The sequence below is a fragment of the Onychostoma macrolepis genome, chromosome 13 (assembly GCF_012432095.1).
Source record: "Onychostoma macrolepis isolate SWU-2019 chromosome 13, ASM1243209v1, whole genome shotgun sequence".
In the NCBI taxonomy this organism is placed as follows: Eukaryota; Metazoa; Chordata; class Actinopteri; order Cypriniformes; family Cyprinidae; genus Onychostoma; species Onychostoma macrolepis.
In genome coordinates, this window is record NC_081167.1 from 20,102,252 (window position 1) to 20,159,718 (window position 57,467).

The following is a 57,467-nucleotide window of genomic DNA, read 5'->3' on the forward strand; positions in this document are numbered from 1 at the left end:
GTGAGGAACAAATCAAGGTGCAAGATGTTGGTGAATGCTTTTTGTTCGCAGAGGTATGTAGTGTGATAAAGTGATAAACAGTAAAGTATAGGGAAACAAAAACTATTAAACGATAAAAATTAGCAGTGCAGAAATATTTCAGTTTAATAAAATAGGAAATAAAAGAAAAGAAATAAAAACTGAACTAAAACAAAATCTGCTTAAATGTGCACTATAACAGAACAGAAATTAAATTAAAATTACTAATAAAATGACTACAGCTTTTGTATTTTCTAGGGCTGTCGCGATTCGTCGACTTTATTCGACTATTCGATTTTTAAAATCCTTGACTTCATTTTGCTTGTGTCGACTAACCGGCAAAATACCAGCAGTGGCGCATTTCACGGGCGAGAATCCAAAAAACACATTAGGCTTGTTTGAGATGCGCCTCGCCTGAAATGTAGGTGAGAGTAGGCGGCTGCAGTGAGGGGAGGAGTGAAATAAGCGCAGTCAAGACGGACGGTTCTGACCTCTAGAAGTATATGAGTAGAACAGATACTACGACAGGGATAGGCAACTTCGGTCCTGGAGGGCCGGGGTGTCCTGCAGAGTTTAGCTCCAACCCTAATCAAACACACCTGCCAGTAACTTTCTAGTGATCTTGAAGACATTGATTAGCTTCTTCAGGTGTGTTTGATTAGGGTTGGAGCTAAACTCTGCAGGAAACCGGCCCTCCAGGACTGAAGATGCCTATCCCAGTACTACACTGTAAAAACTAAAGGTGCCTCAAATATCCTTTTGAGTACTCAAGGAACTTCAGAATGTATTTTAAGTGCCTCAAAGCTCTTTTTCTCATAATAGGGTTCCTGGAGGAACCATTTCAGTCTTTGCATTTCTTGCAGCAACTTATGGGATCCTTGCAGCAACTTATGGGATCCTTGAAGCACTTTGTTTCCAGTTCTGAGGTTCGGGAGTAACCCTTTCATTGCACTGAGACCTTAAAGTGCTCTGGAGGTTCCTGGAGGAACTCAAATTTAAAAAATGAGTTATTGTAAGATCTGTTAATATTTAAGTGGTTCCTGGAAGATCTGACTTGTAAAAGCCAGCATCCGGAGGAACCCAGAGATTCATGTGACAAAAATGAAATAGGACTGATTATTATTATCATTATTATTTACTTTTTCGGAATGGTACAGAACGTAATGACTTTTGTGGCACTTGGCACGTGAAAACAAAAAACTTGGGCATTATTAGAAAAGACTAAAAGGTCTTAAAAATTGTTTAAAAAAAAAAGAAAAGAAAAAGGGACATGCAAAATCTAAATCAGCCACAGTATATCCAACTAAAAATTAGGTCTGAAAACACTGTTTTCAGCAATAGGGAATATTTACATATAGGGCCATACAGGCAGTGCCTACACCATGGTATTACAGTTTATTTTCTTAATTTCTTTCCGCCAGATTTCAAATAATATAGGGCGATAATCAAAAGTAACATTAAAAGTATACTCCACCCCAAAATGAAAATTTTGTCATTAATCACTTACCCCCATGTCGTTCCAAACCCGCAAAAGCTTTGTTCATCCTCGGAACACAATTTAAATATTTTGGATGAAAACCGGGAGGCTTGTGACTGTCCCATTGACTGCCAAGTAAATTACTCTGTCAAGGCATAGAAAAGTATAAAAAAAACATCGCCAAAATAGTCCATCTGCCATTAGTGGTTCAATCTGAATTTTATGAAGTGACGAGAATACTTTTTGTACGCAAAGAAAATAAAAATAACGACATTTAATCAACAATTCGTCTCCTCTCTGTCTCTCTGTGTCAGGGTAGCGCCATTTTGGAGAGCATCCGATGGACGCAAAGTGTGTAAGATATTCTCTGTCATGAGTAACGCATGGATACGTATTGTACATTTATTTACGCTTTGATTTGAACGGAAACAGCGTATCCATGCGTAACAGTCCATCTGCCATCAGACGTGCAATCTGAATTTTATGACGCGACGAGAACACTTTTTGTGTGCAAAATGAGCGCGTTCATGAGTTCACTAGCAGAGCACGACGCAAGTACGCCTCAGATGATGCTGGTGTTTACGTTCTGCGTCATCTGAGGCGTGCTCTGCTAGTGAACTCATGAATGCGCTTGCAGGAAGTGTCATGGAGGAGCAGAAAAAGTTGAATAAAGTCGATATTTTTTTTTTTTATTTATTTTTTTTTATTTTGTCACAAAAAGTGTTCTCGTCGCATCATAAAATTCAGATTGCAGATGGACTGTTTTGACTACGTTTTTCATACCTTTATGGACCTTGACAGTGCAATTTACTATGCAGTCAATGGGACAGTCACAAGCCTCCCAGGTTTTCAGCTAAAATATATAAAATTGTTTTCCGAGGACGAATGAAGCTTTTACGGGTTTGGAACGACATGGGGGTGAGTGATTAATGACAAAAATTTAATGGGGTGGAGTATCACTTTAAGCTGTGTCGTCAGCCAATTGTTTCCCATCATGCTCTTGATCAGCTGCGCGCGACTGCACAATCCGACACAGCCGCCCTTGCCGGCGTGAGAGTTTTTTGCATGCATCTCACGGTGATCACCAGTGATCGGCTCTGCACAGATGTTGCTCATCTCAAACAAGCCTATTATTAGACTGTTTTGCAAGGCTCCATGATATATTAAACCCATTTAAAAATCATAATTATGCATAATTGTGAATTCACAATTCTACTACGATTTAATTAAATAATTATATGCGATCAGGGGCGCAGATGGGATTTTTTAACTGGGGGGACCAAGTTGTCAGCAGTCCAATATGTGTGGTAAGTAGGCTACTGCTGCTCTATACAGAGTACGTGCAATCGCGAATCTCGAAAGTGAAAATGAAACTAAAAAGCGATCGTGCATTCAAAAGCAGTTTCAATACCAGGCATAATAGCGGCTCCCTGATGCCCGCAATTTATATACAGTATAATATACATTTATATACAGGGGGTGAATCACGATTTTGAAATCTCTGCATCCACACTTATGTACACAACCATGGCAACAACAATCGCAGAAACAAACGAAGATGACACACAAGCATATTCAAGCAAAAGCCAACACGGATAAGTTGTGTGAAACAAAGCAAAATCAACGTTACTCACCTATCAAGAATAAATAACGCAACCTCTGCATCCGATTCGAGCCCTTCCGCTCCTTGAGTTCTCTCTATCGCTGGAAAGCTACTCTGATATTTACGCGGGTCCTACCTCTTGCCTGATCGTAACCCGTCTTTTTAATGTTTTGTTTCTCTGATATTTTCCTCTTTTTTTATCTGCCATCTCTCTCTATCTATAGTCAATCTGCTAATATCCGTCCTGTGCACTCAAATTGAGCGCTCTCTTCTCTCTATCAGTACAAGACATGCCCCCTTACTGCTGATTGGCTACAAGTGTGTTTTGGGACTCAGTCAGGCACTGCTGTCAAAAGCGTTTTTCAAAAATTGCTTAGTGTACGTTTAAGGAGCGTCGGGCCGGGCTGCCACTACTTAGGCTAATGTACATAGCGGAAACCCTGATTAATCCTCTGTTTACCGATGGTGCCTTTCGTACAGACAGTGAGGGGGACGGATTGGGTCACTATGAATCTGGGATATGTTGTCATTCTTACACTATAATACTGAACTTTGATTTCAGTGATTTGGACTATGAGATGGACACTTGCTTCTTGCACTCTATGTTGCACTTTACTTTTACTTTAAAAAAAGGATTTCATAGAAATTTGGATTTTCATATGAATTTCTAACAGTTGAAATTTGAGTTGAATTGAAGTCAAACTAAATTTTCAAGTAAAAAAAAGAAAATACCAAAAAAAAAAAAAAAAAAAGTGCAATGAAAATATTTGAAAACAAAATATGACAAATAAGGTACAGTCAGATTGCTCAGCGAATTTTAGTCTGAAATTAAATCATGAATTTCACGTGAAGCCGAAAGACTTCTGTATACATATTCACAAAAATTCATCATATTAATTTACATTTTTTTTAAAGTGACTTCTATGTGACTATGGATCATTTTGCCCACAAAATATCACTAATGTGTCCGCACCTTTGCAATTATAAAAAATGAGTCAAATGTCCACATTTTAAAAACCCTGGTGTTTACAGGTTCTTTAGTGGTAATGCCAGATTATGCAAAAATTGTTGCAACGTCATACAGTTTTATGAATTACTGAAAGTATTATCAATAATATAAAGTGTTGTGTAGAAATATGTAGAATTATGTAGGACTAGTAGACTTACAGTGTGACAGTAACTCCTGAAGCTCAGTACAGGCTCTTCATCCTCCACAAACTTCCTCTTGAAATAAGAGATCCGTGACAGGGCCACACGATCCATCACATGATCAGGAACTCGTCTGTAATGGGGCTCTGGAGACAAAATGGGTAGGTTCAGACAGAGTTTCATTAATAGGCTATGTCTTCTAGATCAAAGAACTGGTATGGAGATAATTTCTGGCGTGTTTTAGTTCCAAAACTGGATAACAGATTTTGAAACGTCTACTTTGGAATGGAATATCATCAGCACCATCTGTTCATGGTAGTCTGTTTTCAGAGATGAGATTAGTTTCAGACCTTCAATGAGCCCTTGGGTGTCACCCCCTGGTGGTGTGGGGGTGGAGATACAGCTTTTACTGCAATGCTCAGATTCCCAGATTGGTTGATAGATTGATGGTGGGGCTTCGGCTTCAGGCTCACAAAAGGGGTTCATTGATAGGACCAAAGCCATAGTTTCACCTCAGTCCTAAACAACAAACACACAAACATAATTATTAAAAAAAAATGCGTAATGAAATTGTGTCATACATGAGTAAATGATGAGAGAATTTTCATTTTATTTCAACCCTGTATGACTTTATATCTTCTATGGAATACAGAAGATGTTTTTTTTTTTCTGTATGGTAAAAGTCAGTAGGGTCAGTGTTGTTTTGTACCCTATTTTGTATACTTTGTATACAGAAAAATAGTTGAGATATTCTTTTAAATCCACATATTTATATTACATACAGTATACATACATACAAATGACATACAGATTTGGAACCACATATAGATGAATAAATGATGAAAGAATTTACTTTTTTGATAAAATATCCCTTTAAATGCAGGTTTTCAGTTGACACTGACTGAATTTTATTTTCTGCACCACTGTATTCACTGTGTGTGTGTTCATGAAATCATATCTTAAAATGTTTTTGATATTGATTTATTTTTTAACATGAGGCATAATTCTAGTAAAGCTTAATGTTAGTAAAGTTTTTGCAAACCACTCATAATTACAATCCTTCAATAGCAGCCTCTTTGCAAAGCTTGTATTACATTTGTGACAGCTTTACAAAACAATTTGTACCGAAATGTGCGCTCATATACTGTTAAGATCTCATTGAAATGATCAGAGACTTAAAAATAAACAGCCGCTAGTTTCTAACATTTAGATTCTTGTATTGTAGTAATCAATACATCTTTTTTTTTCTCACTGGGGAGCAAGTTTTACATTCTGAAAGTTACAGTATGTTTTCATATTACAATGAACTCTTTTATCTTAAAATATCAAGGAAAATTTGAATTCTCATTACAACCCCTTTAAATAAAGCAACCTCTCAACAACTCTGTGCTACTCTACAAAAACTTGTAGTTATTTCCTCTATCTTTGAAGATTACACTAACAAGGCATTTGAAAAACACATTGTGACTCTTTAAAACAACTAATAGCGCAAAAACACACACTATGAGAAACTCAGATAACGAGATGGAGAGAGAACAACATTCAGTAGAAGCTGAAAGGGAAGGTATCTATTTGTGTGATCTCGCTTTAATCATTTTGTTCTCTGTTCTACCACACACGCAGTGACAAGAGAGAGAGGAAAAGTTCTGGATGACTGCCTCTACAAAGGTCATTAATCTTCACTGACAATTTCACACACACACACACACACACACACACACACACACATGCATGCAATTACTCTCATGCAGTGGCTTCAGTTGGCACACATTGAACTGCTGTTATGCCAGGCTGTTCTGAGTCACCAGACACAATTCTCACATGACAACAAACCATGTTTATTTGTAACTATTTGGGCTGTCAATCGATTAAACCATTTCATTCAGTTAAGTAAATGATATATTAATTCAATGTTCAAATTAATCACATATTTTAGTATAAGAATAGCCCCTAAATGAAGGTTACAATAAGTGGCAGTTTTATTTCCATATCATGATCATTGTCAGTCTGTCTGAGGTAGATTCATAAAGGAACCATTCTCGTATTCGATCTGTGATATTTTTATTGTCTTTGGCCATTGCAATACTTTTTTCAAACAGTTCTTCAGCCTTTTTAACCTTTTGTTAAAATTAAGGAAAAAAAAAAAATTTTGTCCTGTGTGAAAATCTCTTTATCAAAGTTAATGGACATGACTGATTGTGTTGATGTTATTGCATTAATTTTTAAATAAGTAATTGCACTAAATTAACAAAGACACTGAATTGTGTGAGTAAATGAGAAGTAAAACTAAAATGGTAAAAATATCACAAATACTTTTTTTTGGCACGCACACAGACACAAAAATTGTTCCTCTTGCAGTAAACTTAATTCAGCTGTAATAACCCATCCTGTTTTTAGTCTGTGTCCGCAGGGTTTGGATCACACTGAGCTCATGTGAGCGAGACGTGTTTAATCAGAGCAGATCCCGCTCTCCTCCTCTCCCTCGTACTGTCGTTACCTGTTTCTCATTCCGCCCACAACTCTGCTTTGAATTTACGCTTTAGAAGACAGAGAGCTGACACAGAAGCAGAGCTCTCTCTCTCTCTCTAACACACACGCACACACACATAAGCTGTCTGTCTGTCTTTGTCTCTTTGCTCGTTTTGTGCTTTTATGCACTCTCTCACTCTCCATCTTTTCCACTTTCCTTTTCATGTGAAGAAAACATAAAAAGGTGCTGGATCCGTTGGATTTGCACCTCATCAGTCACACACGCACACATACACAAATATCACAGGGTACAGAAGGGAATGTGTACTAGAACTGTGAAGCTCAGTAGATGCTAAAACTACGAATTATAAAACACAGTTGATGCTAAAACCAGACAGAGAGTCAAAGAAAGAAAGAATGAGCGATCCAAACTAAGGAATCATGTAAGGGATAAGCTTTCAGTTGTGCAGCTGTGGTTTTTCCTATGCGAAAACCACAATTACAGGTTTCCATTGAGGTAATGTAGTTTTTGGCTTAACTCACTAAAACCAAAACATCCAAAGCTCATGATGCTCTTTACTGGGTCATAAAAGCTGTTAAAGCTCACTCACACATTTACTTCGCTATCTTAATGGGGCCACATCTTCTTATGCCTTCAAAGGCATGTTTTGTCCATTTACCTAACTTTTCAGAACATGCACTTCTCATGTACAGCATATTAAAGACAATAGTTTTATTGAGTGGTTAGTCTGCCAGGAAATGTAATGCCTTGAAATTATTTAAACAAAATTATTTCAAAATGCTTTGTCAGTAGAAATTAAGCTAGAAAGAGAGACAGAGCAGACAGAAAGAAAACAAAACACTGCACAATTAGTCAGGTTATGAGAATAGCTTTAGGCATCAGCTCATATCCTGCTCTGCTGTTTGGAACACCAGGCTGACAGATCATTCTAAAACCCATGTGAATGTCGACCACAAACTTGTTCTCGGTCTGTGTGGCAGAGGAACACTGGCACATGCTCAGAGCTACAGAGTCATCAGTAACGCCAGTCTGCCCACACGGCCTGACCCAGAAACAGTTCGGTGATTTATGAGAAACATGAGTAACTGATATAAACACACGTTCAAAGATGTCAATTATGACAAAATATGGAGGTGAAACTGTGAAACAACTTCTCACTGCTGTTTATGAATTTCTAGTGGGAGATATAGCGTATTAAACAATTAAGACAAATTATTATTAAAAAATTATATACAAATTATTAAAAATTATTATTATTATCATTCTTTTACTTTACACATTCTACATTTACACATTTTTTCTTCTGTGTTACACAAAAGGTGACAACTCTGAATATTGAATAGGCATGACAAAAAAGCAGCATAAAAGTATCATATAAGTGGTCCATGCAACTTGTGCACTATGTTACAAGTCTTCTGAAGCCATATGTTTAGTTCTGATGCCACGTTGTTTGCAAGTCTTGTAAACAAATAAACCAAGTTGTTGTTCACTAAAGAAATCCTGGCTTCCACTGTCTCAAATCTTATGTGTCTGCATTCAGTTATATATTGTGCCTTTAGACAAATTGCATCATGTTTGAAATAAGTGAAATCAAACGTAATTGGTTGTCTCATGATTACTTATAACTTCAAAGCTGACATGATGTGTCTAAAAGTGACATTTGATATTTGATTTGATAGCTACTGAAGAGGGAGAGCAATTGCTTATATTTAAATTTCTTCACAAAAAGCTTGTATGGCTTCAGAAGACTTGGAATGCATTGTGATACTTTTATTGTGTTTTTTTTTTTATTTGTCACACAACAACTAGAATATTTGCCCATAGAAGAAAAAAGGTCATGGAACAACATGAAAGACTTCTTTAATTCATGCACGCACATGCAGAACCCACACTGAGTCACACAGTAACATGTGCGAAACACACCCTTGCTGAAGTGAGCAGTAGACTTTGCAAACCATGAGGCTATTACACACACACACACACACACACACTTACACACCTCTCCAGGAACTATCATCCATCTGCTCAGAAACTGCTTTCTGTCTGGGTGCTGGAAGCATTTAAACCATGTGTGTCCTCCTCAGGGTGCAGGACTTCCATTCAACAGTTTGGGTTAAAGCTTGACCTGAATCTATCAGCGAGACAGAGGAGGTTTATTTAAGAATCGAAATTTTGCATTGGGGATCTGAACACATCCCGCAGACTGTAATCTAGGTCATTAGGTAGACTCTTTCATTCTCACACGCTCAGACAGAAAATGTAGGCAACACCCAGTCGAGGAGGTAAAAGATCCATCCAAACATGTCTCGCACACACATACAAAGCCTGGGGGAAGAGAGGGGGGAAAATGAGGGGGAAAAAAATAAAGAGCGAAAAAAAGAAAAGTAGGAATACCCTTCCCGCCTGCCAAGAGCTCTGTGGCTGCTCAGCTTGTCTAGGTTATATCCAACTCGGAGGGAGAGAGAAAAAAGTGTTGCACCATGTCTGTACTGCAAGCGGAGAGTGTAACGGTGTTAGACAGATAAAATGAGAGAAAAATTATACTGACTTCGGCCAACAGCCCTGAATCCCGGCCTCGGTGTGTGTGAGCTTATGTGTGTGTGAGGATAGCGCAGTAACGTGATCGTGTTGACACAACGCCACATCAGTGCTGAAGGAATGTTCTGGCTACCCATGCATCCCTGCTGTTAAGAGTCAGAGCCTGAAGCTGTGTGTGTGTGTGTGTTTGAGACAGAGGGAGGGCAGCACGTGCTCTCTGTATACTCAAAGGGGCAGGGTAATCACATTATCCCTGCTATCGAGTTGATATTTACATCACGGTGGGCTCTGATTTATTATGTGATGGCTGTGATTTATTTTTCAGAAGGCAGTGTTGCTGTCTGAAAACAGTGTATTTATAGAAAAGTTCTACATTTTTTTTTGTCTTATGAACTCACGAAACATAAAAAATTGATTAATTATCATTGTAATTAATATTATTAAAGTTGCTTTAGTATATATATTAAATTATCTATTCTTTTTTTCAATTATCTATTCTTTTTTATGTTTAATAAAGCCAAAAAAAGGTGAATTACGAAGTGTGTTTACATGCATTTTAAAAGTTCTATTTCAGTCAGGCTATAGTAATATATCTTTTTAAAATGTCATGTAAATGCTCTTTTAATGTTTTTAAAATCATTTTCTTATACTCACCAAGGCATATTTATTTGATCCAAAAAATGCAGTAAAAACAGTAATATTGTGAAAACTATTATTACATTTTAAAATGTTTTCTGTTTGATTGTTTATTAAATTGTTTACTATTTTAATGTTGAAAACAGTTGTACTTAGTTTTCATGGAAATCATGATATATCTTTTCAGAATGATTTGATGAATAGAAAGTTCAGAAGAACAGAATTTATTTACTAATCTTTTGTAAAATTATAGATTCTTTTATTGTCACTTTTGACCAATTTAATATGTCCTTGCCAAATAATAGTATTGATTTCTTTAAAAAAAATGTATATTTTATCCTTCAATTATGCCTTGTGTAGCTTGTATGTAGCTTGACTATGCAAAAACATGCTCATATAAATGTATGTACTAGCTCTCAGATTGTGGATCATGTGTTTGTACCAAATGTGATGACAGTACGTTTTTTTTACCACATACAGTATCCATTGTTTATCTGCAGTTTATATTGTGGGTGTTTGAATGAGGTGAGCCTTTTGATGAGTCATTTCTGAATGCGATTGAAGGTTTGACAGGAAGATGATCTGCACAGGATGTGCCGTGTCCCTCCCAAACCACAGTTTTCTGAAACTGGCCGGGTTGAAGTTTTAGATGATTATGAGCAGCCGCACAGACTCCTCAGAAGTCTCTTGAAGTAAATCCTCACCGTGCCCAGACACAAATGACTGGAACGGACTGATGAGAACCACAGGCGGTAAATGATTGCGTGGGTTTTCCTTTGTGCCTGCTGTAGATCGAGGGATCAATGCGTGGCAGTATGCCAGACACTCTTAAACTGGCACAGTGATCTCAGGGGGAATACCCACAAACACACACACTCCTGCCCCGCGGCACCAGGAACAGATGCCACAGCCAGCGCAGTGAACCCATTGCTGATAATGAAGCAAGAAATAATTCCACTCACACACACATACCATCTCAGCCACGCACAATAGCGTCTCTCTCTCTCTCTTACACAACAACAACAATAGCCTCACACACATAGAACTGTTTCCTGCCTTACACTACGCAGACACCAATGCACAATTTTCCCATGCAACAGTAATTGCGTATTCATCAGGACAAAAACACACTCTGCGTCCATCTATAAAGTTATTGTGCTTTCATCTTGTACACTTCATCTCCTTGTAAGGGAATCAAGCGGTAACAGAATTCTGGCTCCCTGCCCTTACAACACACACACACACACACACACACACACACACACACACACACACACACACAAACACAACACAACACACACAGAGCTTGGGTGTTTTAATGTGTGAAAGGAACAGTGTGTGTGTGTGTGACCTCACTGTCATTAGCTTCTTTAGAGATTCAGTGTAATTATAGTTACAAACCGCAATAAAAACAAGAAGGAATCTTGGTCGGATGATAGCTCACATGTATGATAGAAATATGTGCAATTTTATTTGACTAAATAATGTAATGTTAATTTTTTAAGGTATTTTTAAAAAAGTATATGCAGTCGCTGAATTAATAAGAAATATATTGTAGGAATATAAATATATGTAGATCTATAGATATATATTTTGTTATTATTAATCAAGTCACAATTATCACAATTCTTATTCACAATGCTTTTAAAATGTATATATATATATATATATATATATATATATATATAGACTATATGAAATATTTTATACTTATTTTTTACTATATTAAATTAATTTGCCACTGTAAGGCCTTTAATACAAAGCAGTTGTGGGCAAAAATGTGATTAAATGTTAAAAAATACAAATGGTGACTGCATTGACCTAATGTACACTCTGCCTTGTGCATTCCTCATATAGACAAAATATACATTTAATATTTGATCATTAGTACAACTTATAACGAGAACACAGGATACTGTGTGTATTCTTAGGTGCTTAATAAACAGTTGTTTGCTCTTAACACACTTGAGAGATCATAAGTGTAGTTCATCTGTGTTGGCACTGTGCCATGTCTGTCTGCCTCCGGAGGCTGGTGGCGCGTAACTCCGAGCGGTGTGAATATGTTCAAAATATATTAACTTTTGCTTACCTTTAACTGTAATGATGACTAAGTCGATATGTGTTGTTTTATTGAATCAGATGTGTCGTTATGGACGCGCTCTCGTTTTCTCCTCTGGGTTCCGCTGCTGTAGTCCCGCTCGGTTCATCAAGAACTACTTATCCACGATCCATCAGCGCGAGCCCTTCTGACTTGCAATAATCGATAAGGTTCTACTGGGAAAAAATCAAATCCAAAGCCAAGCAGTCAATCAGCGCGCGAACAAAGCCGCTGTGATGTGACGGAATCTCCGTTGCGTGTCCGCGCAGGTCGCTTTGCTTTGTGCCACAGTGACCTCACCGGCAGACGGTGCGACGTTGCAGCGTTTGCTTTGAACTGGGCTTGTTAACGTCAGCGGACACCAACAGCGTCGCCCCATTCCTCGGAATAAACAGAAGCAGCTTTTTGCTCATGCAGGATCAGTCGCGTCCCGTCCCAGCAGCAATGCTTCCCTGGTGCCTTGAGTGTGTGTGTCTGGTTTTGGTCAGAGGAGCTGCGTTTAGCGCGCAGCAGAAGTGGAGCGGGCGGGCACGGGGCCAATCATCTGTTAGACATTTCCCTTTTCAGGAGCGGCGGTCCGTATTTTCCAGCCGCGCTCCTGAGCGGATTTCTCTGGTGTTCCCGATAGAAGAGGTGGAGTGAGCGCCAAGTTGTGCTGATTTTGTTTTGGCCCCTTCATCACTTTCTGTACTCTCAGGCGCACAAACATGTACACCTATTGTAAAGACCTCTAGACCTCTGTTCTTCTTCATTTTACAGATTAGTTTTGATTTTTAGATTGTATTTTGCCCAGCTACTTTTTTTTTTTTAACAGCTGAAGATCATTAGTCTGTTTTTAAGGACATTTTCAGAAACATGATCTGATAATCAAACCACACTAATCCTACCCTTTAGGCCTATTGACCAACTAGTTTTTTGTTATTGTTGTTGTCCTCATTTTATATATTTTATTTAAAAAATATAAATATTAAATAAATGATAAAATATAAGGTCATTTTAATATTTTAAAATATTTATATATATATTTTTTAAAATACTGCATAATTTGCTATTTCAGTTTAATTTTGTTTATTTATGTAACTTGGAGTTTGCCAACTTGAGCAATGTTTTTGTTTATTTGTTTTTATTATTATTTAATAATTACAGATGACCATCATTAAAACTATTTTGAAAAGTTAGAAAATATAGATTTTAATTTTAATAACTTTTTGTAATTTACTTTGTGTGAATTTTTTGATTTTGGCCCATGTATAATTTTATTTTTTTTAATACAAATGACCATCATCACATGTCTGAGGACATATTTAGAAATGTGGCCCTCACAAGAACAAGCACGCACGCACGCGCACGCACACACACACACGCACACGCACACACACACACACAAACAAAGGCTTTTTCTTGCTCAGTTTCCCTCTAACTGACTCCAGGTTCCAAAGAACACACCCTGTTTCTAGTTAGAAGCAGACATCCACTCCTGTGCCAGAGTCCGTAATTTATTTTCTTGTGTGAAAAGCAGCCCTGTGTTGAAGTACTTTTCCAGGTGACTGGGGGCTTCAGAGAGAAACAGCATCTTTTAAATAAATGGAAACCATGCATTGTGGTTTACTGTACCAGCACTTTTATAATGAATCTCTCTCTCAGTCCTTTAATACATTAAAGGTAAATCGTTTGTAATAAGCAACACCGTCCATATTGGAAAAAGAAAAACAAATCTTGGATGTTTCTTGTCATCAACATTACTGTACAATGAACGGGCGATAACTAATATATTTTATTTTCTGATTTACCCATGATACACTTGTTACATATTGTTTTTTGGGGGTATGCCACCATTTTTTGTTTGCATCTACATTTGTACATTTTACAAATAATTTTTTAAACTTCAAACATGCCTTATGAAAACTTTAAATGGCCATCACCAATAGTGCCATCTGTTGGCTGCAATTCGGTACAAGTGTTTAGATGAGTATTTATTCCAGCTCTTCTTTCAGCAGTAGAGGATGCCTAACAATCTTCAGATACATTCCTGTTGTTTTAATGTTTATTCATCCTCTTGAGCTCTTGTTCTGACAGAATGATTTAGTTGTTGCTACATTATAGTAGTAAGGGCACAGAGTTCAATTCTGCTTCTCTCTTTATTCACTCCAGCCAAGCAGCGAGGAATAAATATTGACTTGCACGGAGCTGCTGTCCATGTTTAAGCACTTTGAAGAGAGCTCTTTCCCTCAGGATAAAACTGAAAGTTTAATGGGCCCTTCAAAATACACTCCACCCACGCAGACACACACTTCGGATAGTGACATCTACATATTTATGAGCATCCAAAGTGCATATGAAAGTAGTACGTGAAAGATTGGGAAATGTATTTGTAAAAAGGAATGTGTGAGGCAAAACAGTTGACTTCATAAATTCAAAAAACTTCACTTTCTGCTCTAAACTCAGCCCCCAGAATTTCATCATTTGTCTTTGACACTAATGTTTCCAAAACTTTTGTAATCACCAGAGAGGATTTACAGTCAGACAACTGGATTTTTGCTCACACACTTTATGTAGCACCACATGGTGGTGTTATTTTTCTCTTTGCCTTCCTGTTGACACCATATAAAAGTAAATAAATAAATAAATACCTGTTAAAATATAAGATTATTTAAATTTTTAACACTACAGTGTAGTGTACCTGAGCCATTAGTATTATAAAATAATTTTTTTCAACTTATTTCATATGACATTGTAAGCAAGACTAAAACCTAATCCTGAATTTTCCTCAAGACTCCTTGGAATAAAAACAGGCAGACAAAGACAATTAGCAGATGTGTTTCTTTTCAAAACAGAATTACATACAAATGCATCATCTTTTTAATGTATCATTGTGTAAGACTTCATTTACAAATCAAATTACAGCAGTTGTACAGAAGTATGAATACACAAGGTGACACAACATCGCTGCAACATTTCAAAAACATCATAAAAACGTTCTCCAGAGAAAAGTAAGGCACCGACTGAATCGGTGGGTATATAGGCAATTCATTTAAAGCATTTTGAGAATTAACTGAAAGAGCAAAATGAAAAGAATTGCAAATATAAACATACACAATGTTCAGAACATGTATAAAATGTTTAAAACTGGTTTAGTTGGAACACACCTTGTGAAAGTTGAAGGTGTCAGTGGCATGTTAGACCTGAATCACGTTGGGACACAGAGAGAGCACAGGGAGAGTGTGTGCTATGCTTCTTGTGCAATAAATCCTAAAACGTCTTTATGCTGGTGTTTATTGGTTTTGTAAACTGAACAGAACCCCTGTCACTGAGTTCAGAATAAGATGGGTTTTTTAAATGAGCGTTACGGGTCTGTTGTCTAAATCTTCTCACATACAGACTACTGCAGAGCTGTGGAAAAATCTTATGGGAGAGGAGCTGTGACAGCTGTGAGCTTTTATCAGGCACTGGAAAGAGTCATTCACACACATTAAACATTATAAGAGAAAATGCTGTTTCATCTGTCAAGCTGTAAAGAAACGACTCTCCTTAAGACAGCTCAGTCAGATCAGCAGAGCGTTAGCTTTGCATACCAGTGTCTGCTTGGGCTAAAGTAGTTTGACAATTCTAAAACTAGAATTATAACATTTTCTAGTTCCTAATAAAACCTTGTCATTATTCACTCACCCTCATGTTGCTCAGATCCCATATTAATTGTTTTGTTTTTAAGTTAAATATAATTATTTTGTAAGTTTATACGACCAAGCTAAAAAAAAAAAAAAACACCTTAAACATCATAAAAGCGGTCTATTATTTATTCCATATGTGTGTTATATTCCAAGTCTTCTAAAGACATATATATATATATATATATATATATATATATATATATATATTATTATTTTTTTCAAAAGATTGGGGTAACTACGTTTTTAAAATAAATTAATGCTTTTATTCAGCAAGGATGCATTAAATTTATAAAACAAATATTTTTACATTGTTACTAAAAAAAATAATTCCATTAAATGCTGTTCTTTTTTAAACTTAAAAATCATGAGCCGCAAAACATTAAGCAGCACAGCTGTTTTCAACATTGATAATGATAATAAATGTTTCTTGAGCATATTAAAATGATTTCTAAAGGATTATGTGGCACTGAAGACTGGTGTGTCTGCTGAAAATTCAGCGTTGCCATCTCAGAAATATTATTATAAATTATATTAAAATAGAAAAACCTCATTTTAAATGGCAAAAATATTTCACAATTTTAATTTTTTCACTGTATTCCTTTTGTTTGATCAAATACTTGGAGCACTGATGAGCATAAGAGACGTTTTTCAAAAACAAACATCTAACCGACTCAAAACTTTTGAAGTAGTGTATGATAGGCTTGTGTGTGGAACAGGCCATGATTTACGACAGTATTCACTAATAAATGCATTTTTAGACATGATGAGCTCTGTTTATCAGTGACCAATTAATTTTGGTCAGTTCCACACAAACTATCATATGGTTTCAGAAGACTTAGAAGTCTTGGAGCATGGGAGTACAACTCATGTGGAAAAGTGCAGCTTGGACATTCTGCCTAAAATCTCAATTTGAATTTCATGAAATAATGCAGAGTTAGAACAATATGAGAGTGAGTAACTGACAACTAAATGTTATATCTAAGGTGAACTATCCCTTTAAAGATGGACTGGTCAAAAGCTACTGGGAGGGTTGAGTCTGAGGGACTGCAGGCTGGCAGAGCCGTGTAACCAACCTATTTAACTGATTTACTGTAGCTGCAATGAGATTCTCATTTATAGTGGGAAAATAATTTGGAAGCCATATCTGCATGAGGCAAAGCCCCTAATAAAACTGTCACGAGTGAGACATAACAGCCTCTCTGTGTCAGTTTGTGACACAGCTGTTTTCTAGTCATAATGCATTTAACATCCTACATTTCAACATCGTGCTGTATTATGTCATTGTAATTATGACAGCTGTGGCATTTTCTCAGGCTTAAAAGTTGACAGAATGGTAAAATAAAATTTCGAGACTGTTTACTCAGTTCGCCAAGAAGAAACTGAGAACAACTCCCAGTCCCAGCGTGAGAGGGAAAGCTCAGCCCAGCTGTGCATTTCGTGGGATGTGGTCTGTAAGGGAGATGTTGTCCAGTTGTGACTCTCTGAGGACCATCACAGTCTGAGATTCTTTCACAAGATGTGTTTCATGACTCCATGTGCCCTAAAAATGTGCTTGATTCTGGTCTTACAAAACATACCAGCTCAAAGAGTCCAGCTACTTGCCATACCTGACTTTTCTCTCTTTTAATGAGGGGAGTATAACATAATACAGGATCGTCACCTGAAATGATGACATTAGCAAAGCTAAGAATACATATAACAGTATGTAACATCACACTGAACAAACACTCCCCTTGTCTCACACACACATACTTTTTTCTATCAACCTGCAAGACTGTAACAGGGACGAGAAGGTGAAGAAGGTTTTTTTTTGTTTTTGTTTTCGAACATTTATCTTGTCATATTTTGAAACGGCACACTGAATGAGTGACACAATCACTAATAAAACAGTTGTTTTATCCAAAGAGAACAAAATATCAACTAAACTGTGAAAGTAGAACAAAGTCTACAACTCCATACTGCTCACAGAGCTTCATACATTTACAAAGAAAGTGAGTCCATTTTCTCAGATATATAGATACAAAAATAGATCAGCAAAATCTATGTGCCATTTACAGTACGTAACAATCACTGAGTGAGTTCAAGAAAGGAAAGAAACTAGTTCAAGACAGATTTTAACAGGTTGACTGCACAGAGATCAGGACACTTGTAAAGACAGAGCAAAAGTGCTGAGAAGCCTCCTTACCATCACATACTCTAAACATCCTCACAGTTTCATCACTGGTCCTCTGCAGGACATTCAGCCAGAACACTGGCATTCTACATCTCTAGTGTTGCAGTACTGAGTGTTAAGTCTCAGGTACTAAATTTGAACATTCAGGATCGTAAGATGAATTCAATACAAAAGATAAGAGGGAACAGTCTTTTTAAGTATGGCAAATACACATCCATATTATAAACTGTCAACTTAATGCAGCCTTTGTTTCACCACGTTAGAAACTATTCAAAAATGGTTTCGTAATGTTCTCACGATTCAGAACAGTCACAGATTTGACTATAAAGTCGAAGTAAGAGCTGATGATGCATGTGCTCATTCATTGTTCTTCATCAGGAATGGTGCTTTAAATCACATTTGTCATTGCATTAACATAACTTACGTTATAGTCTGTTGGTGTGGACACTATAGTTGTCTTGGTGTGAACAGACCTTTAAAGTTGTGAAAATATTATGGTCAATATTGTATAATTCGATTATCACCAATTTTGTATTGACATTATATTACTTTATTAAAATGATTTGAAGGGATTTTAGGGATTCCTTCTATAATGTATGTTAAAATATAATAAATAAAAAATAAATAAGGAATTGCTTCTGTTTTACAGTGGATTACAAAAAAAAAAATCATATCATGATTGTATATGTAAACACATAATTGATATACTTTATAATCTTTTTACATAATAATTGATACTTTTATTATAAAGGTATTGTAATATGTGACCCTGGACCACAAAGCCAGTCTTAAGTCGCTGGGGTATATTTGTAGCAATAGCCAAAAATACACTGTATGGGTCAAAATGATAGATTTTTCTTTTATGCCAAAAATCATTAGTATATTAAGTAAAGATCATATTCCGTGAAGATATTTTGTAAATTTACTACTGTAAATATATCAAAACGTCATTTTTGATTAGTAATATGCATTGCTAAGAATTCATTTGGATAACTTTAAAGGCCGATTTTTCTCAATATTTAGATTTTTTTGCACCCTCAGATTCCAGATATTCAAATAGTTGTATCTCGGCCAAATATTGTCTTATCATAACAAATCATACATCAATGGAAAGCTTATTTATTCAGCTTTCAGATGATGTATTAATCTCAATTTCGAAAAATTGACACTTAAGACTGGTTTTGTGGTTCAGGGTTATAAATATCTTATTATATATAATACATTATTATTATTATTATTATTATATTAAGGTGTGTGTAGAAAAGTATAGTTAAAACAAAAGTTGTACCCTTATTGGCTGTTAATGTTATATTGAGAATGAAAGAATATTTTTTCTATTTGTTTTGTGGTGTGTTTCTGATTTCCAAGTATTAAATTCAGAATGAGGGGAATAAAATAGCTGACATGTAACGCTGGATGACAGGCTGTATGTGGTGAAGTCAGGATTGGCACTCTCATAGTACATTTCAAAGTGGAATGAACTAAATCCCGTATTAGAACATGATCTAGAAAATCTGATCACATGTTGAGGAACCCAGCCATCTGTCAGAGTTTCCATTAAAATGCCTCAGAATGGCATCTAGTCAACCTGACAGTAATTGCACCCCTGTACAACTTTGGTAGGTCTGAGTAATGTAATCTTAGGACACCAGTTATAATCTGAGCTAAGGTATTTTAACTCGTCTCATCTCTGCAGATCTTTCATATCTGGATCTCACACATACTGTATATTCATTTGTTTTTTCTCTCTTACTGTGCCTTAAACACCACAACCCCATCTTAAGGTGAACAAAAGTAGAAACATCAAGTCAGAAATATACAAATAAATATCTAAATAAACATAAAACTCTGTCTCATTAGTGTTTCCTCCATTAACGGTCTGACATCTCAAACCCTGTTCTCATCATTATCTCTAACCCGTTTCCCACAGTGCACTGGGAAGGAGAGCAGATTACATCCCCAGAACTACTCGCGTTTCTCATAATGCACTGCAGTGAGGGCCAGCTCTGTGGTCTTGGGGCCGTTCGAGGGCTTGACCTGCTCTCTGTCACCCACGCCATAACACACATCATTGCCATCACTTGTTGACATTCTAGGACTCCAAAAGACTGTGCCATCGACACACCTGTTGTCCCTTCGATTCCTTCATCTGTGTCCAGTGCGTCAGCTCCTCCTCCCCGGAGCTGTTCAGCCCCAGAGAGATCCAGCCAATCATCTCCTTCCGTTTCATGCTGCGCTTGTTGTAGACCGACAGGATGAGTGTGACATCGGAGAGCTGGAACAGAGCTACTTGGAACACAAAGGTCTCCTTGTAGGTGGGGTTGGGTTGGCCTCGGCAAATGGACGTCTTGCACTTGGACATCTCTTGCCCCATTGAGTTCAGTAGAGTCAGCTTTACGTACGTGTCTGAAACAAGATGTCAATCAGAGAACATTTAGGATCAAATCAGTCAAGAAGACTAAACTTGATTTGATCAAGAGAAATTTGAAATGACTTTCCTTAGCACTTCCTTACAGAAATTTTCCTAATCAATATTTTTATTTAGTTTTCCAGTCTTTTAAATATTCAAATATATTTTTGTTAATATAAATTTCAATATTAAGTCTATTATTAAGAAACATAATATAATATAATATAATATGCAATTATTTATTGGGATTTAAAAACATTTTTTTTAATGGGAAATCTCAGAGTTTTGTTAGGTTTATTCTTAAAAGCAAGAAAAAAACTATAAGTGACAGGATAAAGAAACATAGTTTTATAAAATAAATATATCTTGTTTAAGGCAGTTTAAACTTTTTTTTTTACTGCAAAACTACACACAAAGACAAAAATACAGATTTGAAAACTGGAAAATTAAAAATACAGTATAATAAACAAGAAAAAAATAAGAACAGTTTTCAGCTGGGAGAAATAAATGACAAAAAGATAATACTATTACAAAAATTGTAGGTTCGGAAGTTGGGACGTTAAATTAAGTAACAGGATATAGCATTGTGGTACAGTTCCTCTGCCAGCATGGAGGTTTTCAACACTACGTTTCCAGCATGGCAACGCTTCAATCTCTCAATTTATCTGAAAAGCAATTGATTATTCCATTCATTAATACAGGATGAAATTTATTGGCTGAAAATGGGCTATTGATTTCTTTTTTGCATTAATGCTCGGCACGAATCAATGCTCACTGATTAATAATTGAGTTCCGCATCACTCCTCTGTCTTCTCCTTTCAGAACCTTTTGAACTGCGACTCCACAGATGCATTCAGAGCAGACTCTGTGGTAGCACCAGGCCTTTCACCGGGTTTAATTCAGAGCGTAGTTGAACTCCTCTGAGCGTGCTTTCTGCTGCCCTGCCTGAATACACTACAATACAACAGACGTTGGTATTCTCTGTGTCTTTGTGTCAGGGCGACGCTTCTGTTCCACGAGTCATCGAGTGCGGGCTTCCTGTGGAGTTATCCTGCTGCGTTTTCAAGAAAATGTTGCACTCTCCTCTATTTTTCCAACTAATAGAAGAGCCAAGCTAAAGAAGCGCTGATTTCAGAGATGGGAACACAGACTCGTACCTGACACTGAGGAAATCATCTCCAGCTCCTCAAGCTGAATGTGAAAGGATTTCATTAACGGTTGAGAGGGCTGATTAGACTGTGATGCAGTTATTCAGAAATCTGAGCACTTCCATCACAGCCATAGAAATCAACTTCTAGTAGTCTACACTATGTCCCATTGCCTAAAATCCTGGTCATCTGAATTGCTAAAGTTATTTATAGACAATTACTTTCATATTTTTGCACTAGGATTACATATATCTTCTGAATATTTTCCTTTTTGCAGTTTTTGTATCCCAAATATGACGATGCCCTTGCAATGCATCTACTACCCAAAATATAAAAGCTATTATATATTTTAAAATATGACTATATATAATATATTTTAAAGACATTATATATATATATATATATATGTAAAAGAGTATAAAACCTATACCATGTTAAAGACTAATTTATATTTCATTAAAAATCATATTAATGAAGCAAGATAGAAAGATCACAAACTATTTACATAATTGATATCACTGAAATAAAGCCAAGACAAAACATTAAAATAACATCACATTATTATTATTTGATTATTATTAAAATAATAAATATAATAATAAAGATTTATTCAATTTAATAATAATAATAATAATAATAATAACAACTGAAAAAAAAGGAATCGGGGGAAAAAAAAAAAAAAAAAAAAAAAAGGGTTTTAAACATATTTAATTAATATCTTAAGTTAGCAGTGAAAGCCCCCAAATATATTTTGTTAAAAAAAAAATCTAAAATTTTCCACAGTCTCCAAACACAGAAGAACCACTCACATGGCAACAAGTCTACAAAATTTCTACATCTTTCTGGCAACTACCAGTAACACGACAGGAAAGATTCAAATGATCCAAGCAAATGATCTATTAAATGTATTTTAAAAAATCCAAACATTAAAGAAAAAGACACATGGTTAGGGGACGCATGCAAACATCACTATAGAGGACAGAAAATAACAGCATACCATCCAACATAACGTCTAAAATAACAGCGTTTTAACCTTCTCCATGGATGAAGACTGAATGGATAACATATTTCAAATGTTTTCTGAATCTTCCTTCTGTATTGAGTTTTACACTAATTCAAACCTTTTACACTGCTCAAACCTTCAGCATCCATGTAGAAGTGTTCGCCAGTCTAACACCAAGGATCGATAATGAAGAGAGGAAGCGTGAAAACAGAAAGATGGATGAACAGCGTCCGATGCTGATAAAGGTAGCCACAGAAAACTCACCTCGGATTATGTACACCTGCCCACCTATCAAGTGCTTTAGACAACAGAACAAACCGTCTGACAAGAGGAGAGGAGTGACAGCAAGAGCAGAGGGGATGGGAAGACATCAGGGAGAAAGAGAGAGAATATCAACAACAGCAGGAGGAAAAAGAGCAGGTCAAAAGGTCTGAAGGTCCATTGACATTACATTAGGTCAGATGTAACGTGTTCATAAAGCACACTGCATCACTTCAGGTTAAGGGCCAATGCATAAGAGAAACATGCAGCCTTCATCACGTTTCATAACGCTATCTGAAACCATAGGGTGAATGTCGATTTATGAGTGCTTTCTGAAGGCTCTTATATCGTGCTCTTTGACTGAAGTGTGACGGAAGCTTTGGGAAGGTTTTAAGGCAGCATTTATCAGAAGGGTGATGGGAAATTATGGAGAGAGAAAGAAAGAGGGAGCACCTTTGGGTTCAAAGGTGAGCGGTGACACAATTTGATCCTGCAAACCTTATATAAGATGATACAGGAAATGCAAGAATGATCTGATGGTGGAATGGCTATCTAAAGCAATCATGTTAAACAGCTTTTGGACTCACTGGGAGGTTTATTTGCTGCCAGGTTTTTAAAGTGGCTTCCTTTGATGACCTCCACAGAGAGACGTCCTGTAGTGGCATTGTACACAAGCCCCAGCAGGATCTCCGGAGCCGACCCCTGACCAGCAGATGGGAACGACGAGGCCGTCTCGCTGCATGATACGTCTGACACACTTGCCTGGGAGTCACTGCCCTGGGACACACACATAATCTTTGGTTAACTTTTCATTTGAGAAATATATAATTATTTATAAATATAATTAGAATATATATATATATATATATATATATATATTTGTCTCTCTCTCTCTCTCTCTCTCTATATATATATATATATACATAAATATATACTGTATATATACACATATATCTATCTAGCTATCTATCTGTAAATATATATACACATATATATACATTTAATTTTTAATATCTTTTTTTGCATTATGCTGATAATTTGTCTTGAAAAAACATTTATTAAATTAGAAAGAAGCATTTTAGTAGTTCACAACTTTTGGACATCACATTTGATAACACTCACAGGTATGTTGCAGCAGGGGTCCAGTATGATGGGGACCGACATCTTGCCCTGCAGGTTGAGTTTGGTGAGGTAGAACACCTTCTCTCCGAGAGCCTTCTCCTTCTTCATCCTGCGGATGCTGTACAAACGGAACCGGATGGCGTAGTTCCCGATCATCTCCGACTCGATATGGCTGAAGTGAAATGTCTCTGTGAAGACGGGGCAGGGGCCACGCTGGATGATGGTTTTGGCCCTCTGTTTTTTGGTGGGCAGCAGCACCAGATGCACCTGCCAGGAGATGTTACCCGTGCATTTGAGAGAAGGAATGTCCGTCAGTGCCGTTATCGTGACGGACAGACGCTGGTCAGACGAATTGTAGTTGAAGATGACGTCGAGAGTTCCATATTGAGCGAGAGGCTCAGGGTCGTAACCTTTGGGAAGCTGAGCCGCCGATCCACGTGCAGACAGATCCTGCAGAGATGATTGACAGAAAAAGGAAGAGATTCAGAGGGAGTAACAGTTACCATCTGAGACTCAAGGTAGTGCATGGAAAGTAGATTAATAATGGTACCTGTGCAGGAGTTTACATTTATATGAGCTCTTATATGACCGCTTTAATACTAAATACAGACAGTTATGACAAATTCCTTGATGGATGAAGATATTTTCAATGACTGATGGCTAGGATTTTTATTGCTACCATTCATATATCAAAGTTAGACAGAGGATGTGGCTCAGTACGTTCAGTGCTGCATCACACTGCTGTAAACATATCAATTATTACGGAGGTGTCTACAGCACATGCATATTAAATTATGAAGCCATTAGTGCATGCATCTGTGTTTGTATGCATGTGATGTCAAGGTAATGAAACCTTTAAAGTACTTTAGCTAATTACACGTGACAGCAATGCCCTAAAAACTGAGAGGTAAACTAAACTAATAAAGACCAATCAAAATGAGCTTCTCACTATAAAACAGTTTGAAGCTTTTTAAATTGATGTCTTTTTAAATTGAGGGGTTGAGGGAATTTTAATATAGCTTACAACAAAAAAACAAATGAATTTAGCCCATATCACTGTGGCAGAGAACAGAGAATCACCATTTACATATCTAAATTTGCTCAGTCAAAATACACAGATAATTTGAAAATCCGTTCACCATTACTTGCCCTCGTATCTGTCAAAAAAAAAAAAAAAAAAATATATATATATATATATATATATATATATATATATATATATATATATATATATATATATGACCCTGGATCACAAGACCAGTCTTAAGTGTCAATTTTTTGAGATTGAGATTTATACATAATCCGAAAGCTGAATAAATAAGCTTTCCATTGATGTATGGTTTGTTAGCATAGGACAATATTTGGGTGAGATACAACTATTTGAAAATCTGGAATCTGAGGGTGCAAAAAAAATCTAAATATTGAGAAAATCACCTTTAAAATTGTCCTAATGAAGTTCTTAGCAATGCATATTACTAATCAATAATGACGTTTTGATATATTTAGTAGTAAATTTACAAAATATCTTCATGGAATGTGATCTTTACTTAATATACTAATGATTTTTGGCATAAAAGAAAAATCTATAATTTTGACCCATACAGTGTATTTTTGGCTATTGCTACAAATATACCCCAGCGACTTAAGACTGGTCACATATATATACACACACAAACACACATTTATCAAAATACAGAACTACTGTGAAATACTATTACAGTTTAAATAAATATAAATATATATTTGGCAAAGCTGAATTTTCAATAGTCATTACTTCAGTTTTCAGTGTCACATGATCCATCCAACAAACATTTTAATATGCTGATTTGGTGCTCAAAGGACATTTCTTATTATTATTATCAGTGTTCATAATATTATTATTATTTAAATTTTATTTGAAACCATGATACATTTTTTCAGGATTATTTGTGACCCTGGACCACAAAACCAGTCGTAAAAACATCATATCTGGTAACGAGGAACTTTCATCTTTGCAGTAAGTGATTTTTGTATATTCAGATTTCTTTGCTGAAACACACCTCTGGGCTGAGCACAGCAGTGCTGTCACTGGGTACATCTTCTTCATAGCCCTTGTTAAGAAAACTCTCTGTTTCCTGTGCTCCGCTGACCTCACTTGGACATTTTCCATAGCTGTGTCTGGGGCTCTCGCTCCCATGGGAAAGGTCACATTTGGCATCGCCCAGGTCAGAGGGTGTGCATGACATGCGTGGCGACCCATCCTCATCCTGATAGGGTGGAGGCTGCAGCTCATCCAATGGTGGAGTCCGTCTCATCCGCTGGATACAGTTTACTGATGTGGAGCAAAGTGAGAGAGATGCATTTAGCTCAATGTTCTCAAGCAATATGAAAAAGAAAAAAAGTGTGCTGTGAAATGGCAGATATCATCTTTAATTTTTTAGAAAGTGCATTAATTGGAGTGAAAGTAACTCTGCACAAGGGCAGCATGAAGCAGGATTGTGATCTCAGTAACTCAATATAATTCATTCTCACATGAGACTGAAGCTGCAGGCTTTGTGTTTTGAGGAGACCAGAACGGTATCTATTAGGCTTGTAATTTATGATACAACTTGTTATATGGCATTCAAAGCTCTGTAACCCTAAGCTCATCTTAAGAAAAGGTCAAAACCTGATTTTACACACAGTGTAATAAGAATATCCCTTACACCTGCATCTTCATAAATCATTCAGTTGTCCTCCAAGAGCTACAAATCACTGTGCATGTCTATGCGCATGATTAAATTAAACAAATCAGTGTGTTTCATCATTTCAAATGCAGAAAATGAAGAAAATTAGAGGATATGCTGATGCTCTGTGAGACTCTGAAATTGAGATGAATGGCAAAACGTGGCCTGATTTACCTGCATTCACCCTACAAGTTAAACTGCTCTGCAAAGAGAATGAACCAAGTGGCTGTTGCCATAGTAACATGCTGCTGGTCAGGACAGGAAGATTTAGCGATCTCATAAATACAGCGCATTCTCTCTCTCTCTCACACACACACACACACACACACACACACATCTGTTGGAGTGTGGCTGGGGTGACTGGTTCTGACTATTGGGAAGAGACATTGCTGACGTTGTGAATTTTCAAGTGGGGGATTAGTTATCCACTTTCACTAAACTCCCTCACTTCCTAGATATTAGTTCTCAGTAATAATATTTTTCATTATTTCTCATTTAATATAATAACTTTTGTTACTAATTGGATTATTAGGATAATAATTGAAAACTGTAATAATAATAATAATAGTGGTTATTATACATTCTATATTTTATATATATATGTGACCCTGGACCACAAAACCAGTCTTAAGTCGCTGGGGTATATTTGTAGCAATAGCCAAAAATATATTGTATGGGTCAAAATTATCAATTTTTCTTTTATGCCAAAAATCATTAGGATATTAAGTAAAGATCATGTTCCATGAAGATATTTAGTGAATTTCCTACCGTAAATGTATCAAAACTTATTTTTTGATCAGTAATATGCATTGCTAAGAACTTGATTTAGACAACTTTAAAGGCGATTTTCTCAATATTTAGATTTTTTTGCACCCTCAGATTCCAGATTGTCAAATAGCTGTATCTCACCCAAATATTGTCCGATCCTAACAAACCATACGTCAACGGAATTTCAGCTGATGTATAAATCTCAATTTCGGAAAAAAAACAAACATTTATGACTGGTTTTGTGGTCCAGGGTCACATATAGAATAATAATGATAAAGCATTATTATTATTATATTTCCCAGTTTTTGTAATAAAAATATTAATTATTGTTATTATTTGCAATCAACAACAACATCATATTCAAGTAAGGGATCCGCACTCGCTTAATCTTCTTAATCACTTTCCATTTATTTTAATTTTGCAACAGAGCAAACAACAATCAGACGGTTCGGCAGCAAGCCTTCTTCAGTGAATCAAACAACAACAACAACAACAACAACAACAACAACATCAACATCAACAACATCAACAAACAACAACATCAACAACACAACAACAATTATTATTACTAACAACAAAAACAACAACTGTTTTTGAAGCTTAACTTTTCAAATTGTTATGCTGATAATACATTTTGTAATGGAAATGATTAAACTATTATTATTAATCTATTTCCAAGTTTCAAATTATGCTGATAATAAAATTTGTAATAAAAATGATTGTTATTATTTGTAAACAACAACTATAATTATGAGATAAATAATAATAATTATTATTATTATTATAATAAAGGTTATTAAGTTATAATTACTGACAAAAAATAATAAACAGTTTTTGCCGTTTAACTTTTCAAATTATTATTATTATTAATAATGCTTTAATGAAAGCAGGCACTTGAGCTTATTATGTAAATTCAAATGCTGATGCATGTTCTCCAGCATGATTTAAGAATAATTCAAAGATCTTGTGATTCAATGAAAGCAAGAACATCTGAAATTCACATGATCAATGTCACAAATTGACTTATGACCTAGAAATAGAGCAGAATCAGAAATATTACTTCTTCATTTTACATCACAACATTTCTTTGTTTTAAACATTTCATAACCCGAAAACAGAAGCATCAAGATATGATAGTACAAAAGATGGAAACTCGGAATCAAAATTCACTTTTAATGAGGATGGAGGAAAGAAACATCACTATGATTAAGATGACGGAGGAGCACGTCCGCTCGCCTTCTGTGCCTCAATGCTGAATGACGTCTTTGATCATAAACACTGCAGCTCAACCTCCGGCTATGAACAAGAACAAGAGAAATGTCTGACTGTGTGTATGAGAGAGTGTGCCTATATCTCAATGACGTTTTGATCAACTTTCATGTCAGACATCTCACATGTTTCAATTTGATCTGAATGCCAGAATATATGCCATAGCTATAAAATTCAGTATCATCAGGACTTCACTGAGCGATTAGTAACATGACATTTACGGCTCAGTTAACTTGATTTTTACACTCAGCTCACTTGTTATGTATGAGTGTACGAATGTCGGCATATCTGCACAGTATGATTTTATGTGTGTTTTTTATGTGTTTGCGAGCAGTCAAGCAATATGAGTGTGTATATGTAAATGTGTGTGCGTTAGCTCCTCATGTATTATACAGATGGCCTGAGGCTACAGCCTCTCCTGCCTCCAGGAAAACAGCTCACGAAAAAAGCATGCAGCTCTATCTGTCTCTCTGTGCAGTAGTTCACAGAAACAGAGAGGAAAATCAGAGAGACATATCCACCAGCTTCCTGCTTTTTTCTTTCTGACAGCCCTTCCCTTTGACATATTTTCATTCTTTCTCTTCATAGCCCTCTGTAATCTCTCTACTCAGTTTACTGGAGTATCTGCAATGATTCCAGCAGAAATTGCAGACAACTGAAACAGGCTATTGGAAGTACAAAAATCATCTTACAGCCCTGTATCTGTTGGATATAAAAGCAGAGACCATCATCTTCATCCAAAACACAGAATAACATGATAATCTCCTTTTCTGTAAGAACAGCAGAACAGAGCCAAGAACTCTCTTACTCTGTTTTCTCATCTTTCTTTATACTGTAGTTGTGGGAGTTAAACTAGTGTGTGGTAGAAGAGAGTGTGCTTGTTTATAAGAAAGGAGAAAAAGTGTGTTCTGGCTTCTTACACAAAAATGTGTTCTTCCAGAACTGTCCTAATTCATTTGATATCTCATGATCTAAACCCTTTGCTCTCTGAAAGAATCACTCCTGCCAGAGAAAGAGCAACCCACAGTCATTTTTATTGAAAACAGGTTTCATTCAGACTTTTCTACAGAGTCTGTTGCTGACTGTTCTTGGAAAAAAAAAAAAAAAAACTGCTTGATGCCAAAATTCCAGTGAAAAACAAACATCCCTAAGCAGAAGATAAGTAGTTGAGCAGCACCATCTAGTGTAATGGAAAAGCATGTTTTTTTTGGGTTCCATTCCATTTGCTTTAGCCAGTCATCATCACAGATGCCAAATCATACTTACACATCACACTACTGTTCAAAATTTTAGGGTCAGTGCAATTTTTGGTTTTTGAAAGAAATCAATACTTTTATTCAGCAAGGGCACATTACATTGATCAAAAGAGACATTAAAAGAGACTTTCCAAAATATTGTTTTCAACATTGACAGTCAAGAAAAGTTAAGAACTGAAATGTTTAAATTCAGATTTCCCTTCACATTTTAAAATATTTTCAAACAGAAAACAGGTATTTTAAATTGTACTATTATTTCACAATATTACTTTTTTTTCCCCTGTATTTTTGATCAAATAAATGCAGCCTTGGTGAGCAGAAGAAACGTCTTTCAAAAACATTTAAAAAATCTTAGACCCCAAACATTTAGGAACCCATTTTAGCACACAGAGTTTCCTATTCGACTGTCCCCTTTCACAATGAACATTAATCTCCACTTTCATCCCACATAAATGTCTCATGAGCTGTCAGAAAGCAGCTTTTTGTGTGAGGTGTAAATTTACCATCATCTGCTGAGGCCTCGCTGCTGTAGCCATCATATTCCGCCGCTAGGGGGCAGTATTTCTGCCGTGTGTCCCAGCCATAACCCTTCTGGTGGCGTGAGTTAGTCCCCGCTGAACCACCCCGGAGACCCTGCGATCGAGACACGGCCTCCTGGTACTGGCCAATAACCTCATCATCACTGTCTGACGACGAGCAGTGATAGTCTGCATTCACATAGCTCTTATCTGAGACAAAGAAAACAAGGAAAGGAAGGGGGACAATTTAAAAACAACATGAACATGCGCTTGAATTTTAAGCACAGTCAAATGTTCTCCACCTTTTCTCAACAACCTATTTAAAGATTGTAGCACTGGTATGTCACCAAATAAAGGTAACAAAAGAAGAGAAAATATGCAATAACTGTATCTATATATATGTCATTTAAATTCTTAAACTAGGGGAATTCAATCAATAAAAAACTCTGCATGTATATTATGTTGCAGATAATGTATATCCTCATGCCTTTCCAGCATTTCTGTAACAAACACCACAGATTTTTAACAAATCTTCAGCACAAACACTAGAGGGCAATATAGTTTAACAATTAAAACCATTCTCACATAATAAGCATTCAGGTAATACAGTCATATTATTTTAGCCAAAATATAAATAAACATCTGTGGAAATTTGATGTCTTAGAGGCCAAGAATGGCAGTGACGTTAATAATGTATGCTAAAGAAGGAAAACCAAATACCCTGTATTTTTTACACAGAAAGAGGAATAAGAGACGGGGAGAAAAGCATGAAATAGAGATACATATTAGGTGTCAGCAACCGCAGAGAGTTCAAGTCTTCTCATATAGATAAAAGGGAGGGAAAATGAAGCAGCATTTTGATCGCAGCAAAGATCATTCCCACCAGATGAAGTGATCAGACAGACCCAGATCAGTTTGAAAGAGTCCAGGTGGACTTTAAAGAAAGAAAAGGTGGTGGCTCCCTTTTTTAGACAGTCATCCAGTGAAGTTCAGATAACTGAGGGAAATGTCAGCAGCCTTATCCTCTCACCTTCAGCAGGTCTCTCACTATTACTAGATGTCTTCTCCTCACAACCATCTGCTGGGCTTCTAGTTGTTTTTAGTTTAGTGGACTCAGTTCTTTCTTTAACACAGGATCCATTTTGTTGTAGTACAGAAGGTGAAGCGGCACCATTTTCCTCTTTGAACTTTTCTTTTATTGTGTCAGGAGCCTGTGAGAGGTCGCTTTCTGTAGAGAAAGTCTCAGTGAACAGCACTGAACCAGTGTCGTTGCCTGTAGTCTGAGGCTCAGGGTCCTTCACTAGGCCACATGCAGCCTGGGTCTGGATTTCAGTCCTACCCAGAAATGGATCTCTTTTCTGGGCCTGCCGTGCTGCAGCCTCCTTCTCTTCCGCCTCTTTCTTACGAATCCTCTTCAGCTCCTCGGCCTGGACTTTGTGGATGATGGTATTGACATGCTCAGCGAGTTCTCCGCTCACCGTGAATGTGACATCACTCAGTGCATAAGCCAGGTCATCAACCTTCTCTGACACCGATTCCAACACGGCAGACATGGAGGGGAGACGTTGCTGGAAGCTCTTAAAAAATGCCATGCTGCCATGGATGGCAGGTTTGATTGGTCAATTTATGATGAATATATGTCTGGACATTGGATCATGTAGACTGCTCAAAATCTACAGTTAAAAACCGCTTCATATGGCAAAAACATTTTAATCAAAAATGATCTGAGCACCTAAAAGAAAACAAGAAATGAAAAAGGAAACAAATCATCTTTAAATAACTCAAAATTTCCATATTTATAAACTAATATGAATTAATAAAGCAGTTAAATTACAGTACATAAAGTCTCCTAGGAGGTGAGATATCCCAGCATGCTCTGACTCAAACAACTGCTTCACAGGTGAGGCAAGTCAGAGAGGTCAAATCTCACATCATCATGGCGGTAATTTATGCTTTTTCAAAATCAGCCACAAACCACACACAGACTCAAAGCAGGAATGAGCCAAATTGCCTTTGAGCACAATCAGATGTGCGTATGTCATGATTAATTATGTATAATGATTATAGTTTATGCAGCTGTAATATATGCAGCAGATTGTTCAGGGAACCACGGACACCAGGTTCAGAGTTTCCGTCCAGCAAATTTACTCTACTAGAGTCTGATAAATCTGGCAGCAAACATAAGTAGATGTTCCCCTGAGACAGAGGAGTTTTGTTGATATTTTTTTAGACAGAGAATGCCACAAGGGAGCTTCTTTCTGGCAGGGTGTAAGGTTGAATATCCTCTGTCATAATAGTGCTGAAGAGGGTGTCCTGCTTTTTGGCTTAATACGTAAATGACCTCACATCCACTTTGTGACACTGTGACAGAGGAATCATGGCCAACATCCCTGCAGGACGTCAGAGCAGAGACATGAAAAACTGCCAGTCTGACATTACCCTCGACTGCACATACAGACAATACAGCACAGCAAGACACTAAATGACTACAGATGACATTACAAACCACCACAGTCAGTGAACTCTTTTTACACAATTAATAGTGAACAGTTACTATTACATATTTATCATTGTACCAATGCTGGGGATACTACTTTTGTCAAGATATGAGTTATTGGTGTAGTTAAACTGCAGTCAAATAAAATATAAGTATAACAATTTAATTATAAATATATATATAATTTTGCTACACTGTAAGCTACTAAAACCTAGCTAATTGCTATAACAATATATATATATTGTTTAAAGGTTTGGGCCAGAAAAAAAAAAGAAAGAAAGATACCAATACTGAAAGGATTAATACTGCAACAATGTGCATTAAATTGATCAAAAGTGACAGTATTAACTTTCTCAAATTAATTTTGTTCTTTTGAACTTTGTTTTCATGAAAGAATCCTGATCATGGTTTCCACAAAAATATTAAGCAACTGTTTTCAAAATTGATAATAATAAGAATAATAAGAAATGTTTAAGCAGCAAATGAGTATATTAGAATGATTTCGGAAGGATCATGTGACACGACTGATATTACAGGATTACATTTTAAAAATAAACGCAGCCTTGCGCATTAGAGACTTTAAGAAAGATTAAACTATCTTACAGGTCCTGAACTTTTGAAAGGATCGGTAATAGAAACTGTAATGTTTATTGCAGTTTATATTCACATTCAGCATTGTTTTGCTCTGCTGTTCATGCAACCCTACCTAAACAAACATGCAGTTTTTATATCACAACTTGCCAGTTAATGAAGAACCACTGCACTATGCTACAACTTCACAATTTCATGTTTAGTACACAGCCATGTTTATTGTGCTTTGTCATAGGCTCAGCGGATCAAATAAGTGCAAATGTACTTATCCAGTAAATGTCATTCTGATTATGCCACTGATTCTGATGCTGAGCAGAGTTATGTAAAGCACTGTGTGTGGGCAGCTCAGTGATGCCTGGATCCAGAACCTGTCTGTAGGATGTGTGTGTGTGTGTGGGCATCAAGTGCCCCTGTCAACAGTATAAGAGTGTTTTGATTGAGTGCTTTATGGTTTAAACAAAAGGTAGTTGTGTGTATAAATGTGTATGGTTCATTGAGTTTATTCAAGCCAGTTTTATTGTGTGAGTGTGTATGTGCATATATATCGACAATGTAGACATTTGATCCTGAGTGAGTTTGGATTTCTGCCCAGATTTTCTCTCAGGGGATGTTACATGACAATGACCCTTCGTTCATTTTCAGACACACACACACACAAATATCCGCCACACGTACTATTGATCTAATAATTGGCCAGTGGCATCTGTCCCCCCCGATCAACGTCCGGCACTAAAGATCACAAGCTGATTAGCTCAGCTCGTCACCGTGCCTGACAGACAAACAGGAAGGAGTGTGTAGCATATCCCAGAATTCCACACCACCAAAATTGTCTCTAAGAAACCTCTCCATTGCCCAAGTGCTGCTAATTAAGCTCTGTTAGTAATTCTCACAGACTCTGATCTGGAGCTTAGCAGATAATTACCTCTCTGGAGACTGTCACGCAGTGTTTGGGAATTTGGACTCATGTTATCCTGGACCTCACAGCTTCAAAAACACCATGATTTGGTCTCAGTCATCACAGAATGTTATGAAGTTATTTTACTCTAAATTAAAGAAATAAATCACGTTGTCTTTTATGAATGGCCACTACTGTGCTAAAAATACCAGCATGAAGAGTTCAAAACACTGTTGCTCAATCCAGCTCAATGAAAGGTTTACAGATGGGATGGAAATCCATACTGTACATCCAGCATTTCTGTTTCTCTTCATAATTAATACTATACCTCAACCAATTCACCAGGAAAGAAAATCAATACTCGTTTTAGAACTAATATCTGCAGTTACAAAACAAAAACCTTCTTTTACAGTGACCCTAAAAAGTATTTTGCACACTTCTAGATACTTAGGTCACGTTAAAAAGTCTGTACACAAAACACCGAAACTGGCTGAAAACAAATTTTCAGTTTCCCTCAAATTTACACAGGTGTCATAGCAGGTCAAGTTCAATATATACTACAATTCAAAAGTTTGGGGGTGGTAGAATTTATTTATTTATTTTTTACAATGTTTTTGAAAGAAGTCTCTTATGCTGAAAGTTAAAAAAAAACAATATATTTGAAATATAAATATTTAACATTATAAATAGCATTATAAATATATTTCCTGTCACTAATTTTTTTTTTTTTAAATACTGTCCCCAAATGTTTGAACAGTAGTGTATATAATTCATTATATATCATAAATGATAAATATGGCTCAAGTGTCCAAATACAGGGGTCACTGTACTGTATATTATACACACACAATTGCAGAAAAACAGCGACAAACCTGCTGGCTCTGTGCTCTTTCTGTACTGGTCAAGACTGGACAGTTGGTTGGCACTCTCAAGGGATAGCTTGTTATTGAGGTAAAGAAAGAGTACAATCACAAGAAAGATGAACACACCAATGCCAGACAGGAACCCCAGAGCCTCAGGAGACACTGTGGAGAGAAAGAGAGAGATTTATATTTACATTTAGTCATTTAGCAGATGCTTTTATCTAAAGTGACTTACAAATGAGGACAACAGAAGCAATCAAAACCAACAAAAGAGCAACAACATGCAAGTGCTACTACATGTACTGTGTCGGTTAGCCTAACGCAGTACATGTAGCAAGGTTTCTTTTTTTTTTTTTTAAAGAAACAAGTAGATAGAATAGAAAAAAGAAACCTATTTTTTTAAAAAAAAGAAACAAGTAGATAGAATAGAAAAAAGAAAGCTAGTGTTAGTTTTTGATTACACTTTACTTGAAGGGGTGTGCATAAGACTGACATGACACCTTCATAATCATGACATGACACATGTCATGAATATGAAGGGTTTTTATGCATGTTTATGACAACTGTCATTAAGTGTCATTCGCTCAGTTAATGCAAAGATGACATTGTTTGAGATGTCTTTGTTATGGGCTAGGGTTACGGGTAAGGGTAGGGTTAGATTAGGGTTAGGTCAAATAATGCCATCTTTGCATTAAAAATGACATAACTATTCATGAAGGTGTCATGTCAGTCTTTTGCACACCCCTTCAAGTAAAGTGTTACCTAGTTTTTTAAGAAAAGCTAGCAGTTAGAGAATAAATATGCCATTGATAGAGGGTCAAGAGTGTGTTTTTTTTTTAATAAAAAAGAAGACAGATAGATAAAATAGAATTAGAATAGAGAGTTCTAGAGTTAGAGGGTCAAATAAAGATGGAAGAGATGTGTTTTTAGCCGTTTCTTGAAGCTGGCTAAGGATTCAGCTGCTCGGATTGAGTTGGGCAGGTCATTCCACCAGGTGGGAACAGTAAATGAAAAAGTCTGTGAAAGTGATTTTGTGCCTCTTTGGGATGGCACAATAATGCGTCGTTCACTTGCAGAACGCAAGCTTCTAGAGGACACATAGGTCTGAAGTACTGAATTTAAGTAAAGGGGTGCAGAGCCAAAGGTGGTTTTGTAGGCAAACATTAATGCCTTGAATTTTATGCGAGCAGCTATTGGTAGCCAGTGCAAATTGATGAACAGAGGTGTGACATGCGTTCTTTTCAGCTCATTAAAGATTAATCTTGCAGAGGCATTTTGGATTAATTTAATTAATTCGATTTATTTATTACTCCAATAAGGTACATTGAAAATAAGATGGAATGAGACAGAAGAATTTCTGTGACTTTTCCATGATCTTTCCAGTCAGTTAACCTCTTAACTGTCACCGTCCCCTTTGTGGGACGCCTACGTTTACTTCACTATTTTACAATTAAATCCTAATCTAATCATGACAAACTATGTATTGTTGGAAAGGTCTAAGACTCCTAAATAGATATTTTACCACTTTTTTTTTGTTAAAAAATTATGTTGGAAAAGTAATATTTATGACAAAAGTGGACCTGAAAAATCTACATCACAACAGGAATTCTGACCTTTGTCACAGAAAGTCTTCTTAGTTGCCTTTTCTCTATCACATATTAGAAATCATAAGAAATTATATATCAGTTGAAAACTTAAAATCTCAAAACTCATCCTTAGAAACCCAATTTAAAATCAGACATTGCATTACCATGGAAATGGTACATAAAAATCATGTTACAAAATGTTTTCATTCATGAATTATTCAAATTTAAGTTTGGATAGTGCACTTTAATGTCTGTGTTCAAAACTGTGAGTGACAGTTAAGGGGTTAATTACTGTTTGACGATCAGCATTCAAATTCGGATTTCAAACCAAATTGGGTTTCCATTACTTTTTACTTTCCTTGAATGTCCAGTTCTGGAAATTCAAATGTTGAAATATGTTTTGTGTGACAGTGAGAACATATTATTCAGTACTTTGTCTTTTAAAGCAGATTTCTGCTTCATCTAGGATGAATGAATCAATCACAGATCAGTCTGAGGACTTAAAAATAAAGAGAAAGGCTTTAGTCTAGACATTACTGAGAGAAAGAGACCAGCCATGCAGAAACAGAGCAAAGATGAAATGTTCACAGTGGGTGCAAAGGGTTTGACCTGATCACCTTCCTTCACTCATCAAATGATAGAATGTAACTATCAGCTAGTTCTGCTCTATGTGGCCATATATCTCAGGATATATGACAGGACAGAGAAACGACCCAGTTCCAGACGGTTGGTTTCCCACTTAGGGAAGAAATAAACTTAGCAGCGATGATTTCTGCACTGAACTGAATCACAGCTTTCTGTGAGTGTGAATTTGACTCTAAAGTTCCACACACACACATACACACACCCACACCCCCATCCTGCAAGAGTAAGTGTGAATTATTCACACAAATTATGCAATGCGATTCTGTCCCATCAGCCTCTTTGTCCCACAGGGTCTGACAGGAACAGAGATAAATAATAAAAAGAGAAATCCTTCTATTTTAAATCACTCTATTACGGCTATCTAGAATATCACTCAGTGGATGAGTGATATTAGCTTTTTCCCTCTTGGAATTCAAACTAAAATCTATGTTATTTCTAGGGTGCTGGTTAAAAGTTACAATGAGCTCCAAATGTGTCACTGGTAGAAACCATATAAAATATTATTATGGCTGTGAAGTCAGGGGTAACTCTAATGGTTAAGACTAATAAATCATACTACAGATTTATTGATGTTAAGAATGAATTTTGAAATGTTGCCAAAGGCCAATCAGGGTAAGATGAGGTCAAAAGTCATTATGCCAAGGTCACTGCTTTTCCATAATGAACAGAATCCATAATGTTCCATTCCAGAGTGTGAAAAAATAAAATAAAAGAATGTTCCATGGAATGATCTTTGTTACATAACAGCAGCTCTTAACCATGGCAACAGAGTTCCTGCTGTCACTGAACCCGTTTAGCCAGTTAACTGCATAATCTAGCTAGCTGCTGCTGTTTCTAGCACGCAACAGGACGTCACAACACAGGACAAACAATGGCCAAATGCAAATGATGATGCTCTTTTGTCAGGGTGGACACTGTGAAGAGACAGACATTACTGAATACCATAATTAGCTAAATTCTTAAGAAAACTGCAAACTTTGAAAAGAATACCTGTTAGATATAGTGAACCTGGTGTCTGTTGTTTTTTTTTTAGCCTAGTCATGTGCACACCACATTTGCGTGCATGCGACGGTAATGTAGTGGGCTGATGGAAATTTCAAATCTAATTTTCCTTGATGTTTGCCACAGTGCTTCCTGACAACAAAGACACTAACATCCCTACTGCATCTAAACAATTACAAACTGCGGTAAGACATCAGGATAAATTATTATATACTGTAGCACTGGTATATGACTCACAGATTTACAACAGATACAAGACTCATAAACATCCTAAAATATACAGTAACTGCTATGCAAAAAGATACTTCATTAATTTCTGAATGTAGGCAATGAGAGATTTAATACAGTCTCTGAGTGTTTGAGGTGATTCTGGTCAAACAAACACTTGTAAAACAGCTCTCCTTCCATCTGCTATTTTTAGTAATGCTAATTGATTCACAGCCTGTGTGTTTCCTGTTCAATGCAATGAAAACATTTACCTCATAACCCACTTGCCTCCTCTTCCCCCTCATGTTTCCTCTTTCCGTTCTGTCATTTATAATTTTTTTTTTTTATAAATAGTTTCTGTTCTTTCATGTTCTATTTGAAATATACTTAAATCACTGTAAGGTGCATTTAACCATCTTGCAAATGGAAAAAAAAAAATCCATTAGTCACAAGCCTTTTGAAAGTCCTGCAATCAGATGCCAATTTAGTAAAAGAGGTCTGAGTCACAGACATCAGTAACAGAACAAAATAATCCACTGTACTCAGAGTTCTTCCTGTCAGTCTCCACACACTTACAGAGAAGAGGTGACAGGAGAAACAGACAGCTTTGGTACGGCGCAGTGCTCAAAGAAGGAACATTTACAGTAGGCTTTTCAAACTTGTACAGTTTTAAAGGAACCACTGAAAATGGAATGTAATTCTAAAACTGAATGACTTCTTTTTTGCTGTAGACCAAAAAATGAGGAATTCTTAAAGTTAAGCTGGCTGCTGTTTTCCACAAAATTACAATGAACAGAGACTTTTGAAAAATTGTGAATCAATTTTGAATAAACAGTAAATAAAATGTACAATACCATTCAAAAATTTGGAGTTGGTTAGATTTTTAGTCTTCAGTGTCACATGATCCTTCAGAAATCATTCTAATATGCTGATTTGGCATAAATGTCTTTATTGTAAATTGTAACATCATACATTTTACTGATCAATTTAATACATCCTTGTTCAATTAGTTTTCTAAATTTCTTTATAAAAAAAAAAACACTTTTACATGATAGTGCCAATAATAACATAATTTGTATTTTTGGGTGAACTATTCAAAACTATTTAAAAACTGCACATAACAGCAACAATATGATTTAATGCTGTTTTATTAGACCAATCAAATTTATTGTGACTATTAAATCTACTGTAGCCTTGTATCCTTGAAAATCAAAAGAAATTGCAAATCAATGGGGCTGAAAAGAATTACAATTGGGCGAAAGAAAGAAAGAAAGCTTCTGATGTGTGTGAAACAGAGAAAACCCCTTGAGTCCATGTTAGAAGACTGCACACCTGTTGCACAGTGCAGAACTGCATTTCGGATGTAAATCCAGGTCATCAGACAGAAAATCACCTGAGCCAGGACAGAATCTGGGTCAGAGAAAAGTACAGCTGGACAGAATAGGTGCATCTGGAGTAAAGACACTGCTGAGCCATTCAAACCAAAGAAAGCAGGCCAAGGAGGAGAGAAACTCAAACTCCACTACATCTTACCCTTAAAACACCCTAAACACAAATCCAGAGTCACCACATCTACCATAAATAAATCTACCTCAAATAAATCTGTTCTAAACAATGCATACTTACACCTCTTCTTTAATGTGACATGTCAGAGATAGTTTGTGTATAGCAATGATTCAAATACCATCTTCGCGCATCTTTTTATTGTAAATTATCATCATACTATTATAGCTAGAAATGGTCTTCTTCTTAGACGCTGTTGGCTGGTTCTGTTGTCATAGAAACAGGTAACAGCATGTCAGGATGCTTAGCCACCTCTGAATTACAAAATACTACAGACACAAAAACACTCACAAAAAACATTGCACACTGTTGTAAACTCCCACATAACAACAGACCATAAGTGCTCTCAGAGGCCCACGCACACGCCCTCAGTCATAACACCCTCACACACACACACACACAAAACATAGACAAGAGTATACTCATAGAAAGATATTCTGCAGTGTAATCTGAAAAACAACCATATATGTCTACTAAACGATGCTGCAAACACACACACATACATAATGTCTAGTCATACTTGAATAGAGAGGGAGCAGGCAGCACCTCCATTACCAGATTTTATAGGCCTCATAAACAGCTCTGCTTTTGAAAGACATTAAAATATCATCAAGCAATGGGCCAGCAGGATTTAACATTAGTCTGTTTAAACTTAAAGTGTTTTCATTATAAAACAGAACTAGTGTGTAGTTTCTGCAGAGCTGTTCCTCTTTTTTCCTTTCATACATGCTGCTTTCTGTCATTCTCATTATGCCAAACTGTCATATTTCTGTCTCTCTCCTTCTTTTCCCTGTGCAGGAAATGTTAAGCTACTAATAAACTTCAGCTAACTACAGTAGCTATAAAAAAAAAAGCAGTTTGAGGTAATTTAATACTCTTTTTTTGAAACACAGGATAATTGGATAAAGCAATTTCCCATGCACAGTTTATGAAATCAAAGTAATATAAACAGATCAATATACCCTAAACACCAATAAAATTAGACACAGCATCATTTGTATATGAAACGACAGCAAGATATGTGTAATACAATGTAATATATCTCATTTTGTAAAATGATTTTAATAACAATTATTAAACCATATATCATGGCAAAACATAAAACAGGAACTCCAATAACATTTAAAAGAACTGATTCACCAAAATGAAAAAGACTTCCCAAAGCTTCATATCATTAGAAGGAGGACATATTTGATAATTAGCCTATTGAAATTCACATGGTTGTAAAGATGTGTTGAAAACAATAATAGAGCAATTTGTTATGCTATACTGCTACTGGTTAGAAAAGTAATTTGTTACTGGAAAAGCTACTCTAAAATAACTAAACTACTGTCTCACCACAAATACATGTACAGCACTTAAGCTTGTAGCATCTCAAAATTTGTAGAATCACAAAAAGTGAGTCACTCATCTCAGCTATAACCTGTCAGGAAACTAGCATTAGCCACAGCAGGAGCATCCTGTCAACAAACACCTATGACTTTGACTGACAGTGGACAGATGTTGCCTGAGGAGTGTTTAAACTAACACAAACACACTATACACACACAGGTGGTCAATAAACTTGTCTTCTGAAAATATTCTTGGACAGCTCAACTGTGATATGATACAATTATGTTAATTAAAAAAAATATCTAAACATTCACAGTCAACACAGATGTGGCCTTGAGTGTCATTTAGGCAAAAAAAAACAAAACAAAACTAAACTAAAATCGCTGGACACTGGTGTGAAGAGTCGTTTCTAAATAGGGTCATCAGTGCTGATGGGTTCAGCTCTGCAGAGACCCAGTGCTCATCCGGTCCACCTGGACCATGAGACTTTATTACACTGGGACCGCAGATCCTCACTAATGATGTTAAATCTGCCGAGACTGAGCTCTCACTAAACAAGCCAGCCGAGAACAAACAAGACATCTGGACAAACCCCTGAGGAACTCAGAAACAGCAGCACTATCCAACAAAATGTTTAATGTCTCATCCACTGAAAGCCTTCAGTACATCTAGTTTCTCTCTTGTGCACAATAAAAATATTTCTCGTACACATTGTCTTTATTTTTATACACATTTTAAACATATTAATTCACACACGGTTTTTGACCTTTTTGTTCTTTTTCACAAGGATAATTAAAGAATCAATAAAACCACAACAATCTTTCAGAGAGGATAATGGCCAAATGTTAGGTTTGACAACATACACACTTAGACAACAAAAAGGCTGATGGTAAACACTGAAATATGAAAGCTCAATATAACAGATACAACAAGGAAAGTGCACAGAAGGTCACATCAACACAGAAGAAGACAGACAGACATGGACAGGCATGAACAGAGATCAAAACTGTCTCTTTCAGTATGGAAAGCAAAAAACAAAAACAAAACCCAAACAAACAAACAAAAAAAATGTCCAGACCATCACAAATGTGCCTTGTCTGGGTTCAAAGCAGCAGTACAGGACAGGTGGCAGCCATTTTATGTTTAAACTGGCCGCTTACCTTTTCTGATGCAGATAAGCTCATGTACTCCACAATTCCGCTCTCCACCTGCAGAAACAAAGCATCATTTAATGACAAACAATACACACATGCAACAACACATTAAACAGACTCAAACATAGAAACAGACAGACACTTAACTGATGCACACGACACTTCAAGACTATCACATTGACAAAACACCGGACACTATAAAACCATGAAATGGATTTCAAAGAAACAATGTGAGATTTGACACAAGAGAAAAATCTTTGTTGATATTTGACACCTTGAATCGGTGCTGTTACTTTAATTCAAACTAAATCCAAGCAACTAAGCCATTTAAAACTGAATGAAAACTGAAAATTTCAACATAATAGCCAATTCAAGATATTAATAAACGCTATAATTGTACATAAATAACACTAAAATAAAACTATAAAAATAATAAAAACTTAAGTAACTTCGTGTCGGGAGGTTCTTTGCCTCCACGTTGTGTATTAAGTAAGGGATAATCAACGGCTAGCTGTGCATTAAACGATTTGAATGCACGACGTGGAGGCGAAGAACCACCTGGCGTTGCCTCCGCAAAGTGCATTCAAATCGTTTAATGCACAACTAGCCGTTGATTATCCCGCTTATGCCATGGTCATTTGCAGGCATTCACATATTAAATGACACACGAAAATCATCCATTTAGCCTAGCTAAGTATATCGGAAATGTTTACTGTAATCTTACTCTGTATTACTATTCAACTATAACGGTTTGTTACTATGGTTACCAATGTTTCTAGGAAGCGCATTAATATAGAATGTGATTAAACTGACCTGAACTACCTGTGCAGTTAAACTAATTTAATCAACACCTGCCAGCCAATCAGAATCCAGTATTCAGACAGACCATGGCATAATATAAAAATATATTATACAGAAAGTATAATAAAACTGCAATGCAATGTAATGCAAAGTGACAAACAAGGAAAGCATTGATGTGTTTTTTATTGCTATTTGTTGTGGAATAAATATTTTAAAGGGCCCCTTACACTGTTTAAGACATAAGGCCTTCATTGATTGTTTTAATATCTAACAACACTTACAGTCAAACAAATGAAATATTTCGGTTTTTAGTGTTCAAGTGTTTAAATTATGTTTATTTTACATTTTTATGATTTAATTAATTATTAGATTTTAATTAACTCACAAACCCACTGTGGTTCTTACATTAAGCATAGTTTGGAAAACCCTGGTGTAATGTAATGTTTAATGCATTTTATGATGTTAATATAAAAAAATGGAATATATTTTCTCTCTTTGTTTTTAAATTTTATTTTTTTATAACAATGCATGTTTAATAGTAAGCTTAAAACAATTCAGATAAAGTAATCTAAAATGTATTAGAATACATTACCTAAAATGAGTAACCTAAATCATGTTGCTAACTACAGTTTAAATCGGTAATCAGTAACAGACTACAATTTAGTAATCCACCCAGCACTACTTACAATATTTAAAACATAATTTTTGGTATCAACCCTCTCAGACAACCTTCTAATGTGCCCCAGCATCTAACTTTAGCAAGCATAACCTACTGTAAGTCTTTAATATGCCCTGATAAATAACCTCTCAAAGGTAATGAATTCAAACAGGGATCACTGTTGTGTTAATCTGAACTCTGTGCAGTTAAAACTCAGACATCACCTCAGCAGAACGGCTCACTTTTCACTTTGCAGCTGTGCTCGGGTGTTTGCTGGGATAGTTCAGGTCAGAAATGTCTTTAAAGCTGAAACCCACACTCATGCATTAGAAAGCGGCAAAAAAGAGTTTCCATTATGTACAGTGTAAGACTAACCCATGATGGTCTGTAGAAGATTTCAGTTGGCAGTGGTTGGATTCAAACCTGGGACTGAGTAAAGTGATACCCCACACCAGAGCTAAGCATACAGTTTAAACATGGAACCGTGCTTAAATGGTAAAACATATATGATAGGAATTTGTATTAATAATGTTCAAACACAAATGATGACGATGACCAATATGATATACACTGTAAAACCTGATTAAGTTAAGAATACTCAAAACATTAGAGGAAACTTATTGCCTCAAAACATGAGTAAACGAACTCAATTTTTTTAAGTTAGTAGAGCTTAAAATTTTTATGACAAGTGGTGCGGGGCTGAGAGCAATGGGAGCCAAGCCAAGCCTCGCTTCCATAATCCCACCCCACTTATCAATTATCTTATTATAAAGATAATTATATACAACTTGCTTCCATCAACAGCACATTCATTTAGATCTTTATAGTTTAGTACTAGTTAGCAACAGCACACTGGCACATGCTAATGTAGTTATCTAAAAGACTCACAACAACACTTGCATGTAAATAGTCAAAAAACCTGCAGTATATATAGTCTTGAAGTTTTGCTGTCCATCCTCAACTTAACCACAGGCTCTACTCTTCACCACAACGGTAACACTACAAAACCAACATAACAGAAACCTATGTTAATCCTAACATAACACAACATTTAAGTACTTATGTCTCTCTATGTTAATCTTGTGCAAAAAATAACACTTAATTTCTACATTTATTTTCCTTGTTGTCTGATGCAAAGCATGCTGGGAACTAGAAAATGCAATCATTTTAAGTTCACCTTACTACAACGACATTTTGAGTTTATAGAACGTATTTCAATTAAGTCCAATGAACTTTCAATATGACATTTTATTTGAGTGAAATTAACTCATTTCATTTAATTCATTTGTTAACTGTTCGGTTTTACAGTGAGTAAGATGGTGAATCATTGTAGCTTTGCCAACACAACTGTATTTTAAAATATATTAAAATGGAAGACAGTCATTGTAACAATATTTCATAATATTATGGTTTTTACTGTATTTTTGATTTAATAAATGCAGCCTCAGAGAGCACAGAGTTTGTTTAAACAACAATATTATAATATTATTTATATTTTTAAACGTGTTAAATAAATATGATTACTGCGATTACTGGATGACATTGTTCTTGTTACGTATCTCAAACCTTCATAGTAAAAATTGACCCATTTGACCTCATTTTAATTCAAGTGCTTCTCAAACTAACAATTGAACAATAAATAGTATGGCACGTCAGTCTGAGAACCCTTGGAGCCCTGAATGAGCATCTCTGCAATGCAAGAGCTTTATTCAACTCAGTGATCAACTGCAAAGAGGTTGTTTTGCTTTTTTCTGCTTGTCTTTTAAACCGCATTCAGTGGAAGGGTTTAGTTTAGTTATTTAAAAAAGAAAATCCTTTCAACTCAAGTACAGCACTTTCACAATACATATTGTTTCAAAACAGTTTTACAGAAACTGCAAGTTTCAATGTTACAATTGAGTAATATCTTGTTATTTGTGCATTAAATCTGATTAGCATTGAAAAAGGGAGACTTTGAGTCTGGCTGAGAGTTGTTGTGAATCAAATACCTTTGGCCTTTAGCCTGTGGGGGGTTGTAATGTCAGGTTGACCTGCAGAGGTTGTTTGTGAGAAGGTGAGTAAAGGTCATTCTGGAGGAGAGAGATGGAAGCAGCCAAGGATGTCAGTTTATGCATTCTTAATGTGTGCTGTCAACCTGTAACTCGATCGAAACCCCAGACATCTGTGATGTGGAGTCTAATCATGGTAGAATTACATCTAAGACTAAATTTCACAATGTGGATCTTTCCATGGTAATGAAGCTTGATCACTGCTATTATAACAGTACTGTAATTAGGTAGCATCTCGATTACTGCTCATTGGAAGCTTAGTGTTAAGACAGACAGACCAGAGATGATCTGCATCACCTACAGTACATTAAAAAAGTAAACACTACCAGTTTAATTTTGAATATTCCCACAGGGTGTTTTTGGTATATCATAACCCCCTAAAATGCTGTAATTAACCATCACACAAGCTGTGTGCGAAATGACCGACAGCTGATTATTCAATCAAAAAGATAATACTACAAATAAAATAACTAAAAAGGTGTACAGAAGAATGATGAAAATAATTCTGACAAATTCACACAAAACTAGCCTGCAGAGAGAGAGAGAGAGAGAGAGAGAGAGATTTCTCCACAAAAGCTACTGACATGGTCTTTTGTCACACAGCCAGTGTGGTTTCAGACCCACGGTGTACAAAGCAGATTAAAATCACATTAAGATCTAACAGCTCTGCTAAATATGCAATAACTTCCATCTTGTTGAACTGAAGTTGAACTCACATAATTTGAGATATCCTAGCAAGGGTTCCTATTGCAATCACTGCATCTGCAGTTTAGTTTCAGCCCATTGTTTAGGGACTGTCTAATGCACATTATATGGCACATATATCTGAATGCTGATTTATTACTTTTTAATGGATATTCTGACCACAAGGTATAAATGATACATTTAAGATTGATCTACCCAGTAATGTGAAGTAAAAATATATATATATTTAAAAAAAATATATATATATATTTTTTTTTTACTTATAAATTAAAGAGCCTTTTCCCCATCTAATTGGGTGGTTCACAGTCAGAATAAACTGCAAAGTGGGCCAGTTAGTCAGAAACTCTGATGCCTGTGGTTCTTCTCCAAGGGTTTTTCTCTGGAGGTCAGTTCAGATTCAGTCCTGAGGGAAACAGTTTGACTGATGCCAAGTCTGTAAATAAAGTAAGTAAACTAAGCCAAGGTGAGGTTGCAGGGCCAAACCCCAAGTACTTTTGTCCTCTCTCTCCCTTTCATCCATCTCCCCTTCTCAGACAGGGCTGTTTTGTATTTATAGAGACCCGTCCCAGTTTTATACAGGTATTTCCCTCTATTAAGTTTTCAAACCCTAGAATGTGGAAAAAAATGAAAGAGAGAGGGGTAAAGAAGTGCCCTTGGATCTGGAGATCACACTTTGTGAAGCAAAGACATGTCAAACTTTGCAAAGCACAATGTATCCACCACAGGACCATGGAATAGCATAATAAATTCATATAAACAAAAGAATCTGCATTAAACTTTAAAATGCCAAAATTGATACAAGTAAACAAAGTTCTTTTCATGCAAAAATTGTTACTCTTTCAGTATTCTCTACTAATATTTTTTTGCTCTATTATAATGCATTTCAAATTTGTCCCAAAGATTACAGGTGGGTGAAGTTTGTCAGCTCAGTAAGAGAGTCAAATATAGTAACTGTGAGAACTATAAATACTGACACTTTCCTCCATACCAATTCATGACCAATGTAGAGATTCAAATATATCCTTTGCCAACAACTTCATCTATATCTAGAATCCTTCCTGCCTGGGCTTAACAACTCCAGATTTTGTGTGTGCTATTTTCACCATCTTTCACTCCCTATAAAGAAACAACATCTTATCTTCACAGACTGACAGATTTACACACAAATCCGCTTTGGCTTCAAAAACAACAGCACAGAGAAGCAGCTCACCAGAGGGGATGTAATGAAAATTCCACTGAGGAATAGAAAAAGACCTGTGATTTTCCAATATCCCACGGTGGGTTTGCTGACTGACTTCTGAAGCTCATTTGAAATGACCTTTTTCTCTTAGAGTCTTTTAAATGTGGTTGTGGATTATTTCTTTGGTCAGGCTGAGGCTTGTTTGTATGCACTATGCTCTGTTATGGGTTAAGGATGAGTGTGTATAGTATGTGTGTGTTTTTTCATATGTAGCTACAACTATAACATTTTCCCCTATTAGATTTAGTTTAATGTTAAATAATTTTTTACTATTGAGAATGTCCAACATCAGATGAGCATTAACAAAATGGGTTGGGAGGCCTGCATATTTCATACTGTGAATTCTGAAAGGCTAGAATAATGCAAGACTGGAGAACTGCTGAAATGTGATGCCATAAATGGCAACTGAATAGATAAAATCCCTACATTTCCCATAGAAACGTAAAAGAGAAAAAGGTCTTTAACAAGATGGCAAACTATGCACTTTAAAAATTTAATTAGGTGACAATTTGTCCTGAAGAGCATAAAGAGCATGAACCAGAGAACAGACTGGACAAACTAAATTCCATAGAACCTCACACTCAAAAATGCCACTCGATAAGATGTGCAAAGCATATTTTCAAAAAGGCAGAAGTTGTATTTATTTATTTTAAATTTGTGCTCTGCACAAAAAAAAATACACTCATGAAGCAAAGCCTGTTATATACTAAATTAAGAATGACCATCTTGTAAGTAAAGGTAATAGTCTATTAATTCTGGGAACGTGATACTGAGTACAATTCTAGCAGTCAGAGTTCAATCAACGCATTACTGTATTTTTAGGGTTTACAGCGTGTTACATGTGTGGTGAACAAGCTGGGCCCTTATTATCAATAGTTTAAGAAAATAATAATATCTGACATACAGTTTCAAGACAGAAAACCATTTATAGAAAGTTAAAGATCCATTTTAGGCCATTTACATGCTATTAATCATCTTCAAATCTGGCAAAACTTGGTAAAATAACTAAACGCGTGCCCAACAAGGGCTGAGGGTTGGGTAGCGTAATTTAATATGAACCAAATCCATCAGCCAACAGTTTAAACTTCTGCCAAGTCCATTAAAGAATCATTAGAGCTTGATTCATAGGGACAATTAGCACCCTTCCAGACCACACTCTCCAAAGTGATCACAGCTTTCAAAGTAAGATATTAGAAGAAACTGCCCTAAGCGCATATTGGTCATCTGTGCCTTTTTCAGACACTGTTAGAATTTTAATTTCATCTGAAGCAAAATGTGATTGTAAAGAGAAAAATTACTCATTACCATCGGCTGAGAAATTCGCTAATTTAGCTGATGCTTTTATCCAAAGTGACTTTCAATTTAAGTGTCTATCTACAATTTTGGTCTAGGAGTGCTAATATACAATCTAACAGCACTGGGACTTTCCACTGTTAATATCACTCTGGCTGTCTGTTTTTGTGTTTTTATGAGAAAGTCAACTTTATCAATAATTCAATCAACTTTTGATTTATTCGGGAACGAAACAAGCACTGTAACTGACTTTATAAGTGTGTTATTAAATCACTGACACAAACAAAGCAAGAGGAACAAAGCAAGCCTCTCTGTGAATGAGTCAATGAATCATTCAATTAACTATTTGTTCAAATCTACTGATTGATTCAGGAATGCCACTACTGATGCTCAGAGACATGATTATTTCTGCTGTGGCTTGTTTGGATAAATAATAATTTGGATAATAAAGAAATTAATTAAAAAAAAAAAAACTAAAACAAGTTATTCAATATTAATTTATTATTTCATTATTTATTAGTATTAACTCATTTATTGAAACATTGTAGCAATGTTGGTCTGAATATCAAAACAGTTCTGTAGAGTTGGGTTGAGAGTTCCAGTATCGGTTACATGTAGCTGTCTTGACTAACTGTGACCCAGACTGATAGCCAGACAGGGAAGAGACAACTTTGCCCTAGAGAGTCTCACTCTTTCTTTCTCTCTCTCTCTCTCCTGCACACACACATTACCAGTCTGACACGCAGCGCTGCAATTAACAGTTTGACCCTCTAAGGGAGATCCTATTCACTACAGTCTACATTTCTCTCCCTTTCTTTCTTACTCATGCACTCTCTCTCCTTCTCATTCTCTAGGGAGAGAGAGAAGCAATTTAAGTCAAGACATATAAAAGCTAATGGGCATTTGCAAACAAGTCCTAAAATCTGCGCTAGATCTGAAATCCCAAACCAATTAGACAGAATATTCTGATTGCTGGCATACGCCTCCTCTCCACAAACTCCTCCAGGCTGCTTACGGTCCTGTGGAGAGTTTTAAATCAGATGTCGGAACAGCTAAATAACACTGATAAAAGTCCATTTGTTTTCATGGATCATTTATTGATTAGATGCAATTTAATCTTGTAATCTGTGAGAGGCGTTAACTCCGCTAATCTGGAAATAACCAGCAGAACAGAGAAAAAAGATCATTTAAATGTCTTGTTTGCTTTCTTCACAAGCACACAAGTAGACCAACAATACACAGCAATTATGGCCCTGCACCTGCACTCTCTGGAGTCCTCCACTGCCGTTGGGAGAGGGAATGGGGCTCTGTGGGTGTGCTTTGGTGACTGGACTCTGCTGGGACTTCATCTACTTCACGCTCTGCATTCAGACTTTGCATTGGATCAGGTTCATGATCTATATGCACTGATCTGAGTCATGAAAACAGACTCTGCAGAAGTCAGACTCTTGAGAACTGTGCAACAGCTGATGCAGTTGATTTCATGCACAAGATGCCCCTAAAGACTGATTAAGACCAGTGTGTGGGTTTGTATGTAAATGTTAGTCTAGAGGCAAAGTAAAGGCAAGTCTTAGCAGTTTCTCAATTTGCATTTCTTTTTGTTTTAATCAAACAATGTGGCAAAAAGTGAAACATTTGATGCGAATTGAAAAATGCTAATAATAATAATAATAACAATAGGTACAGCTAGTTCAGAAATCCAGTATGTGATAAACCACAGGTGGTCAAGAAGTGAAATCAACATCCCACGGGCAGCAGGAAAGAACCGTAGAGAGAGAGAGAAATGAAAGATATTATACAGCCTGCTTGATTTATTTTGCATCATGCCCATTCAAATGTGTCCCCTCAAAATCTGAGCCAAGTTCATTTTGAATGCAACATCCATTAAAATATCTGTATCTTTGATAATTGGCAATCAAGTTGAAAGTTTAGTGTAGACAAAAAAGAAAAAATATATACACAAGAAAAATAATCACATAAAAAGAAAAAAAGAAAACCTTTTTTTTTAAAGAAGTTAATATTTTATTAATTAAGGATGCATTAAACTAATCAAAAGTGACAGCAAAGAAATTAATAATTTTACAAAAAATAACAAAAACAAAATTCTATTAAAAAAATGCAGTTCTTTTGAACTTTCTATTCATTAAAGGATCCTGAAAATAATGTATCATGTTTTCCACCAAAATATTGAGCAGCACAACTGATTTGTGTCGTCTTAATAAAAATAATAAAAATAAATGTTTTATGAGCGTCAAACCAGTAGGCTATATCAGAATGATTTCTGAAGGTGTGTGATACCAAAGACTGGAGTAATGGCTGCTGAAATTTCAACTTTGCCATCAGAAGAATAAATGACATTTTAAAAAATATTAATTAAAATATATTAATATTAATAAATGTGCACATTATTTCACAAACTTTCAGTAGAGTTCTATAAAAATAAAATAAAATAAAGAAAAAGAGATGAGACTATTCATGTCTAAATTTGACCCATCCAATCGATTCACATCTTCCACAGATAATTTTGCTTTAAAATGAAAATTGTGTCATCATCTATTCCCCTTCACATCACTCAAAACTCTTATGACTATTTTTAAAACATGGAACACAAAGGCTGTTATTATCAAAATGTCAAAGGAGCAAAACAGACAACAGCAGAATACGTCACATTCTCAACTGATTCTAAACCAGAGTTCGACTAACCAGTGCATCATGTATATTTTGACAAGAACATTCAGAAACAGGTGACACAGCAAATTAGAAGATCCTTCTAGAAAAGTCAGACAGCAGATCTAAAATGCACATATTTTAATAATTATATGTAATGGTTTTGTGTTGATGCAGTCACTCTGGGGTTAACAGGAAATGGCAGCTATTTAATGTGATTAGCACTGGAGCTTAAGGAGCTGAGGGTATGTTGCCTCCAGAGCTCTGAAATAACATCACTTGTAAACAGCTCTGTCGGATTTTGACAAGCTAATTTTCTCATTTACAGGTAAAAGTAGGCAACACACTAATGGTGAGTCAAATGACTGATGAGACTATTCACTGGTGAACAGTAAGACGTATCCACCTCTACATTAAATAAAAGCATCTTTAACAGAACTCAATGCACTTGATTCACTGCATGCAAGTATCATTTGAGGGTTTTAAAGGTCGTCCATTACAGACATCCATCAGAGTTTGAAATTCGCCTGTCAGCGCTGATGAAAAAGTGCCTTCTTTTAGCTATGGCTGAATTACTTCCCTGTGATCATTCCAAATTTGTCCTTCGTGTGAAACAAAAGGCTGCAGGTGACGTGTGAAATTAAGTACCATGTTTTCAAAATCCATCAAGCTGGCCATCAAGTTCTCTTCCTTACAGCATATATCTACAAAAGTAAAGTAAACAACTCAAACAAAACACTTATTCAGCAAATAGAACCTCGCAACCACACACACCTGAACACCATATGCTTACCATTTAAAAAGTAAAAATGCTGAATTTTTCATTCAGGAGGTTCATGGGAATCAACCAGAAAAGAACAAAAGCAGGAGCTCTTTCAGGGGCAACACACTTCACTGAAGTGATAACAGTTAAACAAGCACTCCACAGCCTCTTTTTTCATCCTATTCTTCCTTATCAGCAATCCACGTCCTGCTTGATGTGCAGCTCTTTTGTTATGCCAACATGATTTTGGATTTTATTCTCTGCGGAACAGCAGTGAAGTGCTGTAAATATTTGATGTGGACTCACTGTGCCAACAGCTGAGAGGGGAGCGGAGAGGAGAGGAGATAAAGTATCTGATTGTCCTGAGGCAAAATCGGTCTGTTTGGATGTCATTGTGTCAATACAGTTAACTGACCTGCAGTGCAGTGCAAAATAACCAGCGCCAATTGTAAGCATTACAGGTTTTCTGGGATCTCTACATGACATATACGCATTTCTATGAAATATTAAGATTTACACAGAATCGGAGTAAATTGCCTTTGTAAAACAGACTTTCCCCTTTTCACTTTTACATTCTTACAGATTTCTGGCAAAAGGAATGAACATTGGATTCTGCAGTGTAGTTATAGCTTAGCTGTAGGGGATTATTTATTGCGAGCATTAATATCTGTAAATTCAAGAGATGACATTATGCATCTGACATACAATAATGAAGACAAAAGCATTGTTCAGTTGCTGTCACTAGCGAATTTCAGAATTTGCTGTCAAATTAACTGCTTTACTTTAGGGGGAACGATGCAAAATATATTCTCAAAAGGAGCACTGATGAAAGCTGTATACTCTCAACAAAAGTAAAAAAATAAATAAATAAAAAGTCAAATTTTTAAAAAGTTAATGTGCATGCAGTTTTAAATATCATTTTTAAATGAAATATTTAATGCACTTAAAAATATTACTAATCTCTCTCAACCAGCACATTTCAAATTAACTGAAAACACTGCACATTCAGTCAGAACTCTCTTCTCATGTGGAGACTGTGTGGGTGTGTTGGTACTGGCTTGCAGTCATGGTCAATAAAAAGGATAAAAAAAATCATCAAGCCTTTTAAACACATTCGTAATCCAGTCACACAGTGAGAACTAGTCTTTACATACGAAATGACATTGATAAACTTGAACCAACTGATATACACACCACCTACATACAATATAAACTGCATACATTCAAAAACAATTTAAATTTTTATCTTCTCGATGTGAAGCCAGTTCAGAAACAGATATTACAAACAGTTAATGTAAATAACATCTATGCGAGCAGACATCAAAGTTTAAGATTAAAGATTAGAGAGCAGCGTAATCCTTAAACAAGAAAATCTCAGCTAAATAGACCTTGCGCACCTGTATGAGTGTCTCAAAATAATACACTGAACACTGGCTTTAAAAGAGCCTCGATTTCTATACTATCCCTGAGTTAAATCACAGACGGCGGCACACTCCCAAATGAAGAAGTGAAACCACCGGATTTCCTTAATGAAGCGACCGGCACCTACTGACAGCGCCGGTTCTCTCGCACTGTAGTGGAAGAGACCATCAAATAGTCAGCGAAAGGAACGGAGACGCCAGTTGATTGAGGGAGTCGGCAGTGCGGGAGCTGTTCTTTCAGCACCACAATCACTTCAATCCACACTACAACACACAAACTTTACCACCAACGTCCCTTTAACACAGAAACACTCTATCCCACAGCCAGTGGGGAAATAGTCACATTTAACCACTTCACGTACAGCTAAGCGAGGGGCTTTGGGAAGAAGTGAGTTTGAGAGAGCAGGAGAGCGGTATTGGCCTACTTACCATCTATCGCCATGATGTTCTGGTCTGGACTGAACCATGGCGCGCGCTTAAGACGGGGTGGGCTCGACCGCTCCAGTGCGCGGGGGAGGAGAGGGGGATGCGACTCAGATGGTACATTCTGGAATGATAGAAAAGTCTACGCTGGGTTCCTGCTGCGCTTCTTAGCAGGATCCTGATTAACTATTTTCAAATAATAATGCTTAAGGGTGGGATGAATTACAAGACAGCAGTTGGAAACCAAAAATTATGTGTTTTCCCGCAAATTAACAAGCCAATTAAGTGAATAATTTCGATCAATCGAATTTGTATGTCAAAGCATGTCAATGATTACGTTATATAAATGAGTACATGGTGGAATATTATACAAGGCACAGCTAGAGATTAAAACAACAACAACAACAAAACACATACACCCTTGAAGCTCAGTTTGGTACAGCTCAGTTTACAATATTTCTTTACAGTTCTGCTTGTTAATTAGAGGTTAGTTGGTTTGTTGACTTTAAAGTAATAGCTCACCCAAAAATGAAAATTTTCTGAAAATGTACTCACCCTCAGGCCATCCAAGATGTAAATGCAGTGGCGGTTCTACATTGAATTACTCTCCGGGTGAGACCCCCTCTGAGCGCCCCCCACCCATCCGAGAAAAAAACAAAAAAACAAAATTTTGCACAAACAGCCATGTTTTACTATAACAATATAAGTGTAAGACAAGCTTATATTTCTCAATTGCACAAATCATTCAACAGAACATTTGAAAAACACAATTCTGCACAAAACAGTATAAGTTATCAGAACTTAAATAAATATACTCTATATACATAAAAGTGGCAAAAATATGTACAATCAGAATGTTTCACAATCAGGCTTTGACCTTTTTCTCTCCATCGCTGTGTTTATTTGGCACTCGACAATCAACAGATTTCCCATTTCCCAACACTGTCACTCACGACCAGAAGTCAAGACTAAACCAATTCACCTCCACATAATCGTTTTGTATCACCTATTTTTATAGCCATTTCACACAATTCAGAAAAAACAAAAACGTGCAAATTATAGGCCTGTGTTTTAATATTATGAATGAAATGTGCGTTATTTGGAAGAAAGTAAAGGTGTGACTTTAGCCCACTAAGTGGATCAAAATCATCGTCGCTGTATGTGGATACCCAGAGCTGTATGATACATCTTCGTACTTTTATAGAAACAGCAATAAAAAGGATCTTGCTTGGTGTGTTACTTTGTGCACAACATAGTAAATCATAATTTATAGCCTATTTGTTACATAAAAATAATATTTCTATGTTAAGACTAGAATAGGCTACTTATGGCAAACATTTGTACATTCATTCTAATTGTATCCTATTGCAAATACACTCACAATAGTATAGTAAAAAATAGTTATTTGTGATTGGACCAGTGTAGTGTAATGAGACGAGCCGCCTGGCAGAAGCCCCTCCTTGACGCGAATTAGCGTCTGTTGTGAAGCGAATTTCAGGCGCGAATGAAGAGAGTAAACTCAAAATGTTCAAGCGTCCAACTACGCGCGAATAGCGCGATTTATTCGCGCAAGTCGTGTCTGGTGTGAACGCACAGTCACACAGCTTCTGTGCACGGCACCTTCTCAGCAAGCAGGGGCGCCAATTTGCAAATCCCCACACAGTTATATGAATAGAAAACGGCTTAGCGGCGCAGATGATTTTTTATTTTTTTTTCAAGTGCTTGTGCCGCCCCCCACGTGTCATGAAAAAATGCCGCCCCCGGCGGCTGCCCGGTTTGCCCATGCCTAAAACCGCCACTGTGTAAATGAGTTCGTTTTTTTCATTAGAACAGATACGGAGAAATTTAATATTACATCATTTGCACCAATGGAACCTCTGCAGTGAATGGGTGCCGTCAGAATGAGAGTCCAAACAGCTGATAAACACATCCACAAGTAATTCACATGACTCCTCTCCATCAATTAATGTCTTGTGAAGTGAAAAGCTGTTTGCAATAGCCATCATTATAAAATCCATCAATACATTTTGAACTTCAAACCATTGCTTCAAGTTAAAATATGAGTCCATACTATAACACTTCGTCCTTCAGTTACTTTTTGTGTAAAGTATTAGTTTAAATTCATTGCCATATCACCTTCACAGGCTTTTACATAATAGACAACATTCCACGAACAATACGATAAATACAGGTCCTCGTGACATTAAAAATTGGACATACCAAAAACATATGTTTTACAGACAAGTCAGTTGTACAATTTTGACATTTTGGTGGTTCCTTGGTTAATTCAAGTGTACAGCAAATATCAGAAATATCTTACTGACTACAACATTACTATACGACTCTTTGGAATACTTGATTCTCATTAAAAAACTAATTTTACATGTTCATTTGTTATTTTATTTGGTAGGCAGCCATGTGGGAAAATGTAGTGTTATTCCATATTTTCTTACATTTTTAATCACCTTGTTTAGTTAGGATTTAAAGACTCATTCTGCTTTAAGCAAAGATCAAATATCAATTGCAACAAATATTAGCAGTGATCCTACATTTCTACCAGCTCTCCTGGGCTTTTAAAAAATTCATAACCAAACAGCAGGCATTCTGCCTAATGACAGTGACCTTTAGAAAGCATCTGCATTCAAAAGCAATTAAATACACAGCTTCCCATGCTCTCTTAACAGCCTCTGTATGTCAATGTATGTAATTCAGAGATATTATTGAGCTAAATTCATATTTTTCTTTTTCTTTTTAATACGATTATATGATTATAACCGTGTCCAATTTATGAGAGAGTGCTCT

The 57,467-nt window shown here is 36.2% G+C and overlaps 2 protein-coding genes across 6 annotated transcripts in view; both read right to left on the reverse strand.

Annotated features, from left to right (window-relative positions):
* sertad4 (SERTA domain containing 4) overlaps positions 1-12,617 on the reverse strand; it is a 15,354-nt gene extending 2,737 nt beyond the window's left edge. Inside the window, exons 1-3 of one of the 2 annotated variants that reach the window (XM_058794836.1) lie at positions 12,002-12,617; positions 4,598-4,766; positions 4,266-4,393 (exon numbers count right to left, since the gene is read on the reverse strand). In XM_058794836.1, the coding sequence (XP_058650819.1) occupies positions 4,266-4,393; positions 4,598-4,751 (282 nt within the window). In that variant the 5' untranslated portion in view covers positions 4,752-4,766; positions 12,002-12,617. The remainder of the gene's footprint in view (positions 1-4,265; positions 4,394-4,597; positions 4,767-12,001) is intronic. The other variant, XM_058794837.1, reaches the window with a different exon arrangement.
* Positions 12,618-15,911: 3,294 nt separating this feature from the next.
* On the reverse strand, positions 15,912-55,298 carry syt14a (synaptotagmin XIVa). Of its 4 annotated transcripts, XM_058796860.1 has the most exons (10): positions 55,221-55,298; positions 54,672-54,789; positions 42,653-42,700; positions 35,167-35,319; positions 30,297-30,521; positions 25,835-26,106; positions 23,796-24,245; positions 23,261-23,450; positions 22,677-22,733; positions 15,912-20,257 (listed from the first exon to the last, which is right to left on the reverse strand). In XM_058796860.1, exons 2-10 carry the CDS (start codon positions 54,682-54,684, stop codon positions 19,944-19,946), a joined length of 1,722 nt encoding a protein of 573 aa, XP_058652843.1. In that variant the 5' UTR covers positions 54,685-54,789; positions 55,221-55,298; the 3' UTR covers positions 15,912-19,943. The 4 variants fall into 4 exon arrangements, with proteins under 4 accessions (XP_058652843.1, XP_058652844.1, XP_058652841.1 ...); XM_058796861.1 differs by lacking the exon at positions 42,653-42,700; XM_058796858.1 differs by lacking the exons at positions 42,653-42,700; positions 54,672-54,789; positions 55,221-55,298 and adding an exon at positions 31,342-32,043 and having other exon boundaries at positions 35,167-35,292.
* Between the last annotated feature and the right edge of the window lie 2,169 nt (positions 55,299-57,467).

Excerpts from the sequence above, each read along its gene's own strand:
- syt14a (XM_058796858.1), bottom strand. The coding sequence starts at position 31,903 with ATGGCATTTTTTAAGAGCTTCCAGCAACGTCTCCCCTCCATGTCTGCC. Across the intron at positions 30,522-31,341 it reads TAGTGAGAGACCTGCTGAAG|ATAAGAGCTATGTGAATGCA; the intron begins GTGAGAGGATAA and ends TCTTTGTCTCAG. Across the intron at positions 23,451-23,795 it reads ACCCCTGCTGCAACATACCT|GGCAGTGACTCCCAGGCAAG; the intron begins GTGAGTGTTATC and ends TGTGTGTCCCAG.